This window comes from Phaseolus vulgaris, chromosome 7, assembly GCF_051622355.1.
Source record: "Phaseolus vulgaris cultivar YP4 chromosome 7, ASM5162235v1, whole genome shotgun sequence".
NCBI classification, from domain to species: domain Eukaryota; kingdom Viridiplantae; phylum Streptophyta; class Magnoliopsida; order Fabales; family Fabaceae; genus Phaseolus; species Phaseolus vulgaris.
In genome coordinates, this window is record NC_143504.1 from 47,184,684 (window position 1) to 47,245,631 (window position 60,948).

General features: G+C 29.0%; 4 protein-coding genes across 8 annotated transcripts; 3 read left to right on the forward strand and 1 right to left on the reverse strand.

Annotated features, from left to right (window-relative positions):
- Positions 1-22,893: 22,893 nt before the first annotated feature.
- Positions 22,894-29,389, forward strand: LOC137829580 (protein REVEILLE 8). 5 transcript variants are annotated; one of them, XM_068636410.1, is made up of 9 exons: positions 22,894-23,313; positions 24,166-24,223; positions 24,320-24,443; positions 24,533-24,691; positions 24,799-24,924; positions 25,016-25,125; positions 26,574-26,633; positions 28,769-28,895; positions 28,977-29,389. In XM_068636410.1, the coding sequence occupies exons 1-8, from the start codon at positions 23,165-23,167 to the stop codon at positions 28,871-28,873; spliced, it is 891 nt and encodes a 296-aa protein (XP_068492511.1). In that variant the 5' UTR covers positions 22,894-23,164; the 3' UTR covers positions 28,874-28,895; positions 28,977-29,389. The 5 variants fall into 5 exon arrangements, with proteins under 5 accessions (XP_068492511.1, XP_068492512.1, XP_090161356.1 ...); XM_068636411.1 differs by having other exon boundaries at positions 28,981-29,389; XM_090305230.1 differs by having other exon boundaries at positions 28,772-28,895.
- A 2,326-nt stretch (positions 29,390-31,715) lies between these two features.
- LOC137829579 (large ribosomal subunit protein uL4) lies at positions 31,716-33,984 on the reverse strand. Its single transcript, XM_068636408.2, has 2 exons — positions 32,863-33,984; positions 31,716-31,966 (listed from the first exon to the last, which is right to left on the reverse strand). Exons 1-2 carry the CDS (start codon positions 33,964-33,966, stop codon positions 31,853-31,855), a joined length of 1,218 nt encoding a protein of 405 aa, XP_068492509.1. The 5' UTR covers positions 33,967-33,984; the 3' UTR covers positions 31,716-31,852.
- Positions 33,985-45,241: 11,257 nt separating this feature from the next.
- On the forward strand, positions 45,242-52,089 carry LOC137829581 (putative LRR receptor-like serine/threonine-protein kinase At1g67720). Its single transcript, XM_068636413.1, has 15 exons — positions 45,242-45,643; positions 46,586-47,114; positions 47,546-48,051; positions 48,205-48,337; positions 48,518-48,589; positions 48,673-48,741; positions 48,823-48,894; positions 49,071-49,139; positions 49,824-49,981; positions 50,075-50,313; positions 50,545-50,671; positions 50,744-50,812; positions 50,951-51,137; positions 51,235-51,370; positions 51,569-52,089. The coding sequence occupies exons 1-15, from the start codon at positions 45,553-45,555 to the stop codon at positions 51,884-51,886; spliced, it is 2,775 nt and encodes a 924-aa protein (XP_068492514.1). The 5' UTR covers positions 45,242-45,552; the 3' UTR covers positions 51,887-52,089.
- Positions 52,090-53,546: 1,457 nt separating this feature from the next.
- Positions 53,547-56,479, forward strand: LOC137829582 (nuclear transcription factor Y subunit B-1). The gene is made up of 7 exons (XM_090304523.1): positions 53,547-53,621; positions 53,760-53,990; positions 54,073-54,202; positions 54,356-54,361; positions 54,472-54,555; positions 54,661-54,711; positions 56,133-56,479. Exons 2-7 carry the CDS (start codon positions 53,773-53,775, stop codon positions 56,175-56,177), a joined length of 534 nt encoding a protein of 177 aa, XP_090160649.1. The 5' UTR covers positions 53,547-53,621; positions 53,760-53,772; the 3' UTR covers positions 56,178-56,479.
- Positions 56,480-60,948: the final 4,469 nt, after the last annotated feature.

Genomic DNA, 60,948 nt, shown 5'->3' on the forward strand with positions numbered 1-60,948 from the left:
AACAAATTAGTACAAAAATGACAACATTGTAACAATCTCAAAAGTTGAAAATCATTAGGATTTTATATATTCAAAAAATTTAAGTTAGTAAATCTTGATTCATTTCATAGAATTGGAGGGTACAACAGCTTTTTTCTCCACACTCTCAAACTTCCAGTTAACTAATCTCAATGTGGTACGAACAATATGTGCTGAAAAATTGGCAGAACAAGACAGACACCAGAAACAATATGAAACAGGAAAATGATACAATCCTCGTAGCACTAGGGAGTTGTAACATAATTATATAAAAAATTTGGATTGTGAATATATCATTATCGTATGAAATTTTGGAGCTGTCGGATAACACACTGAAGACCAAGTCAAGCCCTTTTACTTTAACGACCAGACAGGATTGAATAAAATAACTCTTAGCCAATGTATTCATTTGGACCATTTTTTAGTGTCTACCATGATAGGGACCCAATCATGTGACCTTATTCTGAATAGGAGACAAAAATGTGGAACATTGATGATAAATAAAGCCATTGAACATCTGGGTTCACAGGTTTGAGCATGAAACACAATGAACACAAGCATCCGTTTGAACTTAAAACTCTGCTAAGTCAGAATTTCACTATAGTTTGTATCCATTAAGTTCTCGTACTTGCAAGAATCTTTGCTAGAAAAAAAAGGTTCAATTTGTTATCAAAATTCATTGTAGACTAACAAAATGCACAAGGCAATGTCTAGTTGGAGACACTGTTCATTCATGCTATGCCTTTCACCAAATAGGTTATAATCTCAAGTATGAGTTTGAATTTGAAGATGTGTAGAAATAAGTAACTTGAGTTTCAAATTCATGTCATGGCTTTCTCCTCTTAGCTTCCAAATCCCAGGGCTAGATTCCACTATGAAACAAATTATAGACTTAAGATGAGTTTTAAGTTTTCAATATCACTTATTTTTCTTTTCAACATTTAACAATTTTTTCCTATGTGTATCTTAAGTTATCTAGTGTATTATGCATCATTTCAATATCATCTGTGATGCAAAATCTTATAATTGGTGATAATAAAAAAGTATTGACAAACTAAAAGGAAAATTTAAAAATAGTTCATGAATTTAAAACAAAATAAAAACGGATAAATATTTTATTTAGAACTAAAAATAATTGATTTATAATATTTTAAAAAATTATTGAGTGCTTAAAACAATAACTATTCATATATTAAGGATATAAAAAAAATTGAGCTTAAATTATATGTTGAATTATTAATTATGTCTTAACTCAAATGATATATCAAAACAATAAGTTATTAAAAAAATGTTAATAACTAAGTTATATTTTTAGTTAAGTTATAGTTTAAAGTTTTTTATTTAATTATTTAATATACATTCTCCGTTAAAGTTGAGAAATATTTAGGTTGCGTGGAAGGTTAAAATTATCTGTGCAACATACTATTAAAAAATAAATTATCTAAATTACGAATTTAACTATTTAATTCTTTATACCTGATTTTAATCCTTAAATTTTACAGTTTTCAAAATTTTGATGTGATAATTGGTAATTTTTTATTTATTTTTAGATTATACAATTCAAAAAAAAAATTTCTAAAAAATAAATTAAATACTATAATTTTAAAGTTATTTATTTTATAATCTGAAACATAATTTAAAATATATATATATATATATATATTTAACTTATAGATTATACTATCTTTCTATAAACAAGATAGTAAAGGAATAATGACAGTTAAAGGGCAGTTTAGTCTTTTTCAACAACTTTATGGTGGTACACATGAAAACTGTGAGAATACAAAATAAAATAAGCGTGAAAAAGTAGAGAAAGGAATTAGAAAAAGAGTGATTCTTCCGGGACTATATCAATTCAAATTTTTACTTATGTTGATATGAAATGTTTTTTATCCTTAATGAATTAAAAGTTTGCTTTCGATATTTATATTCGTAACTCAAATTATAAAGTTTTGGATATACAAGTCTATGACTACTATGTTACTTTTGGATTTCGTCATTTGAAAACTTATTTGGACAGTATAAATAACCTTTTGAATGTCAAGATTCGTAAACAAACATAAATGAGTTTCGAATCTCAATCCTCAACACCAGTACCATTTATAGCATACACCATTACAAATAAAGAAATCCATAACTCATAACTCACTTCAGGATATGGTCATTCAGAAATTTAAATAAAGTACAAAAATAACTTTCAGATATCAAAATTCAAAGTATATAACAATCAATTCCAAATTTCTGCATCCATAAACAAAAATGAAGCCAAAAACAATGTTGAGTTTTAAATTCTTAGATGCATATCTTAAATGATACTGGCAGTGAGAAATTGCCTTAGAAAAAAATGGTTGGCAATTGCTTCATGCACCATATCACTGCACCCAATCACAGGGGAAAACCCGAACATACCCTTAAAAAATGGGGTACATATAAAATTACATTCCAGACCCCTTTTTCGAAATACAATAATCTTTTATGGATAATTTTTTACGGAATGTATTATTTTCAATTCTAGATTTTTTTTTATCCGAAATGGAATTTTGTTTTTTTTTTCGTATTTTTATATCCGAAACACAAAATTCTCTTCTGGATTTATTTTTTCGGAATGCATTATTTTCACTTTCAGATTTTTATTTCCGAAATAAAAGATATTTTTGGAATTTTAAAAATTATAAAAAGTGTTGGTGCAGGGAGCATTTGCCAAAATGGTTTTGGGCTTTGTGAAGGTAGAACCTCATTATCCACTTCAAAAACCTAATAAAGATTTTTCAGTTTACTTTTCAATAAAACTTTAATGTATAATTTCGATTATATGTATTTATAATAAAATATAATATGATTTTCTCAATTTGTTTAGATACTTTATATTCTTATTTTATTCTTAATTATATTTTAAAATGGAAGATGATCTTATTTATACAACGTGATTATTAAAAATTAAAATAAAAAAAGTAATGAATATATACTATTCATCCACCAAAATTAACTATATATATATTTCAACTACTCCAAGATACAGTTATGCTTTTTTTTACTCTTCCACATAAATTACACGCATCAAATTAAAAAATAACACAAATATTATATTTAAATAAATTTATTAAGTTTACAAGTTAATATAAATATTAAATTTAATTCGTCAAAATAAGATACATAATAAGAAAAAAAAATCACGCAGTAAGTGAACCTGTGTTCAACTCTCGTGTAACAAAAACAATAATCTTAACTTTAATAATAATAAATAAATAGATAAAAATTAAATACATAAAAGCGATAATCGATGTGTTTGATTTATACTCATCTATAAATATAACAAATAGAAGGCACTTCCGGGGTAAGTTTTCAAAAAAATTCAAAAAAAAAAAATTCAAATTTTAACTAAAAACAGTTTCTCTCTCCTATTATTCAACTTCCCCGATCTCTCTTATCTGGTTCCCTGCACCGTTCTTCTCTTTGTTTCCTTCTCTTTCTCCCCTGTTTCTCTTCTCTGGCTGTTCTTCTCTACTTTTCCTGCGCGGTTCTCTCCTATTTCTCCAAGTTATTATTTATTCTTTTTGGGTTTTTCTTATCAAAGTTTAGTTCTTTCCATGTTTCTGATGATTTTTTTCTTCTTTGGGTTTCCTGCACGGTTCTTCTCTGGGTTTCTGCGGTTCTCTCCTATTTATCCAAGTTATTATTTCTTCCTTTTGGGTTTTTCTTATCAAAGTTTCGTTCTTTTCATGTTTCTGATGATTTTGTTCTTCTCTGGTTTTCCTGCGCTGTTCTTCTCTGGTTTTCCTGCGCTGTTCTCTCCTATTTCTCCAGGTTATTATTTTTTCTTTTTGGGTTTTTCTTATCAAAGTTTAGTTCTTTTCATGTTTCTGATTATTTTTTTCTTCTCTAGGGTTCCTGCACGATTCTTCTATGGGTTTCCTGCAGTTCTCTCCTTTCTCCATGTTATTATTTCTTCTTTTTGGGTTTTTCTTATCAAAGTTTAGTTCTTTTCATGTTTCTGATGATTTTTTTCTTGGTTTCCTGCACGGTTCTTCTCTGGGTCTTCTCTAGGTTTCCTGCGGTTCTCTCCTATTTCTCTAGGTTATTATTTCTTTGGGTTTTTCTTATCAAAGTTTCGTTCTTTTCATGTTTCTGATGATTTTTTTTCTTCTCTGGGTTTCCTGCACGGTTTTTCTCTGGGTTTCCTTCTCTCCTATTTCTCCATGTTATTAGTTCTTCTTTTTGGGTTTTTCTTATCAAAGTTTCGTTCTTTTCATGTTTCTGATGATTTTTTTCTTCCCTGGGTTTCTTGCACGCTGGGTTCCCTGCGGTTCTCTCCTATTTCTCCAAGTTATTATTTATTCTTTTTGGGTTTTTCTTATCAAAGTTTTGTTCTTTTCATGTTTCTGTTGTTTTTTTCATCTACATTTCATTTCAGTTTCTTCCGCAACCCGTAGTGGAAGTTGAATGGATTTCAGTTTCAAGCACCAAGGTGAAATCTTTTCCAGGTTAAGTTTGTCTGTCCTCATGGTTTGGACTTCCACTCAAAGACATATTTTGTTGGGTTTTGCTTATCAAAGTTTCGTTTTTTTCATGTCTCCGTTGATTCTTTTACCGTTTCTTTGCTTCGTTCTTGACATTGTTTTGTTCTTGACATTGTTGATTCTGTTTTTTTTTACGTCTCATAGCATAAAAATTATATTTTTTTTTGTTTTTCTTATCAAAGTTTCATTCTTTTCATGTTTTGATTCTATTCATCTCTTTTACCGCCGCTTCTTTGTTTCTTTGCTGATAAAATCGTTAATGGAGTTTTTTTTACTTAAGATTTGGACTTCCACTCAAAGAGATCTCCTTTTTTACACCTTTTTTCATCTATATTTCAGTTTGTGTAGCAACCTGTAGTGGATGTGGAAGGGATTTTCGTTCATATCAATAGTACATTCAAGCATCAAGGTGAAATTTTTTCCTTCCTCTTTTCTCAGAGTTGTTTTCATTGTTCATTTTTTTGCTAATAAAATCATTAATGAAGTTATTTTTGGGCTACTTAGGATTTGGGCTTCCTCTCAAAGATGTGCAGCAAAATTTTGTTGGGATGGAGGAAATTTTGTCAGATCCATGCACTTTGTGAAGACCACAAATTGATCTTTGACAGTGGAATAACCTCAATTCATATGATGGTGTTGTTAGTGCTATGAAAATTCAATATTGTATTCTTCTAAATTTAATTTTCCAAGGACAATGTTCTGATTATTCAAAATATTAATAAATAATAATTCTAACTTATTTAATGCCTACTTAAATGAAAATTTTAAAATCAGAAATTATTTTATTTCCCACTTAAATAAAAATACAAAATAAATAAAATTTTAAAGTTTTAAAAAATCCTAAATAAATAAAAATCCAAAAAATTGCAAAGTCATTCTTAGATAAAAATAAAAAATGAATAAAATTTCTAAATTAATAAAAATTCTAAATAAAACTACATCCTACATTATTCAAAATATTAATAAATAATAATTATAATTTTTTTAATGCCCTACTTAAATAAAAATTTGAATTAAATAAAATTTCTAAAATATCCAAAATCCTAAATAAATATAAATCATAAGTTATTTTATCTCATACATAAATACAAATCTATATATTATATAATTATGAATTATATAAATTGACAAAATGTGATTTCATAATTTAAAATGATTTTCGCCTACAATATTTTTCTAGAAGAAACACACATTTTTTATTACTTTTACTATAACTGTACTTGGTATAATATAATGAATTAATTTTTTAATTAGAATGATTATTTTGAGAGATTTTTGCATATTAACGTAACATAAAATTGATGAATAGTACTTCATTTTCTTCGTAAATATCTTATGGGAACATAATATTAGATAATTATTTATATAATGTAAATTTGTTCAACTTATTTTTTTCTATTGTAATGTATATGTTATAGCAAAACTTTATTCATTCATTTTTATTTATAATTAATTTGTGGACTACTAATCTATGTAGCATAGGCACGAACACGGGAACACGAGGACACGGGACATGAGGACACAGGTACACGAGGACACGGATCTATATATTATATAATTATGAATTATATAAATTAACAATAAAGATTTATGTGCACAAATATTAATTTATATCACAAAATGTGACTACATAATTTAATATGATTTTCGCCTACAATATGTTTCTGGAAAAAATACACATTTTTATTACTTTTACTATAACTGTACTTGCTATAATATAATGAATTAATTTTTTAATTGCAATAATTATTTTGAGAGATTTTTGCATACTAATTTAACATGGAGTCGGTGAAACGTACTTTATTTTTTTCGTAAATATCTTAGGGGAACATAATATTAGATAATTATTTATATGATGTAAATTTGTTCAATTTTTTTTTATTGTAATGTATTTGTTATGACAAAAATTTATTCATTTCTTTTTATTTATAATTAATTTGTGGACTACTAATCTATGTAGCATAGACACGAACACAGGGATACGGGGACACACGGACACGGATCTATATATTATATAATTATGAATTATATAAATTGACAATAAAAATTTATGTGCACAAGTATTAATTTATATGACAAAATGTGACTTCATAATTTAATATGATTTTCGCCTACAATATGTTTTTCTAAGAAACACACATTTTTTATTACTTTTACTATAACTATACTTGGTATAATATAATGAATTAATTTTTTTAATTGCAATAATTATTCTAAGAGATATTTGCATATTAACTTAGCATGTAGTTGGTGAACAATACTTCATTTTCTTCGTAAATATCTTATGAGAACATAATATTAGATAATTATTTATATAAATTAAATTTGTTCAAATTATTTTTTTCTATTGTAATGAATTTTTTTCATGAAAAGTTTTCTATTGTAATGTATTTGTTATGGCAAAAATTTATTCATTCATTTTTATTTATAATTAATTTATGGACTACTAATCTATGTAGCATAAACACTGACATGGGGACACGGGACACAGATCTATATAGCATATAATTATGAATCATATAAATTGACAATAAAGATTTATTTTCACAAATATTAATTTATATGACAAAACATGACTTCATAATTTAATATGATTTTCGCCTACAATATGTTTCTGGAAGACATACACATTTTTTTTATATTACTTTTACTATAACTCTACTTGGTATAATTTAATGAATTAATTTTTAAATTGCAATAATTATTCTGGGAGATTTTTCCATATTAACTTAGCATGAAGTTGGTGAACAGTACTTCATTTTATTCGTAAATATCTAATGGGAACATAATATTAGATAATAATTTATATATTGTAAATTTGTTCAAATTATTTTTTTTCTATTGTAATGTATTTGTTATGACAAAAATTTATTCATTCCTTTTTTATTTATAACTAATTTGTGAACTACTAATCTATGTAACATACACACTGACACGGGGACACGAGGACACGGGAAATAGGGACACGGGGACACGGAGAAACAGGGACACGGGGACACAGGGACAGAAATCTATATATTATATAATTATGAATTATATAAATTGACAATAAAGATTTATTTGCACAAGTATTAATTTATATGACAAAATGTAACATCATCATTTAATATGATTTTTGCCTACAATATGTTTCTGAAAGAAATACAATTTTTTTTATTACTTTTACTATAATTGTACTTGGTATAATATAATGAATTAATTTTTAAATTGCAATAATTATCCTGAGAGATTTTTGCATATTAACTTAGCATGAAGTTGGTGAACAATACTTCATTTTCTTCGTAACATGTCTTATGGGAACATAATATTAGATAATTATTTATATATTGTAAATTTGTTCAAATTATTTTTTTCTATTGTAATGTATTTGTTATTAGAAAAATTTATTCATTCCTTTTTATTTATAACTAATTTGTGAACTACTAATCTATGTAGCATAGACACTAACACGGGGACACGGGACAGGGGGAAACAGGAACACGGGGACACAGGGATACAAATCTATATATTATATAATTATGAATTATATAAATTGACAATAAAAATTTATGTGCACAAGTATTAATTTAATGACAAAATGTGACTTCATAATTTAATATGATTTTCGCCTACAATATGTTTTTGTAAGAAACACACATTTTTTATTACTTTTACTATAACTATACTTGGTATAATATAATGAATTAATTTTTTCATTGCAATAATTATTCTGAGAGATATTTGCATATTAACTTAGCATGTAGTTGGTGAACAATATTTCATTTTATTCGTAAATATCTTATGGGGAAATAATATTAGATAATAATTTATATATTGTAAATTTGTTCAAATTATTTTTTTTCTATTGTAATGTATTTGTTATGACAAAAATTTATTCATTCATTTTTATTTATAACTAATTTGTGGACTACTAATCTATGTAGCATACACACTGACACAGGGTCACGGGAAATAGGAACACGGGGACACGGAGAAACAGGGACACGGGGACACAGGGACACGGATCTATATATTATATAATCATGAATTATATAAATTGACAATAAAGATTTATGTGCACAAGTATTAATTTATATGACTAAATGTGACTTCATGATTTAATATCATTTTCACCTACAATATGTTTCTGGAAGAAACACACATTTTTTATTACTTTTACTATAACTGTATTTGGTATAATATAATGAATTAACTTTTTAATTACAATAATTATTCTGAGAGATTGTTGCATATTAACGTAGCATGAAGTTGGTGAACAATACTTCATTTTCTTTCTAAATATCTTATGTGAACATAATATTAGATAATTATGTATATAACGTAAATTTGTTCAAATTATTTTTTTCTATTGTAATGTATTTGTTATAACAAAAATTTATTCATCTTTTTATTTATAATTAATTTGTGTACTACTAATTTTTGTAGCATAGACACTGACACGGGGACACAGGGACACAAATCTATATATTATATAATTATGAATTATATAAATTGACAATAAAGATTTATGTACACAAGTGTTAATTTATATGACAAAATGCGACTTCATATTTTAATATGATTTTCGCCTACAATATGTTTCTGGAAGAAACACACATTTTTTTATTACTTTAACTATAACTGTAATTGGAATAATATAATGAATTAATTTTTTAATTGCAATAATTATTCTGAGAGATTTTTCCATATTAACATAGCATGAATTTGGTGAACAGTACTTCATATTCTTCGTAAATATCTTATGTGAACATAATATTAGATAATTATTTATGTAATGTAAATTTGTTCAAATTATTTTTTTCTATTGTAATGTATTTGTTATGACAAAAATTTATTCATTCCTTTTTATTTATAATTAATTTGTGGACTACTAATCTTTGTAGCATAGACACTGACACAAGGACACGGGACATGGGGACACGGGGACACAGATCTATATATTATTTAATTATGAATTATATAAATTGTCAATAAAGATTTATGTGCACAAGTATTAATTTATATGACAAAATGTGAATTCATAATTTAATATGATTTTCGCTAACAATATGTTTCTGGAAGAAACACACATTTTTTTATTACTTTTAATATAACTGTACTTGGTATAATAGAATAAACTAATTTTTTAATTGCAATAATTATTCTGAGAGATTTTTTTGCATGTTAATTTAGCATGATGTTGGTAAACAATACTTCATTTTCTTCGTAAATATCTTACGGGAACATAATATTAGACAATTATTTATATAATGTAAATTTGTTCAATTTTTTTTTATTATAATGTATTTGTTATGACAAAAACTTATTCATTCCTTTTTATTTATAATTAATTTGTAGACTACTAATCTATGTAACATAGACACTGACATGGGGAAACGGGGACACAGGGATACAAATCTATATATTATATAATTATGAATTATATAAATTGACAATAAAAATTTATGTGCACAAGTATTAATTTATATGACAAAATGTGACTTCATAATTTAATATGATTTTCACCTACAATATGTTTCTGGAAGAAGCACACATTTTTTATTACTTTTACTATAACTGTATTTGGTATAATATAATGAATTTTTTTTTAATTACAATAATTATTCTGAGAGATTCTTGCATATTAACGTAGCATGAAGTTGGTGAACAGTACTTCAATTTCTTCGTAAATATCTTATGGGAACATAATATTAGATAATTATTTATATAATGTAAATTTGTTCAAATTATTTTTTTCTATTGTAATGTATTCTTTATTGCAAAAGTTTATTCATTCCTTTTTATTTATAATTAAACTGTGGACTACTAATCTATGTAACATAGACACTGACACGGGGACACGGGACACGGGGACACAAATCTATATATTATATAATTATGAATTATATAAATTGATAATAAAGATTTATGTGCACAAGTATTAATTTATATGACAAAATGTGACTTCATAATTTAATATGATTTTCGCCTACAATATGTTTCTGGAAGAAACACACATTTTTTTATTACTTTTACTATAACTGTACTTGATATAATATAATGAATTAATTTTTTGATTGCAATAATTATTCTAAGAGATTTTTGCATATTAACTTAGCATGAAGTTGGTGAAAAGTACTTCATTTTCTTCGTAAATATTTTATGGGAACATAATATTAGATAATTATTTATATAATGTAAATTTGTTCAAAATATTTTTTTCTATTTTAATGTATTTGTTATGACAAAAATTTATTCATTATTTTTTATTTATAATTAATTTGTGGACTACTAATCTATGTAGCATAGACACTGACATAGGGACACTGTAACACAGGGGGACACAGATCTATATGTTATATAATTATGAATTATATAAATTGACAATAAAGATTTATGTGCACAAATATTAATTTATATGACAAAATGTGAATTCATAATTTAATATGATTTTCGCCAACAATATGTTTTTGGAAGAAATATACATTTTTTATTACTTTTACTATAACTGTACATGATATAATATAATGAATTAATTTTTTTAATTGCAATAATTATTCTGAGATATTTTTGCATATTAACTTAGCATGAAGATGGTGAAAAGTACTTCATTTTCTTCGTAAATATCTTATAGGAACATAATATTAGATAATTATTTATATAATGTAAATTTGTTCAAATTATTTTTTTCTATTGTAATGTATTTGTTATGACAAAAATTTATTCATTCCTTTTTATTTATAATTAATTTGTGGAATACTAATCTATGTAGCATAGACACTAACACAGGGACACAAGGACACGGGAACACGGGACACGGGGACAGGGGACATAGAGACACAGGGACACAGATCTATATATTATATAATTATGAATTATATAAATTGACAATAAAGATTTATGTGCATAAGTATTAATTTATATGACAAAATGTGACTTAATATGATTTTGCCTACAATCTTTTTCTGGAAGAAACACACATTTACTGATAGTTTTTTGTAATATTTGTATTTGGTATAATCTACTGAATTCTATTTTTTAATTGCAATAATTTTTTAGAAAGTTTTTTTTTGCATATTAAATTAGAGCATGAAGATAACATGAGATTGGTGAAGAGAACTTTATTTTCACCATAAATACGTAATAGATACATAATATTAGATAATTGTTTATATAATAATGTATTTGTTCAAATTATTGTATTGTTATTGTATTGTAATGCATTTTTTATGACAAAAATATATTCATGAATTTTTAATTATTTATGTTATGTTATATTAAATTTATTAATATATTAAAAATATGTAAACTTATACTATTACAATATATTTAATTTTATTTCATAAACTTAATAATTTATATATATATATATATATTTAAATAAAATTATTATTTTTAATATTAATATTTAAATATAAATATTAAAAAAATCCCGATGCGTTGCACGGGTCAACCGGCTTGTATATAGTAAAAGAAGAATATGTTTATTACAAAGATAATTTTAATAATTATACTGATATAAAATAAAAGACTTTATTGAGAAGATGTTTATTACAATATAGTTTTAAGAATTATAATTTTTGAGAATAATAATTTTATGATTAAAATGTATTTAATTTGTCATAAATATTTTTAGAGATTATAAACGAAAATGTAATATTTTTATAAAAAAATTATTATTTATCATGCTATATTATCTTATAAGGATAATATAGTATTTTTAATCACAATAAGTTTTTTTTTAATTTAGAAAATTTATATTTGTACTCCCCCTACGAATAATTTCACGGGAAGCTGATTTTTTTAAACTAAATCAAACATGAGAAATTAAGTTTATTTTTTTGTTAAACTAAAATTTCTTAGTATCAAAATAAAACTCTAAGATGGAAGAATAATACCGATAACACAGCATCTAAGTTGAATCTTTTATTTATTTATTTTATTTTAACACACATTTTCTAGTTTCATTGATGTATCCACAAGAAGAAATTATTATATGATGTGCGAGCATTATAAAAAATGAAAACTAAACTATGTTTTGGACCAAAATGAAGAGTTTAAATAGATTTTGAATCTTGTAATTAATTGTACCAATTTTATTTTTTTTCTGCATGCAATTTTTGGTCTTTTGTAATTTTACTGTTTTGCTTTTAGTTTTCCTAATTATTAACAAAAAACGATGATAAAGAACAAAAACAAACACTTACAAATGACATATAGAGAAAAACCATGTTTTAGGCAGAAACTATAAAATAAAATAAAATATAATAAAACTTTACAGTACATAAAATACATTCATAAAAATGATATAATTTAGAAAAGATACAAAAAGAGGAGGTTCTTTTATTAAATGAGAAATTGGAAATAAAGAAAATAAAAAGATAAATCAAATTACTGTGAAAAGAATAAATATTATTTTATAAATTTTATACAAAATAATAAAATATAATAGCTTGAGTTAAAGAATAACTTCCCAATATAAAAGTTAAAACGAATATTTAACATAAAATTACATAAACGTTAAATAGATTACCGTTAATCAACTCTATTAGCCTACATATCTTAAAATATCCCAATATAAAAGACTAAAACGAATATTTAACCTAAAATTAATTAAAAACTATAAGAACATAAATAAATTTTCTTAAATAAGATTTAAGAATAACAAACTGTGTAATTTTCAATAAATTTTGAGACTAATAAATTTTCTTTCACGATCAGATTTTGTATGTAGACGGTAATATGTTAAGGAACACATTCATCTGATTAATTTTTAAAATAGATTTTTTTTTAATTCTCTTAATCTCTTAATTTTAGTAGTTGAAAGTTTTGATTCTCTCAATCAACTTTTAGAATTTCTTTTTAGTTGTATTTTGAAGTTAGATGTTTATAAGTTTTTTTATTATTGGAGTTCTAAACTGTTTAGATTTTCTAGATTTCAAGTAAATTCAAGGTGAGATAAGTGGATAAATTTGAGTTATTTTGAATAGTAGTTGAATTTTAGAGTCAAATAAAAAAGTTATTATAAAAACACATATAATTAGTGTGGACTAAAAAAAATGACGTAAAAGTAAAAAGTCTATAAGAGAAATATCGTCAATTTTAGATCTAACATGTTAAAAGCATCAATTGACACAAAGTTAACAATAATTGAATATTAATTTAAGTAAACAACAAAGTCATTAATATATAAAAATGATTATTTATTAAAATGTATCTAATGGCCAATACGAAGCAAACAACTTAAAAAAATTATAATATATATAAACAGTTTTAGGATTGAAAAGAAGGATCACCCGGACTAAGACATTCATTTGAAAGATATCAACTCAAGTAGAAGCTAGGAAAGAAATGCAACCATAAAAAAATATGTATAATATATATAAACAAAAATGAAATTAAGCATAGTACACTGATATTTTTAAAATTCTTTTAAAATTTATAAATATGTATTTGGTGGCTACGTCTCCTATTGTTAATAAAGTTACTAAGCTTTGGTGTTTGTCGATTCTTAATCTATTTCGAAATTTTTTGGTAAATGAACAATTTATTTTTGTAACTTGTCATTTGCATGATAAACGTTTTAGTTTTGCAGGTGTTTATGGTGCTAACATATACGGGGCTAGACGATTTTTGGGGAGAGATCTTAGTTCATTCATAGGGCCTTGGTGTATTTTGGGAGATTTTAATGTTGTGCTCTCGGCAGATGACTGTAAAGGGGATGACTCCTAATCAGGTTTCTTGTAATGAATTCCTTGATTGGATTAATATTAATGATCTTTCTTATATGTTTTTTACTGGATCTTGTTATACTTGGTGTAATGGAGGGAGAGGGTTGCATAGAATTCATAAAAGAATGGACATGGATTTATGTAACGGAGTGTGTCTGGATGAATGAGATTCATGTACTTATCAAGTTCTTGTTAAAAATTGTTCTAATCATTCTCCTATTCTTGCTAGTAATTCTTTGAGGAAGGTTAGCAACTTTTCTATGTGGATTTAGGATACTTCATGTCTGAAGCTTATTCATGACTCTTGGGCTAATAAGGTTGTTGGTGGTCCTATGTTTATTTTGCAACATAAGTTAAAAATGTTGAAAATTGAGCTCAGATACTGGAATAAAAATTCTTTTGGTAATGTTCACAATATAGTTCTTCTTAAACAGGGTCTCCTCCTTGGTATTCAACAAAACTTAGAGACTGTTAGTATGTCTGATATTGATGGGCTTATCTGTCAAGAAAAGATTGCTAAAGAAGAGTTTGATCATGCTCTTCACTGTCAATATTTGTTTTGGAAAGAAAGGGCTAAGATGCTTTGGTTTAAAGATGTGAATAGAAATACTGTTTTTTTCCATGTTCTGGTCAAAATGAGAAATAATTCTAGTGGGATTCATCGTCTACGGAATGATAATGCGGTTATTGAGGATTCTAAACTCATCGAGGAACATATTTTGGACTTTTATAAAACTCTTTATGTTGAGTTTATTTCTCGTGTGCAGGATATAGGAAATATAAAAGATTTTATTGGTACTTATATTCATGAGATGGTTTCCTCTTAGGAGAATATAATGTTGATTAAATGTCCTGATTTTTTGGAAATTAAGAATGTTGTTTTTAAACTTAATGGTAATAGTGTTCCTGGTCCTAATGGTTTTGGTGGTGTTTTCTATCACTCTTGTTGGGAAATTATTGGGACAAATGTTTGCAATGTTGTCCAACAGTTTTTTAAACAAAATTGGATTTTTCCTAGAATGAACAGTAATGTGGTATCTCTTATTCCTAAGATTCAGGATGTTGAATCCATTAAAGATTACATACCAATTGTTGTTGCTAATTTTAAATTTAAGATTATTTTCAAGATTCTGGCAGATCGACTTGCTCTTGTGGCTGCTAGAATAATTTCTCCTAATCAGTATGGGTTTGTGCAGGGCAGACATATTCAAGATTATATTGGTATTGCTTCTGAAGTTATTAACATGTTTTCTAAAAAGGTTCGGGGAGGTAATATGGCTTACAAAGTTGATATTCATAAAGTCTTTGACGCTCTGAGTTGAAAGTTTTTACTATTAGTTTTGTCACGCTTTGGTTTTCACCCCTCGTTTGTCTATTAGACTAGTACTATTATTCGTTCATCTATGCTTTCAATCAGAATAAATGGGAATTTGTGGGATTTTTTTCCTTGTAGTAGAGGTGTCAGATAAGGTGATCTTTTGTCTCCTCTACTTTCCTCTCTTGTAGAGGAAGTTCTTAGTAGAGGTCTCTCTAAGCTTGTGAATGATAAGAATATTCTACATATGGCTAGCCCGTCAAGTTTTCTCACTCCCTCTTATATTCTATATGCGGATGACATTTTTTTTCTGTAGGGTGGATAATAAGTCTCTTGAGAATTTGAGTATTTATCTTAAAACATATAGTGATTTTTCGGGTCAATATGTTAATAATTCTAAGATTAGTTTTTTTCACCATGGATAATTCTGCAAGATTTGTCACCAAAATTAATTGTATTCTTCCTTGTAGTCATGGTTGTTTGCCTTTCACTTATTTAGGAGTGCCTATCTTTGTTGGTGCTTTAAAGGGTCAGTTTCTTCAACCTTTGGCTGATAAAGTCAAACTAAAGCTAGCCTCTTGGAAAGGTAAATCTCTTAGCATGATGGGTTGGATTCAATTAGTTAATATGGTGATTACGGAACTTCAAGCTTATAGTTTTAATTTATATAAATGGTTTATTTCTCTTCTTAAGAAAGTTGAGCAGTGGTGTAGAAATTTTATTTGGACTGGAGATATTCTGAAAAAAGGCATAGTTATTGTTAATTGGGCTACGCTTTGTTCTCCTTTGGAGAATGGGAGGTTTGAAGATTATTAACCTTCACCGTGAAAATAATGCTTATCTTCTTAAGCTTGCTTGGAACTTTGCTTATAGCAATAGGTCTTGGTCTTTGCTCTTGAATCAAAATACGAGCTTAGAATGGTTTATAGATCTTCATCTTTTTGGCCTGGAATTAAGCAGTTATATTCTACTATACTTGATTATACTTCTTGGATTGTTGGTACAAGTTCTTTTATTAATTTCTGGAATGATAAATGGTGTTATACTACTTCTTTAGCACATATTGCAGAGATATTTAATGGTTCTAGCATTCTGGACACAGTTTCTCAGTTTTTGGCAGGTTGTGATTGGAATATTTCATTGTCTTTACAGCAGATGCCTCATCTTTTTAGTCATATCAGGGTTAAGGAGGAACATGATATTCCTAATTAGATTCTAAGATGAGTCTGGTCGTTTCACTGTTAAATCAGCTAGGACTTTTTTCTTGGAACCAAGAGCTTCCTGTGGTTGGGGTAAATTAATTTGGTGTTCATTTATTCCGCCTTCCAAATCTCTTGTACTTTGAAAAAAATTTCATGGACGGCTTCCTACAGATCAGTATATTTAGAATAAAGGTTTGCATATTTGTTCTATGTGTACGCTTTGGGAAAAGCACGAGGAATCTATTCTACATTTATTTTTTGAATGCTCTAATGCTTTGGGTATTTGGAGTTGGGTTTGGAAGATTTTTCCTACTTCTCATTTCTCTAATAAGGATGATATTCTTTCTTTTATTAAGAATGATGGTAGTCCTTTGGTTAAATTGATTAAGCTTGTTGTGATAACTTTTTCTATTTAGATGATTTGTTGTATGAGGAATTTTGCTCGTTTTCATGAGGTTTCTCGGACTATTTCGGTTATTAAAGATTTAACTTGTCAAGTGGGTCATGTTGAACCAAGTGTGTTCAAGCTTTGAAGAATCCAAACCCTTTGAAGGATGATGAAAGGCTGGTTGTGCTTGTTGTTGTTGAGCTGTCTTTTAGATAGGATCTCGGGTAGATTTTATGTATAATCCACTCTTGATTGAATCCAAAGCATAAGCACTCTCAATCCTTTTAAAAGAAAAGTGTTTTTCAAACTAAGTGAAAAACAACCTGTTGTTTTGTCGAAACAACCGATTGTTTTATACTTAGGTGTTTTTAGAAAGGTTGAAAACTGTTTTTATGGTTGACTTGCTGTCAAAACCAAAACAACCGATTGAACCGTGGAAACAACCGATTGTTTATTTTGGTACCATAACAGAAAATTGTTTTGTGCTTTGACTGAGCATTAAATGATTTTCTAACTATTTACGCTACAGTTTTTAATGCTTTGACCAATCTTTAAATGCAATTAATAGTTTGTTGAGATTATGCAACAAACAACTTTGTTTTAAAAGATAGAAAAATATATTTGAGTTTTTCACTGATTTTGCTTAAGAGAAAAAGTTGAGAATTGCTTAGAGATTGAGATTGATCAAAGAGTGTGAGATAGGATTTTCTGCTTGTATTGATTTCAGATTTGTTCTGTAACAAGTGTAATCCTTTGTACTTTGAAAGAAACTTTCTGTGTGTTGCTGAGAAGTGTTGTGTATTCTTGAGGGGATCAAGATCAACATTCTTAGTGTTGTTGTGCTAACCAAGGGAAGTGTGTGTCTTGAGGGGATCAATGTCACTTCTTTGGTTGTGTTCTAAGTGATCTAGGGTTGATTACTTAGTGGATTTCCCCAGTGGTTTCTAGGAAGACTAGATGTAGATCTGGGTTTAGAGTGAACCAGTATAAATCTTTGTGTGCATTTTCTCTATCCCTTAACTTTTTAAATTTAGTTTTTATATTTGTAAATTGGTATAAACAACTGATTGTTTCTGCGAAACAACCGATTATTTTTCTAGTGTTGTTCTTTTTGCTTTGTGTTTTGACAAACTGATTTCTTAATCAAGATATTCTCAAAGCAATTTCATTCTAAGCTTAAAAGTTTTCGAAAATCCGCTTTAAACCATTCACCCCCCTCTAGTTTAAAGCCATACATTCTAACAGGTAACTGGTCTAAAGCTTCTACGAAAAATGATATGTTGGATTTCAACGTGATCAAGTTTTTTGGTATTAATACTCATATTGGTAAAGTTCTTCGTCCTCTTCATGTGAGATGGGAGTTTCCTTCACCAGGCTGGGTTAAAATTAACATTGATGGAGCTGTTAGGAGATATCCTAGTCTTGCTACTTGTGGAGGTATTTTTTGTGGGAGTATGGGAGAATTTATTGGAGCTTTCTCTACGTTCCTTGAAGTTCAGGCTGCTCTGGTTACTGAGTTTTATGGGGTTATACTTGCTATGGAAGAAGCTCAAAAGATGGGGCTTACTAATGCCTGGTTGGAATGTGATTCTGCTTTGGTTTGTGTTGTATTTACTGCTAGGACAAATGTTTCTTGGATGTTTTGGAATCAATGGAATATTTGTCTTAATTACTGTGGGAAAATCAGGTTTAGGGTTACTCATATTTTTCGTTAAGGGGATGTGTGTATTGATAAGTTGGCTAATTTATGATTTATTCATAGAGAATCATTTCATTGGTATAATAGGCTTGCATCTAGTCTGTTCTTAGAATTCTTTATGAATAAGTATAGTTTACCTATGTATCGTTTTGTTAACATATGAGTTTTGGTTTAATCCCTCCATATTTTTTTATTTTCTTTATTTTAATAATATTTTTTCATGTGATGGCAGATGATTGTTGTTACTTAAGGTGTGAGGTTAGTTGAGATGTCAAGTTGCATAGTGATGCCTAACATAAAAGCATTTTTATAAAAAAATTAAGAACATTTATTAAATAAAAATCAAAGCATGCAAGGCAACAATGACATTATTGCAACCATTTTTTTGCATTCGTTGAATAATTGTATAGTGATGATAATAATCTTGTGTCCTACAACAAGTGTTACATAACATCATTGAAGATTTTTGACATAAAGAAAGTGGAGAAACAAGTAACACAGATGGAAACGAATTTGATTTTCAAAAAACTTGAAACTCTCGATGTGCTTAAAAAATTAGGAGCTACCGAGAGGATTGTTGAGGACTTTACACTAATACGAAATAGAGTTTTACTAAAACATGTAAAATGTTTTATTTGTACTAGTGTGAACAAATAATTAAACAAAGACCATGAAATGTTTTGCATCTTGAGATGTAAATTCATATAATCAAGTTCGAACCCCTGTTATTAAGGAGATGGATAGACAAATTTAGAAAAAAATGATAATTATCAAGAACAAACAGTGTAAATTTGAAGCTCATGTTGTATCATCTCATCATCACTAGATATCATCTTAACGGAGTTGAAGCAAATCAAATTGAATTTAGGTAAAACTATAATAGGATGATAAAACTTATGGGGGACACGTGAAATGCTAGCACCAAAGTTTGTAGAAGCATTTACTCTAGAGAATGTTCAAGAGAAAACAATATAAAATCCACACAATCTCGTGTAGATTGTGCTTTTTGTAGCCATACTAATGTTATGGGAAAATTTAATTCTAATTCTAGGTTACACAATAGAATGGTCGAGATTATAATATATGAACCTTTAAAGCCCTTTAAGTGTGTACGAATAATATGGATTCAATGTTAAGACGGTTGAGATGAGGTGCCTTAAGCCAAGAAAATGGAAGAAGTTGGAAGGGCAACAAAAACTATTATTGTTGTTGAAATTAAGGCTTCATCTATTGCTAAGAGAACTTCAAGATTTGTTCCACCATAACCGAGGAAGCCACCTTTTCTCTTGAATATCACTTTCCCTTGACTTTAAGGCTCAAATACATGAGATGTCAAATTGATGAAACAAAATTTCCTATACTAACTATTTTGAAGAACTGAGGAAGCAATAAATGAAGTTCCACACAAAAAAACAAGTCTTTAACATATGCTTTAAATAGAATTGAAATCACAAACAAAAAGTAGCACTACGATGAGGATCTAAGGAAACGGATTCCAAATAATGGGATATAACATCATTTGACGATAAGAAGCTTAATCAAGGTAGAATTTGTGAACATTCTTATTTGATGTAACTAGGTCAACAACAACAAACAATTATCCAACTATATATTTGTCTAGTTAGTATCTGGTGAAGTTTTATTTAGCTTGGTGTTCCAACATCATGGCTAACTAATCGTGCATCAACTTTATTTTCTCCAATAGTGCATACATTTGATTCAAGTAAGTATGATGTTGTTACATTATGTCTTTCGGTGGTTGTATTAACCCTTTTAGTTGTTTCTTTGACAAAATCTTTTAGTCTCAACCAATTGTTATTGCGTTTATCAGTAGTATGACTTAATGTTAACAGTTGTGTAAACAATGACAAATCTATTGACGTTTGATCTGAATTGTTAATAAAAAAATCTTTTACAACTTAATAAATATCAAAATTAGTAATGATGTTAAAGAAATGAAAGTGTTGGAAAACTCTTCACCTAAATGTACATGAACAATCATAAGGTAACATTGAATTTTTATCAAAACCAAATAATTGATGAGTTGATTTATAACCAATAACACAATACCTATATTTTTGTTTTCAATTTTATCAAGTTTTCTTTCATATATCTTTAATTTTCATAAAAATGAAATTTCAATTACTTTTAGTAAATATTTAAATCTATTTACATTTAAATATTTCATCATGAAATCTTATTTTATAAATTTCTTAAATAATTTTTTTCAAATATTATTAGTTAAGTTTATTATTTTATAAACTTCTTCTATAATTTGTGCTCAGATATTAAATGTTCACCATCAAATATTATTTTCAACTATTTATTTATTATAAATAATTTTTTTAAATATTTTAATTTTTAAATAGTAAATAGTTATAATTGTAATATATTTAAATATTTTTAAATAGTACATTTCTAATTAACACTAAATTTATAATTATACTCAATTAAAAAATTAATGATAATTCAATTATAAAATTTAAATAAATTAATTATATATTCACCTTAATTATTGTTAATTTTTTACTCTATAATTTATTTTAACAAAATTTATTTTGTTTCTTAAAAAAATTCAAAATAACGGTTCAGAATTTGATTTCAAATACCGAAGGTTGGCAGCTTTTCCGGTGCAATATATAAACAATTATTTCATAGTAAAAAATTTGATTTAACACAAAAGTATAAAAGCTTAATTTTTAAATTTTTAACAAAATAATTTTTCTTATAATTTTAGTATTTTAGAAAATATAAATAAACTTTCTAATAACTAAATAAAATTAAATCAAAATTTATTATATAAATATTTTAACAAAATTCATTTTATATTTGTTAAAAATTCAAAATACCATGCTGATATTCAGATACTAGTAAACTGATTACTAACAGAATTTTCTGTAAATTTTGCAAACATAAAAAGTTATAGTTTTTAATCAACAACAAAATTACAAAACCTTAATTTACAATTTTTTTAATCTTTTTAAATATAAATAAATTTACTAATGCTTAAAATAATTTCAATTTTTTTTTTTGGAATTATGTTTTGTTTCAAAAAGATGTCAGACCAAAAATTAATTTCCAAAAAAGAAAAATAAATTGTAGTTGGCTTGAATTAAATTGTAGACAGGCTAAACAGGATAACTAACGCGAATGTAACTTTTTATCAAATTAATTATTTTGTTAATATGCTTTTTTTTTCTTTTACGCTATTAAATTTTTTTTAATCCGTGAGTCAAACTTTAGATTTTTTTTACTTGCACTAAAGAAATTATTATAATGTAAATTTTGTTTTTTATTTAATCCAAATTCTATATCTTCAGTTATTACTTATTTATAATAAAGAAAGTATTAAAACAAAATCATTATTAATATTTTTTCTGTTGCCATAATAAATAAATTTATAACATTAATTATATTATAATAATATAACATTTTGTGATGAATCAACATAAAATAATTTACATTCAAAATTCGTTTTTTACTTAAAAACTCACTCATTCAAATATTTTTTCAATAAATATTTAAAAAGTCTAAGATTTAGACTAGTCATCAAAATCAATTTTAAATAATATATATATATATATTTAATCTTGAATTAATTTATAGATTATTCCAAATTTGTTATAGTACCAAACAAATTGAGTTGAAAAAATGTAATAAGAATTGTGGTACAGCAGACAGTCGGCAGCATACCCAAAAAGGCAGTGGATAGGATGGTTCCACGTGTCGCGACACAGTTGGAGACAAAAAGGTTGCGTAGTTGATGGGTAACAAATAAAACGAGAAGTGTTTGGGTTGTGAAAGAAGGACCACCACAAATAAAAATAAATAAAAATGTCAAATTATTTGGAGCCGCAAGATCCTTGTGGGCCCACTCTGCGACTCCCACCATTTTCCACGCTCCCACTCTCCTTCACCAAACTACTACTACGAACTCCATCCGATGGGTCCCACAATCATATTTTTTCACTCCATAATACAATTTTATTATTAGATTGTGAAAAAACACTGCACATTAAGTAGTAGTTTTAGTTCAATGAAATTGAGAAAATTAAGAATAATAAATAACATTGTGATTTAAAAGTGAAAGAAAATGAGAAAGATGAAGGTATTGTGTCCCGATGGGACCGGACAAGGGACGATGAAATGAGTTTAGTGGAAGTTGTGTTGTGTTGGGACAATTGGTGGCTCTCAAATTCTGCACCGCACATAGATACCCACCCTGCCTTCTCTCTCTCTTTCTATCTCTATCTCTTGCTTTCTATCTCCAAGCACTTGGCTGTAGAGACTGAGTCTATGTTATTTGTGGCGGACCATGAACTCCAACACTTCCATTTCTCAGTCATTGACGGCGGCGGCCAGTGATGCGTCGGGGAAGAAGGTCAGAAAGCCTTACACCATAACCAAGTCAAGGGAGAGTTGGACTGAGGAAGAGCACGACAAATTTCTCGAAGCTCTTCAACTGTGAGTCCATTACCTTCTTCCCCTCATAACTTCACTTCCTCTTTTATTCCTTTCATTCAATATCACTGCGTTTGAGGTTGCTATCGTTAATTGAGTTCTTTATTTATTTATTTGAATTTTCCACATTTCCATAGCATTAGGCTAGAGTTCCTAATTAGTTTTGGTCTCTGCTAAAACCCATTTGATGCTGCATGAGTCCTGAAGTGGACTATTCCAACAGAATTCCTGTGATCTGCAAGGACTCTAACGCTCACATTTGGTTATCTTTGTGTTTCTGACGTGAGGTCGCTTGGGAAATGCCTCTGTAGACAAATCTTAATAGAATTGCTACTTCTAACAAATTCTTGGCCATGATTCCGTGCTTTTCATCAGTTTGGAGGTTCTTCTAGCGCTACAAGGTTATATATATATGTGTGCCCTTCTGTGACCTAGTTATTGGATGTTGGTTATTGAGCCTGTGCATTGGATGAATTTGCTAGACTGAATCTATATTCTTCAAAGAGTGATCCAGAACAAATGTTAAGACCTGTAGGTTGAATAAAACCTATAAGAGAAAGGAATGAATGGATAGAGGATGGGGAGACAGAAAAACTGCACAGTTAAGAGTAGTAGATGGGAAGTTTCAAAGTTGGAAACTTGAAGATTAATTTGATGCTTCGATTGTATGGTATAGAAGAATTAGGAGAGGGTAGAAATAAAATGTACTCATCTTCTTCAGTGTAAGCTGTAATTTTGGCTGAAACTGCATTCAGTGTGTTTCTGCTCTATTTCCAATCTTCTCAACTTTACAATTACTTTAAAACAAGTGAAGTGCTCTGCAATCCAGCCATTGATTTGTTGTGGATTATTCAGATTTGACAGGGATTGGAAAAAAATTGAAGATTTTGTAGGTTCAAAAACAGTTATTCAGGTTTGAAGACTGTTTTTCAGCTCTATGTTCATATTTTCTTTTTCATGTCTATATTCTACTGGGCATTATTTGTGACTAACTCATGAATTTTGTTAGATTCGAAGCCATGCTCAGAAATACTTCTTGAAAGTTCAAAAGAATGGGACTGTGGCACACGTGCCTCCTCCCCGTCCTAAGCGCAAAGCTGCTCATCCTTACCCACAAAAAGCATCAAAAAATGGTTTGCTTCCATTTGAGAGTGATATTCTCTGCTCCTAAAGGCACAACATTTAATGCATCCTCCTGACATGCTACTTTCCGGTTTTCTAGTTTTGGTGCCATTGCCAGCTTCCATTGGTTATGCTTCTTCAACAAATATGCTTGCACACGGGTTTGCCGCATGGGATGAAACCTCCTTGCTGATGAATATAGGAGCTAGTAAATCCTTGACCTGTCAGGATGAACCCAACAATCTTTGTGGAAATGAAGGCATGCATATTTCTTTGTTGTTGTTTGTTTGAAGTCGATAGTGTATGTTTGTTATATTAATTGGAACTGTCCATCACTTATTATGTTATATGACGTTACTGATTCAGCTGATATTGGATCAAAGGGGACAACACAGATTACCAACAGCACTCTTAGTGGTGTTAGAAATTCTACTAGATCGCTACCGACTTCTGAGATACCAAAGCAAGGGAAACAAGCTCCAGTTCTTCATGGTAATTTTCTGATATACTGATTTTTTTTGCATTCATTTTCAGACTGAATTTAGTAACGGTTGATCATTTCACATTTGACCATATTTCTCAGGTTTGCCAGATTTTGCTGAAGTTTACAGTTTCATTGGAAGTGTATTTGATCCAGATACAAATGACCATATCCAAAGGCTGAAGGAAATGGATCCTATAAATTTTGAAACTGTAAGTTGAATACTTTATTGGAACTTTATCATCGTTTAATTAGATTATATGATACCCCTCCCCTGCGATAGAATTAATTGCAGTGGTGAAACTTTTCTGTAGAATCAGATAGATATCGATTCACTTAAAAAACAATTTGGCATTATGAAAGACCAAATAACTTACAGGATGCATGATAAACATTTGTTCACCCTCCCTAAGCAGAATTAGGAAATTTGATTAGGCCATTTGAGGTTATATATTTACCATGTGAGCATAAAATGATATAGCCTTTCTGTTTGACTGTACTACTGGAAGTGTCCTGATCCTACTGGCTCAGAATAAAGTCACTAAATCATATTTTTCAAGGGAAGAAGGAATTCTATGATAACATTTTTTACTGATTGAGTGTGTCAAAACATGATTTGAAAGGAAAAAAGACATGATCATATCAAAGTGGACAGAATTGAAATCAACTAAATCATTTTAAATGTCCTCTATTTTGCATCTGTTCATATGAGTTTAGCAGACTAAGAACTTTGTTGCTGGAATTTGTCAGTCTTGAATGTACTCTTGACATTCTGAGACATGTTGAAATTTTCCTTTAAGTTGAAACTTACTATTCATATGCCTTCACCTATTAGCATTGAGGGTGGGTTGGCTTGTGCTTTGGGGAAAAAACCTAAGGATAATGGCCTATGTTTAGGGGCATATTTTTCTTTATATAATTTGGCTAATTGATGCTTGGACAAGAACATCCCTCCAATGTTAGGTTCCAAACCTCCTACAAAGCAATCCAGTAATACTTCTTGAGTAATTCCTTGCACACGATTAGCAAGTGCTGTAAATTGCACATAATAATCTTGAGCAGAGCTAATTTGAGTGAGTAAGTTTTGTTGGAATCCCAAATCATCGACTAGAGATAAGTATATTTCACAGTATATAAGAGGGTGCAAATCTATCTTATTAGCTTATCTTATTAGCTGATTTTGTAAGATTAAATTAGACTTAAAGTCCACTTTTTTACTCGGCTGGAAAGCTCTGTGAAAATTTGATAAAGACTTGACTTTTGTGTTTAAAACTGGAAAAACTGTTTGACCAAATTGACATTTAACGAATTTTTTAATTTGCTACCAACATAATAATCATCATAACATGCAAGCAAGATATTTTTTATATATATTTCATCACTTCTAATAATGCATGGAATGGTATGTCTTTATGAATGAAAATATGAGATACTTATTTCAAGGTCAAAAGGCTAATGAATTTACCTCTCCCAAACATTCTTCCAAGTTCCACTTCTGTCTGCATAAATTCATGAACTCGAATTCCCTCATCTCATCTCTTTTCTGCATGCACCAGAAAAGCATAACTGACCTCCCCCAGCCCAGAAAAAAAGACTCTTTCAAACTTTTATTTTTAAGTTATTGGTTACTGACTTCCGTATATTTGCTGTTCTTTTGCAGGTTTTATTGTTAATGAGAAACCTCACTGTCAACTTGTCTAGCCCTGACTTTGAACCCATCGTAAGTTTCGAATCGATATCAATCCAAAGATGACTACATAGTTTTTCCACATAAGTGCAAAATAAAGTTAATATGTTTTAATATGTAAATGAGTTAATATGTTACTATGGTTCAATGAAGGTAAAATGCCAAATCCAAAGATAATACTTTGACTTTTTATATGTAGGTGCACGTCTCCTTGATGTTTTATCTGTGTGAGAAAATTAAACAAGAGCATGTTAATCCTGCTAGGAGTATAAATGTATAATTAAAACCATTTGTATTTTAACTTAATAGCTTAATCATTTAGGATTCTTGGTTTCTGACATGAAATCTAGAGTTCAATCCTTGTCTTCCCCATTCTTCCGATACAATAGTTCCATTTCACAGAAGGTGGCATTCTTCAAGCTTTAAGCCGAAAATTGAGAGAGGCCATGTTAGAAATATAATATAAAACCATTCAAGTGTCTTTTCCTAATCTTGTTGATGACAAAACCATGCATCTGGGGGTGTCTTAGATATATAATATAAAACCATTCATGTATCTTCACCTAACCAATTGTTGGTTCATGAGAAATCCTTGTTTATGCTTTTGAATTTGAACCTTAATTTTTCTGGATTGTCACATTTTTTGTCATTATTACTACAAAATTGAGTTGCTTATTAGGAGATAGGCCAAAACAGGGAGAAATTCAAAGAGTAGCTTATTCTCACTTTTTCCTTTTCTTTTTGACTAAAAGTGATAGAAAGGGGAAGCACCCCAATATTACTGGGCAAGGCACCAATGGCATGCTGGCCTACCCAGAGGATTACTGCACAGACATAAACGGCAAATAATTTTATCTGTCACAACACAACTACTCAACTAGCCCTTAAATGCAAGGGAATCTTGGAGGCCTCAACATCTTCTCACTTTCTCATTACATGTAATAGGATTTCCATGTTATAGATATAGGCTCTTGTATTAATTTATGATTATCCCCTAATTACTTGAAAAATTAAAGTAGTTTTTAGATTAATAAGTTTGTGTAAATTTTATAGGTGTTTAGTCTGCTAAAACTATGCCAACAAAATCAGGTTTTTATAAAAAAAAAGTACAAACAAACTAAAAGTAATACTCAAATCCTCTCTCTATAAAAATTAGAGTAATATCTTGTGTGTGAGTGTCTTTATTATTTTTTTTAAAAATTGAAAATATCTATCATGTGCATTACATAGACTAAAATATGTGTTTAATAAAATTAATATTTTTAATTATAAATATTTTTATTTGAATATCTTGACTTTCGTACTCAATACTAGTTTTAAGATCTGTACCTAATCCCATATTAGCCCCTTCCACGGGGGTCTAAATACCTTTCTTCATCAAAAGACAAAAAGATGAAGATAATATGAAAATATTTCTTTTTAAAACAAAATTTGCACATGTGGGAAGTGATTGCTCCATGTCAACATAACCAGGGGTGTGGACAAATCTTACATAGCTCAGCACTTGAAGTTTAGGTTTGGCTTATGAGAAAATTGTTCAAGTTTGGTTCATTTATTTGAACGAGTCTTAAAAAAGCTTGAATTTGACTTGTTTAGCTAATTTAAAACTTAATTGTTTTTGTTTTTATGAATATTTTTCTGAAATTACTTTTATTTAATACTAAATGATAATCACATACTGAAATGTGTGCTTAACATGCAGGTACGTGGAATTCAAATATTCTAGATTATTACATTCCCATAAAAGAATTATAACTTTACTGTGAAAGAAAACTTCAAAAACAAAGTTTTAAGTATCTCCATATATAAATTAAAAAACTAGAAAAAAAAAACCTTCATCAATTTAAATAAATGAGTTATTTATGAGTAGCTAATATCGAGCATTATCTTGACCCATTTAAAACTCAATCTCAAATTTATATATTTAATTGAATAAACGAACTTGACCAAACATTTGTTCAGTTGAGCTGGAATTGTTGATGAACAGATCAACTCATTTACATCCCTAATAACAACAACTAAAGAGGTTAAATGAATAATATAACAAGACAACATCAAACTTCACCTCAGTGATGCTTAATCATTGTTACAAGGAATGAACTAGAATGAGAACTTTGTGAGTTTCTGAATATGAAATTTGACTGGTTTTTCATTACCCTTTTGTTCAGAAGAAGGCATTGTCATCAAATGATGTGAATGGAATGGAAGTAGGAGTTGCTGCAGGAATTGATGTGAAGAAGCACACAAATGATCTATCATGTCAAACTGCTTAACCTCTAGCAATTTGTTGATATGGTATATGTCTTTCTTCTTCTCATATTTTCTGAACTTCTCTTTTCCTTTCCATGCATGTTTTTGTTGTAACATGATCTACAGTTAGGTAGGTCAAATTTGGATGGAAGACAGAAGTTTTGGTCGGCCAGAAGTAGGGCATGGGAATATCTTGCACTCGCTACAAAGCCTGTAAATGTAACCATAGTCCTTTGTAACACAGCCAAAAGTAGTACTAGTATGTGTTAGAAAGCTGAGCAGCACAACATATTTTTCTGTGAATTCAAACATCTATAACATTTGTTGTATTGCAGTGGTTTTGTTGCCTTCAAGTAGAGAATTAGGTTTATAAGATATTCTTACTGATACAAATGTGTCAGCAGAAATTAGAAAAAGGGTTACTGTCTAGTATTATTATCAAAGTGGCCTTTCGTTCCAAAAAAATTGTTTGTAAAGTCACACTTTGGCATACTTCATTTTCGTGTTTCAGTCTTTTGCATCCTGCTTTGTTACTTCAATGACTGTCTTCGTTTGATTAGTTTGATATTTTCAATGTAAAGTACGTCTCAATATCTAAAAAATATTATTACTTTGTCAAATCTGCATTTTGTTTCTTTTGAATTAGCAATTTCAATTTAAATGCATGTAATTAATTATATCAAGAAGTTCTTCCAATAGTTTAGCAAATTAAGGATCAAGTAGAAATGACTTAGGTTTAGGTCACAACAGTGTATGTCAAAGAAACTTGTAAACTAACTAAACTAACTTGTAAACTTTTTAATTTAATAACCTTCAAGTTTATAAGTTAGCTTATCAATCACATTCATATTATTACAATGGGCTGGTTGAGTTAAAACTTGAATGCCTTTCTTCTCACCCTGCTTTACTAAGTTCACCCCAACCTTTAAATATTTTTTAAACAATACACCTTCCAATATATATATTCATTGGTGAATGAAAGTATTCTTTGATAGATTATAATTTCAAAACATACAAGTTGAACCTTATCAACATATCTATGTTGTGTTGCTCCATTTCTTCAACATAAGCCATCCACAACAGTTGTTCTTCACTCTCCACTTGACTTTCTACAAAATTTGTCACTCCTTGGGTGGATTCCCACTAAATATGCCCAAGCTAATGGCACACATAACATTTCTCCGTTACTTTGTCAAAGCTTTGTTTGTTTTTTCGATGACATCTACCTCCAAAACTCCTATTTCCTTTTCCTTATCAAACATATTGGTTTCCATGAGTCACCTTCAGAGCATGTTCTTAATGGACAATGTTACTTGAGTTGTCCATGCACAGGCAGACTGCTTTACAGCTCGTCAATTGACAACAACATATTCATATCTTTAGATTCTTCAATTGAACTCGTCAATTAAAATTTGGTATGATTAAAATCTCTCAAATTTTCACCATTTGTTTTCATCTTGTGGTTGACGACAAGAACACAAGCAATTTATTCGTTCACATATAATTCTCCTTGATGTAAGCAATTTCATACTCCTTTCTCATATAATACTCCTTGATGTGAGCATTCTACTCGTGTTGTTCTCTAATATTTCTGCTTTATAAAGTCTCAAATATTCTTTGACGTGTCTTTGTTAATGATCGTCTCCAAAATAGAATTACGTAACTCTCCTTCGTTAAAAAACACCAATGTTGTTAAAATCACTAAGAAGGCTTCTCTGCGTCATGAATATAGAAGGAATTTAAGGTCATATACCAATTAGATTACACAAACAATACAATAACTGCACATATGTCGTAAATTATTACATTATATACGTGTAATCAACAATTTAGTAATACTGGTTAGAAAATTGTCGCCATCAACTAGATTTTTCAATTCATCGATGCATTGTTCTATCATTGTTCCTAGACTTCTTTACACAGATTAATTACGATGCGTCTTTTGTCTTTGTTCATAAATCCAAGATCTACTTGATTTCACGTGCTTTTAGGCTATGATTTGTTTTTCTTCTCCCTGAGAAAATTTAGCTAAATGCAAAATGGGAAAATCCATATGAAAGCATGTTCTTTAACACGAAATACAAGATTGATAAATCAAAAATCATCCAAATTTGATATTAAGGTAGGTTCTTAAACTAGAATAAAAGATCAATAAATGCCCTAAATCGTAAGGGGAAGCCAAAATAGTAATAAGAACTATCAAAATGATGTACTTTAAGCCATGCTCGGCTTTTGTGATATACCAAATAAACCTCAGAAAATGCTTACTTGTGCTTTGATTAGGTTTAGATATGTACAATATAAATGACAAGAAAAAAATTTCAAACACAACAGACAGCATTTAAAGATAAATGCAAAATATTGATCAATTATATAGGAAAGGGCAGGCTCTAGTGAAATTGGTGAACATAACCAAAACATGCATAACCAACCACAAGCTGTCGAAAAGAGAAAACAAAGGTGAAAATATGGCATTCAATACTTTTGGAGCACTGCACTTTAATGATCTCTGAAAATAGATGATAAGAAAATCAACGCATCGGCATCGTCCCTTTCAGGGCCAAGAAGAAAGCAATTAAGGGGATGTGAACTAGCAAAAGGTTATAAAATTAATCAAAAGGTTAAAAAATATTAATTAAAATTCGTCCATCATGTCATGAGATGAAGTTGTATTAGGTGAACTGGCATCCCTCTATATGAACATCACCGGTAAAGTAGTGACGACTTTAATTCACGTCAAACAATAAATTTTATCAACCGTCTTTCCCATGAAACACAACATATAACCAAATTAAGAAAGACATACACAGATTAGTAGAAAAACAGAATATAATCGGCGATTGTAAATAAAAGACAACCAGAATGTGCACTAAAATCCAACAATCAAAATTTCGATCTTGTCTTCATAATTATGATAACCTTAACCCGCAAAACAAAAAAAAAACAAAGATATTTAGTTCGAATAAGCATACAAAACAAAAATCTAATGCCAAAATATAAGTTTACTGTGAAACACCCAACCACTTAGAAAAGTTATCGAATTCTGTATAATCAGAATCTGAGACCATGGTGTGATACCATGCCTTTCCTGCAGCTCTAATTGTAGAAGCCTCCTCCTGAAAAGAAGAACGTAACGTCAACTTCCAACAGGGATCAAAATATGAACAATAATAGAAAAGCTAGTCAAATATAGCAGAGAGAATTTGAAATAGGGATCAAAATATACGCTAGTGACACATACCAGAGTAAAATTGAAACAGGGTTCATAATGTAGAAATACAAAGAACATGGATCCAAGAACGGTATAACAATAACATATATTTCATGAAAAAACAATTGAAAATGAAATACAGAAAAAAGTTCTCTGAATCAAGTGCAGTATGATCTTCTAGGATAAGTACTTAATTAAGCTGTTCAAAAGAAATGGACCATTGAATATAATATATCAAAGTAGACCAAGACACCAACAAATTATCCTAAAGCACACGCAAAATGCGGATGGCAATAAGCATACAAATACTTTCTAGTACAACACCGAATAATGCTAATTTAAAAAACTCTAAAGCTTATACACAGGTAACTTCAAGAAATCCTTGGTCAGTAGTAACTAAGGCTTAGTAATTATAAAGAGAGATCATAGCATAATATCGTAGCAGCTCATTACTAACTAAAAATTATTCAAAAAAACACGACCACATTGGTATATTATTACAAAACGCATAACCCAAATAATCAACTTATATTAACAAATCAAACTGGTTCCAATAACATATAATATGCAACTAACATTGAGGAAAGCCAAATAGGAACAAAGTGCACACAGCATACACAATCGAATTCCATAAAAGATCAATAGTAAGAATTAGCATTTAAACAAACAACTTGCCACTAAAAAATTATTCAAATTAACCAATTAAACCTCAAATCATCAATCTTATTGAAAAATAAAAATCAGCAAACAACAACATAAATCGCAAGATATCACATGTAATAAAAATATATAATTGCGTACCTTAGATACAGTCTTCCTCTTCTTGTCGAGCTTCTCCTTCTTGGCCTTAACACGCTGGGCCTCGGCAAGCAAAGCCATCCTCTTAGCAGTCTTGGCATAGGGATTGAGCTTGAGCATGACATTGAGATTCTTAAGAGGGTTCTTCTTGAGAGTAGCCCGAGTCACGTCCTTCTTGGTGGGTCTTACGACGGACTGAACCTCATCAGAATTAATAATTCTGGAGATGTCTGAGTTGACCATCTTGGACCTGGGAAGCACGTAACCCTTCTTCTTCTCACTGGGCTTATCAAACGAGCCATAAATGGAGTCCAATTTCTCAAAAGCAGACTTAGTCCAAATCACAAACCGCCCAAGGTGACCACCGGGAGCGAGCTTAAGAAGGTTGAGTCTCTCAACATTGGCGACCTCAACACCAGGGACGTTACGGAAAGCTTTAACAGCTTTAGCTCCTTCTGTTCCGTACACGATGAGTGGACCCCTTCGAGAGATGTAGCGGCGGTTGCGCATTTTTCCCTTACCAGGGCGAATGCCGCGGCTGTCTTTTGCTTTCTCAGCGTCAGCGAAAGCACCGATCTGTTTCAGGACTTTGATTGCTTCCTTAGTTTTCTCGACGCCTTCAGCAGAGTCACTGACGACGAGGGGGAGTTCGGGGACGGTCTCGATGCGGTGGCCACGAGCAAGGACGAGGGATGGGACAGCGGAGGCGGCGATGGCAGAGACGACAGCGTATCGCTTCTGGTTGACGTTGATCTTGCGGTGCCAGCGGCGCCAGATCTTGGTCGGGGCAAACATGCGTCCACCACGGCACATGTTGCCGAAGGCTCCCTGTCCGGCGCGGTGAGTTCCTCCACCGGGCACACGAGGGATACGGGAGACGGCGCGACCTGTTCCCCAGGACTCGGCGGATGTCTGGTGTCCGGCGCGGCGGCTGACGGCGTAGGGCTGACGGCTGTTCTTGGAAATGTTGGAGTGGACGAAGTTGACGATGTCGGGGCGGATGGAAGTCTTCATGACATCGGGAATGGGGACGGTGGCGGCGGCGTCGGTTGCCATGTCACCCTCGAGGGACTGGACGGTGACGAGGGGGCGGGCAGCTGCGGCCATTGCGAAATGAGGGAGGGAGAGCTACCTAGGGTTTTTGGATTCGAGTGAGTGACGGATTTTATTTATGAGATCAATATATAGTGCCCTTAGAATTCTTAGGGTTTCCCATGGTTCGGGCCTAATATGTTTGGGCTTTAGTTTCTAAAGTCGTACCTCATCAAAATGAGTGTTTCTTCCTGCACCTCCATATTTTTTTGTCATCCCATATTAAATGTGAAAATATTTTTTATCCATATATAATTTAGAATATATTTTTGAATTTGAAAATGTTCTCCATATTTATGAAATATGGAAACAATTTAAAAAAATTTATTCCAAATTATATAATCCAAAATTTTAATCTTAAATCTGAAAATAACTTTCGGATTATGTAATTCAAAATATATTTAAAAAAATGATATTGTAGAATGCATAATTCGGACGTCTTTTCTGAATTTTAAAGGAACTTATTTTGGATTACATAATTTAGAAATTAATCTCATATCAAAAACGGTTTTTCAGATTATGTAATTCGAAAACTAATCACAAATCTAAAAAAGAATTTCAAATTACATAATTTAGAAGTTAATTATGAGTGTGAAAAAAGTTTTCTTAATTATATATCCGAAATATAAAATAAAATTTTATCTTTTTTATATAAAGACCTTTTTGAAATATAAAATTTATGAGAATGGCACAATAATATATGGTCTCCTTTCCCTTTTATTTCTCTTCACACATCCCATCTTTCTTTTTTAAAAATCCTACTATACCCTCTTTATTTTGTTTGGAAATCAAGAAGACGACAACAAGCCATATAACAAGGAACAACAATTGTATTCGATCTTACTTTGGGCCTGTAAGAACATGTTGTAAGTAATATAACTGAAATTAACAAATAAAATTATAATAACATTAGTTCAAAACACTTTCTCCAAATTCACTACCCAAAATAAAACATACATTGCAAGTCTTTATAAATAGATATTAATTTGTCACTTATTATAGTTCACAATTAAAATTAATTTAAGATTTATAATTTTAAAAATACTTTTTCTATGTTATTCATCCCAGTGATAAATTCCACGGTCCACTATAATTTGAAAAATAAAACTGAGTAACGAGTATACTTAGAGACAATTTTTCTATTTTATTAATTTCAATGACTATTTTGATAAATAATTAAATGGGTTCTACTCCAACTAAAGTGATCCGCCTTAAAATAAACATACATCGTAATAAGCTGAATTATATTTAAATATAACTAATTATAAAGAATTAATTATATTTAATTACTGGGCAACATAAACGTGAAATCTTTTAAAATTATATATTATGATTCTATTAACTTTTTTTAATACAATTTCAATAATTAAATTAATTGATAGTTTATAATTTGAAAGATATTTAGTCATGTTATTTACCTTTGTTTTTGAGAATTTTAATATACTTAAATCTTAAGATACCCTTGTTTTAGAAACAACTCTTGCATAAAAGCATTTCCCTATGTTTCTAATTCCATGAGAAGTTCTAAAGCCAAAGTGAAAAAGGGAAGGGCAATAGAAAAACCACCATGATTCTGTGATCTTTTCGAAAGTTAAAGGGCATGTTCATGCTCTCATCAATTTTTTTATTTTGATTTTAAAATTTATGTTGTGAATGAAAGAAAAAGGTGTGTTGGTGGTGCTTTTGAAAAAGGTGTTCCATTCACAATAGCAAAGTGAGTAAAGATGAGAGAAAGAGAAGTGGTATTCAAATTTTTGTTTCATCCTTCATACCAATCTTCTTCTACCAACCATATCCATCTACGTTTGCTATTCATTTTTTCCAATTATTATTTTTTAAATTACCATTGTTCCCAATCTTCTTAAATTTGCTAATATTCTCTTGTTCCCTAAATGGATTAAGTAAAGAGAATGCATTTAAATTATAATTCATTTTTTACGTCTATGCAACATGGTGCTTTTACTTTTATCTTAATTTTTATAGAGTGATTTGTTTTTATAAAAAAATTAAATGTCTTATAATGATTTGGATACAAAAGTTTAAAATAAATCTTTTTTTTAAGAACTAATTTTATCATTTCAAATTAAAAAAAAATAAAATTTTATCTAAAAAGTTAAAAATTCTATTTTTTTTTCTCTTACACTCACGTGTTCTCTCTTTATTTCCTATTTTTTTACTCATTCAGCATCCAATTCCAAATACACTCATAGGGTTTTTCATTTCAAAGTTCAAATTTCCTTCCTAAAATAAGTGTAACAATTTACATGAAACCAAACCCTACACTTATGCTTTCTTTTGATTAAGGTGATGATTTGAAAGTGTAGATTTTAGAGGAAACTGGGAAAATATAGAGTTGTTTAAATTAAGGTTAATAGAATGAAAAATAAAAAATAAAAATTTATGAAAGTTGGTGAACAATGTGCTAGAAAAATATTTTTTTTTTTTATTTATAATTATTTTAATTATCTTATTATTATTATTTTATAAATTTATCATTAATATTCTTATTTTATTTTATATATTATTATTATTTTATTTTAATAATAATAATTATTTATATTATATAATTAACTATTTTTATTTTATTATGATATAAATATAAATATTAATGAAATAATAATATAACATATAATATATATTTAATATAATAAGTATAAACATATATATAATAAAACATATAATATATTTTAAAAAAACATAAATATAAATTAAAGTTAAAATAAATTTTAAATTAAAACAAAAACTATTATAAAACCTTAATAAATAAATAAATTTTAAAATAAAATTATATTATAATAAATCATTAAAATTTAATTAGTTTATTTAATTTATTAATTTAATATTTTTATTTTATTTATTTAACATAAAACATATATTAACGAAATATTAAATTTATTTTATTTTAATAATTATTTTAATATTTTTATTTTATTATAAATTTAATTATTATATATTTTAAAATAAAATATAATATTTGTTACATTTTATTTAATAATAATAAAGTAATGTCTAACTTGAATGTGATTCTGTCTTGATTTTTGGTACGTTTACTTGCTATGATTAATGTTTCGTTGATGTTTTGTAATCAATTGAATACTTTTCTTAATTATTGTTGGAAAATCATATTTTTCGTGAAGGGGATGGGTGTACTGATAAGTTGGCTAATTTATGATTTGTTCATAGAGAATCATTCACTACAAGAAAATCATGGAATAGAAACTAATTTTATAAACAAAAAATAATTAGTTGATATAGTGACTAAATTATACACCATTTTATAAACTAACAAAAAAAATAGTTTATATTATTGTTAAATAGTTTATAAATTAGTATCTAATTAACTACCAAGATTTTAACTATCAATTATTTAAATTTTAAATTTGGTAGCAAAAACTTTGGTTTCTAATTAGATACCATTTTAGAAACCATTTAACAATAATATAAACTAATTTAAAAACTAAATTTTTTTTTAGTCTCTAAAATAGTATTTAATTTAGTCACTATAGCAATTAATTATTTTTTGTCTTTAAAATTGGTTTTTATTTCTTGATTTTCTTGTAGATATTTCATTGGTATAATAGACTTCCATTCTAGTATGTTCTTAAAATTCTTTATGAATATGTATAGTTTACTTTTGTATCGTTTTTATTAACACATGAGTTTTGCTCTAGTTCCCATATTTTTGTATTTTTATTTTTTTTAATAATAATATATTTTTTTTCATGTGATGACAGATGATTGTTTTTACTTGAGGTGTCAGCGTAGATGAGATGTTAAGTTGAATAGTGATGCCTAACATGAAAACTTTTATAAATTTTGTTTTTGAAAATAAACTTTCCTCAAATTGAGAAGGGAAAATTTGAGAATAAATTCTTTATTGTTTTGTGCAATTTTTCATTAGTTTTTCTAACTTTCAGCCATTTCATTGCTTTATATGTTTTCAGGACATTAATATCATTCATTGTCTATTTAAATAAAAGTCTCTATAGATGATATAAAACTAAAATAAAAATAAGTTTAAACTCAATAAAAAAAAAGTATGTAAACAACTTGTACAAATATTTCATCTACTATCAATAAAACACTTTTGAACAATCTTGAAAATATCAAATCGTAATTAATATATCAAGATTATCACACTTTTACATCTCCAAAACACCAAAGTACAATACATATCAAAATGTTATCTCTATATAAAATTTAAGATTGTGATAAAGTCACATTAAAAAAATGAAATATTTTAACTTAATATACTATAAAGGTTTAACTAATTTTCCTTATCTGACCATTTCAACTAGTCAGACCAAAATCCAACAAGTTATATTATTAAAAAAAAACTCAAATCTAGAGATTTATTTATCCAACAAATTTCATATACAAACACTTACTCATAGGTATACGATTATACAATAATTCCAAAAAAATTGACAAAGAGTAACTAGCTCAATAAAAATATGTATTTTAAATGAGTTTACCCAAACCCATTTTAATTTGTTATACTTTTTCTCATCTTAAACTTAACTTATTTTACTAGTTTTTTTGTTGATCCGTCGACCTCTTGTGATATACTTATATCCAAACAACTAATTAATTTTGAAATTAATAAACAGTAGTAAACAATTTTTTAAGTAGAAGAAAAATAACTTTAGTTAATTACTGTGAGTTTTTATAACAATAAACGTTGTCAAAATTGAATAAGATGAAAAAAATAATTATAAATATGTTTTTTATACATATAATTTTTTATTTTAGTCTTTATAAATACATTACTTCTTTTATTTAGTTTTTAATAATATTGTACGTTGACATGACAATTTTTATGACATTATTATTAAGTTGACGGTTTTGTTAATATATTATATAATGATATTATCAGTCTCATCATTATTTTATTAGTTTTCACATCATGTCTTAGAATGGAAACTTTTTTGACTAAGTTGACAATTATTTTAACATATTATGTGGTGATATTATCCTTATCATCATTATTTTATTAGTTTTCACGTCATGCCTTAGAATGATACCTATTTTTATGATGAAAACAAAGTTGAGTTGATAATTTTGTTAATGTATCATGTAATGATTAAGATTAAAAAATTAAGATGGACACAAATTAAATTAAAAATAATTAAAATATCTCATTTATAGGATAGAAATTTTATTAGGATTGTTTATCTTAATTTTTATATTGATGTGAAATAAATAAAATAAAATTATATGTTTTTTCTGGAATAATTATCAATATCCAACACATTTTGAAGTAAAGTTAGGAGATTGAAAGAAAGAAAATAGAAAAAGTGATATTTTCTCTTTTAATCAATTATCGTAATTAGTATATATATTGTAAAAAAATATGGACGAAGCTCCCAACCCATAACCTAAATCCAACCATGTATGTGAAGATACATTGGTATATAATAAATAAGAATAGAAAAGGTTTATATAATAAAGTATATAAATAGCCACGGTAAAAGATTAATGCTGATTAAATATAAATATGCGAGGTTATTTAAGCTTTTAGACATACAAATTGTTTAAATTATTAAAAGTAAATATAAGTCATAATGGTGGGATCCATTTTAAAATCCAAGAGTATTTTAAAAACACAAGTTAAGGAGACGTGGAAGTAATCTATATTTTTATTATACCATCATACACGTGAAGAATATTAATGAACTTTATCAGAAAAGTTAACTACTACTTTTAATGATTTTTTATTTATAATATTTGAATTTGAAACATTTATATTTCAGTTTTATTATATACACAAATTTCAAAAAAGAAATTGACTTATAATTAACAAAAAAAAAAAAAATATATATATATATATATATATGACAAAGTAACTTTAGATTATATATACAATCTTGTAGAATCCCAAATGTGAGTGTGATACATTAATTAAATGTTTTTCTCTTTGTAATATGCAGGTGCTAAAGATAGATTAGAGAGGATTTTTTTCGCTATATGTAATATTTCTTTGTATAACTTGTATCTAGAAGGAGAATATATAAAGTGAAAAAAGTACATAAAGATTAGACAATTATGATGCTAATTATATGTTAATAATTATATGATCATATAAAAAGTCAGGTATTTATGAGATTGATTTTAATATTCTATTTTTCTTTGAAATAATGATAACCTTTCATGATTTTTTTTTATAAATAATATCAATATTTGTTTTTCACTCTTTTGATGAAATTTCTCTCACTTTATACATCTCATGTTTGAACAGAAATTATGATATGATTGAAACCAAGACATTGTCATGATTTTGATTAATTTTTGTTTGTATTCATATGGTAACATGACTTAGATTGTGATGGCGTACCAACATAATAACTTAATGTAATTAGAATGTAATATTTTAAGGGTTAAATATGTATTTTTATTATATTATAATTTTTTTTTTAATTTATAATTTAGAGAATTTTGTACGTAGCAACCTGAATTGTATTATAACATTTAAGTTAACGAGTAACCATGAAATATTTTAACATTTTAAATTACATTAAAAATTTGTTTGTTATATATAAAAAAAAAAAAAATTGACCATGACTCATTCTAACAATTTTCTTATTACAAGAATATAAGAGGTCTAAAGTTCTAAAATTTAAACTTAAAACAAACAAGTTTAAGAGTATAAAAATAAAAAATATATTTAACTTTTTTTTTAAACCACAATCATCTTTTCTCGATGATAACTCTCAAGGTCTATTTATTTGACATAATTATAAACTTAAGATCATTCATATTTAAGATTATTGGTTAATCTGAAATAGATTTCTCTTGATGCTGATCATTTTGTAATCTGGTTTTTTGAAAGCTAAGCCAATAAAAAAAATGAAGGAAAGTTGGATACACATGCATGCATGCATGTTCTTTACCTTCTGAAGATGCAGTGATTATTGAAAATGAAGCAATGTTGCACAAAGACAGTACCTGCAATTGCCAACCTGGGAGTTTGAAGTTCAATTCTGGAACTTTATGAATTCACCTTTAGCATCTCTTTACAATTCAACCATATCATTTTTTAACAACACCAGATATGTGAACTCAGAAAAGCTGCATGATTCAGAAATTTCACAACCAGTTGAAATAAAATACACATAATAAAGTATAAATAAAGTTAATTAATAAAAGCTGTTTCTTTATAATTTTTAATTAAAACCAACGGTTGTGTATGTGAGGTTTGAGATTTATATGATATTTCAAAAAAATGTTTTTAAAAAGTTTGACATTACATCTTTTATTTTTGATAAAATGTATACTAATTGTATGAAATGATTTTTAACTGTAGTTGAGTCTTGTTTTATGAGAATTATGTAAAATTTATCTGTTGATGAATATTAAAAGTGTACACTACTGTTTTGTCTTTACCTTAAATTTCATATTGGAGGATGGTGATCAATCATTGAAAAGTTTTTTGGACTATCTCATATTCCATTTTGTTAGACATTTTATTTCCCTTCTTCAAAACTCTGATTATTATTTAGTGAGTAACTCTCAGTTTTTTTTGGAAGTATTCGGAAAAGGAAAAAACCTTATATTTCATATGAAATTTATGAGATCTTGAAGCTTAAATTTTTTTATGAGATGCGTATGCACAACACTGCCAATAGTAGGACAAGAGAGAAAAAACAAAGAGCATAACAAATACAATCATCTCTTGTTAATAGGCGTGGGAAATAGACAAATAGAAAAATAAAAGAAGAAAGAAAAGAAGTGAGAAATTTTGTAAGAAGGGGAGAAGACAAGCAAAACAAAATCTCTTGTAAAACATATAAAAGAAAAAAAAGGAATAAAGCTAAAGAGTTAGCTTATTTTAGGAAAAGAAAACAAAAAAGTCAGAAATGTAAGGTTTTAGTTAAATATGTGTAAGTGTAAAAGTGAATTAAAGGATATGAGGTTTTGGTATTTTATTAGTTAAGTTATAAAATTTATAAATAAAAAGTTTAAGGTTTAATTTAGTTTGAAGTCCCTTATAAATTTAAATATTTTTAATTAAATCTTTATTGAGTGCTTTTTTATTTATTTATAAATTATATATTTTTTAATCAAATTTTGATTACGTGACGTGATTATTATCTTGTTTCGTCTTTATTTGTCTCCACTTGTTAAGAAACGTAAAGTTTTGTGTTAATATAAAATGATATTGTGATTAATGTAAGATGACTGGTGACTTTTATTCTTTTCAATTTTGTTAAAGTTGCTCGTAAATCTAATATCATTTTCTCTCATTTAATTTATTTGTTTTGTTTTGTTTTGGTGGTTTATGTTAAAGGATGTTGGGAGATATTTTGAATAAAATGTAACCATCTCATTTCACACTCCCTTACCTTTCTATCTTCCTTTTTTTTTTCTTTCTCCAACTTCTTTATAAGTTTTATTTTTCATATCCCATCTCTTTCAAAAATTGACCGCATCTTACAATTGTTGAGGAACCATGAAACATCTCTGTTATATTATATGTTCAAACAGAATTCCTAGAATTTGACTAGTTTTATTATTTGGATATGAAAATTGGCTTTGAAGATAGATATTACAGGTAAGAGAAGTTGTTTATATTTTTTTTATAGAACCTTAGGATGGATTTTGATGTGAAGGTGACTTCGTCATTAGATTTTGGTTTTTATGTCGGGATTGTAGTTGGTTGAAAATTGTTTAAATATTTTGAACTTGAATATTGTTGAGTTTGAAATAATAAATGATTGCTTTAAAATGTTTGGAATTGGATATTCTTATTGAGAAGTTGATCTAATGATTAAATTAGACATGTTAAGGTATACAATTTTCTATATGATTTAGATAAGTAAAGTTAATTTATACAACTTTCCTTATGTTATTTTACAAGTTTGATGTGAATATATATACATATACATACTTTAAGTTTGAAGGACAAAGGTTGAATTGGAATGACTGAATGATGATGTTTGAACAAATCATGGTTTGGATTGATATTTTGAATTGCTTAGAAATTGTATTGAGAAAGATATTTGAAAATTGGTTTGATTTTGCTGTTGAGATTGATTTTTCTTATATTTTTTTTTGAAGCGAATGTTGGAGTGTTGGAGATCCCACATCGACTAGAGATTAGAGCCTTTCATTGTATATAAGTGGGTGCAAACCTCAATCCTACGAGTCGGTTTTATGGGGTTGAGTTAGGCTTAAAGTCCACTTCGTAATAGCGAAAAAATTTCACTTAAGTGAAAATATAACAAAAATTCAAGCCTAGCTCTCAGGTTATATTTTTGCTAAAGCAAAGAAAATTTCGCTTAAGCAACACAACCCAATTTTTGCTCAAACAAAGAATATGAGTGTTTTGATAAATGAAAAATGAATATAAGTTTTTATATTTGATTGGTTTGTCGTCTTGTTTAAATGAATTATATATTGTATGACGATGTTTACTGAGATTGATAGAATTTGTGAAGGTACATTTGGAATGATGTGTGAATCATTATTTGTTTTGTGTATTAAGTATTAACACATGTATTGTAACATATATCTCATTGTTTTAATGATGGTCTAAGTAACATAGATTGAGATATCAGGTGGTGAGAAGTTAATGGGAAGTTCTTATACATCGTGGTATGGGTAGATGTGTAAACTTAAATTGTAATGAGCTTACATTGATCCATTATTCTTAGGTTCACTTGTAAATTTAAGTTTTGGTTTAGATAAGATGTTAGTATCTGATAAAACATACTTAATATTAATATAAAAGACTTTTATCGATATTTTATTTGTTAAATATTATTTTATATATAGATCCTTGTGTGTTCTTTATGGTTATTGTGTGTTTATGTTGGATTGTTAATAACTTTTTTTTTAATATACATTATCTTATATTAAAAATTTATTCTCATAACTTATACTTTTTATTTGTTGTTTGTGTAGTGACCTACATGAACAATACATGAACAAATAGAGAGACATGTGTAAAAACAACATCTACGAATAATAAAAACTTTATTTTTAACTTTCTTTATATATATAAATTGTTTTCTTAAATTGTATTCTAAAATAACTTTATGTTTTTGAATACCCCGTCTCTTAAATTTACACTACAATGAATTTTTGTTTGGTAATATATAAAAAAAACTTAGACAACGTTATTTTAATCCTTTTAAAACTAAATTTTAACATAATCTCAATTATAAATATACCACAACTATCTTGAAATCACTAAAATGTAATAAACACAATTAATGAACATTTTACTTTAATAATTTGATATTAACTTTATTTTAATAACTGAATAATGATTACCTTGGATGACAAAATTTTAATGTTAGGTCCGAGATTAATCTCTCTTATTTTCTATAATTAAGAAACCAATTTGATCACCTTTTATAAATAGAGTTGCATGGATTGGTAGATTTAACTTGATTGTTCATCATGCAACTTGATTTATTGTCATTAATCACTAACCAGGGCAAACGAAAATAAAGAGCAACAATGATGCAAAATACTATCAGAACTAACCCATCATATTCAGTAACATACAATTATGCATCATAGACCATATATATTAATTAAATTAATGTTGCAAAGTGTTATGTAACATCACGAAATATTATGTAAAATGATTTAAAGATAAGGCCAATTAAATCAATGTTGTAAAGTTCAAGCCGAACTTATGGTATAATTACTTTTTATACACTTTCTTTCTCTTAAGAATTTTTTTTTTCTTTAACAACATAATAATTCTTAATAACCAAACATCCGTTTTGTGAACAAAATAATTATATAAGATCTTCCACGTTTTTATTATATCAAAATTAATTATTTAAAATAAAAAATGTAATTAACAATAGGAATACCACAAAACCTATTTAATATTTTTTTAGAATTGCACTATTAAAGAATAAAATGACTTAAATTTTAGAGAAAAAAATAATAATATATCTTTGTAAAACTCATAAAAAGTATTTTTTAACAATTGCAGTAAGTATAATGAATACGGGTAAATTTCTTAGAACATATTTCTATAAACTTTGACTGTTAAATGGATAAAAATTAAACCATGTTATGTTATGTATTTTCAGGATATTGTATAATTGTCAAATATATATTTTTTCTGAATGATATTATTTTTTAATTTTGTTCCACCAAATGTATGTTTGGTTACTAAAAATTATAACGTTGTTAAAGAAAAATGGTTATAGTGGTAACTTTATGTGGGCCCTCACAAGACCCTCTGTCGTCTAGTCATAGGTCACAGGTCACAGGTCCCACTTTCCGTAGGTTCTGAAACTTCTATCTCCTCGCACATGCAGAATCTGAACTTCTCACTTTACTGCTCCAATATTTTTATTTATTCATTATTCCTGTTATTCCCACTTGAATTTAATGTTAACAGAGTTTTATCTGATCTTGGTTTCATATTTTGTATACTCTTTAAAAGAATAGCAAAATATGGTGGCAGGTATATATTTGTTGTTTCAGCATCTGGCTTGGTTTATTTTTCAGTGAGGCAAACAAACTCAAGCTTCTATTTTGGTATCCTTTGAGGTCGCTTTCTCAGTTGAATTTGCTTCATCCATTTATTGTTTATGGTGTTGTACTCTCTTTAGAAACCTTCTTGGAGAAGAAATGGAGAATAGGGTACCCTTCTTCATCTTCCTGTCCTCTTTCTCACTCACGCTGCTACTTCTCTTGCAACTTTCTTCTGCTCAGATGCCAGGTACCCTCTTCTCTGCTTTTGCTTATTTCAGACTTCCTTCTCTACCCTTCCATTCGTTTCCACAAAGATAAAGTCTTTTTCTGCTCTAGCACCGGTTTCTGCAATAAAATGAAAAGAGTGTCCTTGGTTCTTTTGACACTTTTTTTCCCTGTTTTTTCTCTTAATGTTTACTTCTTGTGCCCTTTAGTCCTTTGCTGCTCTTTGCTTTGGATGGCGACCTCAAATTTGAGAACTGTTTTGGCAGTTCACCTGCCTTTCAGTTCTAAAACTAAATCTTTTTTAGTGCAACGATTTCGCATGGATATAATGTTGCATAATCAAATACATAAACTGAGTAATGGGAGGAAGTGATCTACTTCTAACGGTTTTGAGTAATGTGTTTTATAGTTTTACTTGGATGGCTCTTGCTGCCACTAATTATGGGTCATATATGGCCCTTCCTTACAATTTTCAATATTCGAGTGTGTTTTTCCTTAATCCTTTGTTTTTGGTGCAATGGTGCATGTTGAGTTCCGTAAATCTTGTTTCTAGCGGTGTTACAATAGTAGCTGACAAGATGTGCGTAGTTTAATTAACAGTGATTAAATGGACACTGTGTTGTCAATCAGTGATTAATCATCAGTTAACATAAGCAATTCTTCGAGATTGAAGATTGTTTGGTTCTTGGAACCTGTTGTGGTTGTGCAGATCATAGGATTGTTATTATCTATTTTTATGAGATGGATCTTTATATAATTGCTATCATTATTTTGCAAACTTCTCTTCAACTTTCACTGTGTGATTAGATTTTTCATTTATCTCAATTCTTAATTGACTATTGTCTGATATTAACTTGATTTGATTTCCTGAGTAAAATTTGGATACTAGATCTAAAATTGACCGTGCACCTAATTCAATTCACCTATGCTGTTATTTGGTGACAAAATATATCATGTTTTGCAGGTTTTGTAAGTTTGGACTGTGGTGGTAAAGAAAATTTCACTGACAAAATTGGTCTTACATGGACCCCTGATGAACTTAGGTACGGAGAAATAAGCATTATATCAGTTGCAAATGAGACACGGAAGCAATACACAACACTACGGCATTTCCCTGCTGATTCTAGAAAATACTGCTACTCACTTGATGTTGTCAGTAGGACAAGGTACTTACTGAGGGCGTCGTTCTTGTATGGGAACTTTGATGCAAACAATGTTTATCCAAAATTTGACATTTTTATTGGTGCTACTCATTGGTCGACTATAGTTATATCTGATGCCAACACTATAGAAATGAGAGAGCTCATATTTCTGGCTTTAAGTCCTACAGTTAGTGTATGTTTATCAAATGCAACAACTGGAAAGCCATTCATATCAACGCTTGAACTCCGGCAATTCAATGGTTCAGTTTATTATACATACACTGAGGAACACTTTTACCTCAGTGTCTCCGCAAGGATAAATTTTGGCGCAGATAGTGATGCCCCAATCAGGTATTAGGTCAACTCTGTCTGTTGCATAGGTTGCTCTAATTAATCTTCTAAAGACTCATTTTCTTAAGTATATCAAAACATGTACGTAGTATTTTGAAGTCAGTCATTTGAAATCAGATAATGTTTCCAAGAACTCCTGAATCTGCAAGGAAACCTTTTCATTTGGCAAACTATGATACTTTAGGGCGTGTGCATGTGTTAGTATACACAGACAAACACATGCATTCGGACATCTTTTGCATATATTTTACTGTTGTTTTCACTAGATAAATCACAAATATTAGAATTTTGTAACTGCCTTTGTAGGAAACAGCTACTTCACACATAGATTATATCTCTAATGGTATTATGTTTACTGGATGGTTAGTGTTGGCTCTTGTGGTTTTGAAGAAGTCTCTTTTCATTCATTGTGTGTATTTCTGCCATATCAGGTATCCTGATGACCCATTTGATAGAATTTGGGAGTCAGATTCTATCAAGAAAGCAAACTATCTTGTTGATGTTGCTGCCGGAACTAGGAAAATTTCTACCAACAAATCAATTGAAGTTAGCACTGATGAAATGCCACCAATGAAAGTAATGCAGACTGCTGTAGTGGGCACAAACGGATCTCTAACTTACAGGTTGAACTTGGATGGTTTTCCTGGTTTTGCATGGGCAGTCACCTATTTCGCTGAGATTGAAGACTTGGCTGAAAATGAATCCAGGAAATTCAGGCTAGTACTTCCTGGTAATGCGGAAATTAGTAAGCCTGTGGTAAATATTGAAGAAAATGCTCCAGGAAAATATCGCCTTTATGAACCAGGATATACGAATTTATCCTTACCCTTTGTTTTGTCCTTTAAATTTGCCAAAACATCTGATTCTGCCAGGGGCCCTCTTCTAAATGCCATGGAGATTAATGAGTATTTAGAGAAAAATGACGGCTCTCCTGATGGTAAGTCCGTACTACATGATATGTTGTTTGTTTAACTTGAGACCGTCGTGTAAGTGTGTATATTGCAATGCTAAATGTTATGTAAGTTAAAACCTCTTTGAAAAGCATCCTAATATATTTTCTGTGCTTGATTTGATGGTTTGCTCTTTGCAGGAGAAGTTATATCTGGTGTACTTTCACACTACTCCTCAGAAGAATGGGCACAAGAAGGTGGTGACCCATGTCTACCTGTACCATGGTCATGGGTCCGCTGTAGCTCAGATCAACAGCCAAAAGTAGTTTCAATGTAATAGTCTATATGTTTCAAGGTTTATATAGAAAAAGAAAAAGAACAGAAAAAGAGAAGGAAAGAAAAACCAGCTAGCTTTTGCTAATGAGTGCTTAAAAACTGTAACTAGAGAAAAACCAGCTAGCTTTTTCTAATGAGTGCTTAATAACAGTTGCTTTCTATTGGTGGTGATGGCAGTTTGTTGTCCAGTAAAAACTTGACGGGCAATATTCCTCTGGACATAACCAAACTGACTGGTCTGGTTGAACTGTAAGTTCTGTATTGTTTTCTTATTTTGCTTCAAATCTTTCAAACTTGTGGCTGGTGGCACAGTGATTTGATTCATGGTGCAGATGGCTTGATGGTAATATGTTGACTGGCCCAATACCAGATTTCACAGGATGCATGGACTTAAAGATCATGTAATGGCCGATAAGTTCTTCCTATATTAATTATTTTTCTTTGTAGTTTTTTAACTAAACCAGAACCTCTTCCTCTTGCAGTCATCTTGAGAACAATCAGTTGACAGGTGCGCTCCCAACCTCTTTGGTGAACCTTCCAAACTTGAGGGAATTGTAAGCAATCTTGAACTTAGTATCAGTTATTCGATCAAATTGGAAACTAGATATACTTTTGGTAAATCCAAATATCACTTACGAGCTTAGCAACAGTCACTGCAATAATACTATGCAGCACTTATAATACTCGGTTTATTTTGACACAATTTTTGTGACACTTGTAATTGTTGTAGGTATGTCCAAAATAATATGTTATTCGGAACTGTACCATCGGATCTTCTGAAGAAAGTTTCTTTTTTAAAGTGAGTACCTTGCTTATTTGAACTTAAATATTATGGCAGCATTACACTTGCAGAAGTGGAGGAAATTATTGGCATGTTGCATCTAGGAGAACTAGTGAAATATATACTCAAGATTTGGTGAATGCCTTTGCTCTGTTCAATTCAATTATTTTTTTCTGGATTTTAATCTTTGGAAATGGCTTGTCTATTATGCTAGTGTCTGTTACACCGAAATAAAATGTTTACTTTATAGCAAGAGGAACCAACATTTTTGGTGTTATCATTTAAAGTAGAAAGCTAATTTTGTAGAAAAGTAAGATATTTAACTTTTTTTTTTGTTTGGATTTTGTCTATAGTAATTGTATCTTCTACAACAATGTTGCAGTGCTCCCCTTTCCCAGATTCCTTTTGTTCTTTCTTTACATGCTTATCCTCCCCTCTCTTTTAGATGTTTTTGCTTAATCTTTCGGTTTCTGAATTCTGATCATGTAGCTTTGATTGATTAAATAAATGTAGTATGTGTCGGCTAATATGACAGTCCTTCAGTATATCTTAAATTCTGGAATTTTTCCTTGAAATGCTAATACTTCCAAGTGATCAGTATATTTGTTCTAGGTTCCTTCTTATCCCTTTTGTCCAGATTTTCTAATGCACTCATTACCATTTTCACATTATGACCACTACTTTTACTTTGCTCCTCAACAGCTACTCTGGAAACACTAATCTTCGGAAAGATAGCAGAAAAAAGACCCCCTTGTATGTGATTATTGGTTCAACAGTTGGGGCTGCTGTTCTGCTTTTGGCCACTATTATATCATGCTTGTTTAAGCATAATAAAGGAAAAGGCAGATATTTCGAACAAAGTAGGACTCTGAATCAAAATTATATACCATTTACCATTTATTTCTGAGATTTTTCAGATGGCAGAATGTGATATTTGTTTACACTGTTTATAGAGAGCCTTGTTTCCCACCCTTCTCAAAGTATGGATTCAACTAAAAGCATTGGTCCTGCAGAAGCTGCACACTGCTACAGCTTATCTGAAATTGAAAAATCTACAAATAATTTTGCCAAAAAAATTGGTTCTGGTGGTTTTGGAGTTGTTTACTATGGAAAACTGAATGATGGAAAAGAGATAGCAGTTAAAGTTCTAAACAGTAATTCCTACCAGGGCAAGCGAGAGTTCTCCAATGAGGTAACCTGCACTTCATAAACCACTTCGATAATCAAACATTGCAGACATCTCAGCTTAATTGACTTAGTTAAATTTTCATATCTTGATCTATAGTATATTTCTTTGTTCATCTTGTTTGCTTTTGTCTCCCTCCTGATTTGGTTTCGAAGAAATACAATTTCAACATTCTTACTAAACTCTGTTGGCATTGAATAGATATTCATATCCTAGTTATGTTTTTGTTTGATCCAGGTGACTCTTCTCTCAAGAATACATCATAGAAACTTGGTACAGCTTCTTGGCTATTGTCGAGAAGAAGGAAATAGCATGCTTATTTATGAGTTCATGCATAATGGAACTCTCAAGGAACATCTGTACGGTATGTAAGCCTACATGATTTGAATGAAGAAATCTGAAATCCATATACTCAACCATTCCTAATTTCCTGTAGCCCCATTAACACACGGACGGAGTATCGATTGGAAGAAGCGCCTAGAGATTGCAGAAGACGCTGCAAAAGGTTTATAGTACATCACTTATGTATATGGTTTAAGATGAATGCACTAGTACTTTTTTCCTCCAATTTTCTGATGGAATGGCCCTTCCCCCTGACTATAGATCACATTGTTATTAATTGTGTTATCTCATGCTTGTTCAGGGATTGAGTATCTTCACACAGGCTGTGTTCCTGCAGTCATCCACAGAGACTTAAAAAGCAGCAACATTCTTCTTGACCGACACATGAAAGCCAAGGTTTCAGATTTTGGTCTTTCAAAACTTGCTGTGGATGGGGCCTCCCATGTTTCTAGCATAGTTCGAGGGACAGTAGGATATTTGGATCCTGAGTAAGGCCTTCACTATTTTCCATGAATTTGGTGTCTATTCTTTGTTGGGTGCCTACCTCTGATTAACCACAAAGTTTATCATTGTAACCTTCTACAGGTACTATATTTCTCAGCAGCTTACGGACAAGAGTGATATTTATAGTTTTGGAGTAATTCTTCTTGAACTCATATCCGGTCAAGAAGCAATATCTAATGACAGCTTTGGTGCTAATTGCCGAAACATAGTCCAGTGGGTGAGTTTTAATTTCCCAGCAAAACATAGAATTTTGAAGCATAAATATAGCATGAGTTGATTTATATACAATATAAAAGAGTAGAATTTGACTGTTTTACTACATTATGTTCATCAATCAATACTTTCATGTGAAATAGATTTGAAGAACTTGTATGTAGTATTGAGTTACATTTATCTAAAGTATATTGTTTAACAGGCAAAATTACACATTGAGAGTGGAGACATACAAGGTATTATTGATCCTGTGCTACAGAAGAAGTATGACCTGCAATCAATGTGGAAAATAGCAGAGAAAGCATTGATGTGTGTTCAGCCACATGGACACATGAGGCCATCAATTTCAGAAGTTGTGAAGGAGATACAAGATGCAATTGCCATTGAGAGAGGAGCCGAAGGAAATTCAGATGAGCCAAGAAACTCGGTTCATTCTTCAGTCAACATGGATATGGCTGCTCCTGAGAGCTTCCTTTCAGTTGATGATTCCATTGCCCAACAACAACCTACTGCACGATAGAGTAAACATAAATATACACATGCACCATTTTTTTCTATTTTTTAAATTTTGGCATAGCCATCAAGATTGAATTTCTCCTAGATCTAGGTTTGAAAAATTGTATGGCAAATCTACAGTGTGCTTCGACCTGCACATTAGTGATTGTGTGGGGAATATTGATTTTTTTACGATGAAGTTTAAACGTTAGCCACTATTTAGAAAAATCCAAATTTCATATCGATTAAAAATAAATTACAAATATATAGAAATATTTTCAAGTTACCACATTATCAATGATATTAAATGATTACAAGTCAGTAGTTGAAAATAGGCAAATATCAATGTTATTTGGTATATATATTTAAGTGATTCAAAGTAAATAATTAAAATATTGGATGAATGTTATAAATAACTAAAATATTGGATCAAAGTTATTAGAAATTAAATTATCATATCAAATTTAATTTATGTATATAATTAATTCATTCAAAGTAAATGAATAAAACATATTTGGTACATTCAACTAAGTAGTTCAAAGTATACAACTAAGCATCATATCAGAGACGGTTAAATTATTAGATCAATGTTATTCAATGTATATAACTAAGTTGTTCAAAGTAAACAACTAAAAGATTGCATAAAAGTTATTAGTTGGGAAAAGTTACTAAATCATGATATCAAAATTATTGTGCGTAGAGAGTTAGTATACAATTAAGCATCATATCAAAGGTACTTATGTACAACTAAAATCGTTTAAAGTAAATGATTAAACATCGAATTAAAGATATTAGATATATTCAACTAAAGTTCAGTGAAAATAAACTACTAAACTTCAAATCAGAGATATTTGTTTAGACTAATGACTGAAAAAAAGTAAATTGATCAAAAGTAATAAGATACAACAAAAATGTTAGACCAAAAGAATCCATTCAACATAAAAAAAATTAACTAGATAAGATTGATCTATAATTTATTAATATAATAAAATTCATTCATCATCAATTCAGTTACGTAATCACATTTATAGATTTTAAGTTTGGTGGACTTATATACCCATCTTACCTAAGATATTCAGAAATATAATCATAATTAAATTGCAAAATATTTAACTATATTTAAATAACTCAATTATATCCAAATAACTCAAATAAAAATTGATAATTATCTATGATTAATATTCATAACTAGCAACTAAACGAATACTAAACTATTGTTTAAGTAGTTATAGAAAATAATTATATTTCTAGGGATTCGAAAACTTATAAATAGCTAATAATATCATAGGTGAGTGTCCCCACTCAATATTTTGAATCAATATCCATATAGTTAAAAATGTAGTTTAAAAAATGTCTTTATCTTGGTGATGAGCTTGGTTGGTGTGCATATCCGATAATATCATACTCAATTTTGAAGATATTATATTCTTCTTACTTTAAAAGAGAAACACTTCCTTCCCATTAATATACTTTAACCATATTTCTCAGTGAATAATATACTTTATACATAATATTGAGTGACACAAAAATAAAAATAAAAAATATATTAAAGAGAAGGAGATGATAATGTAATAATATTACAAGAATTATTTTAGTGATTTATTGGGAAGTATAAAAGGAGTGGGAGAAGCGGAAGGAAGGAGAAAGAAAAACGAACGGTGGCGATAGAAAGGCAGAGTCTGATCTCCATCGTCTCCTGACTCCTCTCTTTTCCAGCGTCCATTTCCCGCGCCAATAACAAATCACATCACATCACTCAGGTACCAACACCTCACCACCACTTCTCCTTCTTTTCTTTTCCTTTACTTTTTTTTATTTTCTTCTCTCTCTCCTATTATCCCTCTCTAGGGTTTTCCCTTCCTCCAATTTCACCATGTTTTTCCACCGCCTCCGGTTAGGGTTCCGCCGACCATGGCCGATGCTCCCGCGAGTCCAGGCGGCGGAGGTAGCCACGAGAGCGGCGAGCACAGTCCCCGCTCCAATTTCCGCGAGCAGGACCGCTTCCTCCCCATCGCCAACATCAGCCGCATCATGAAGAAAGCGCTTCCCGCCAACGGCAAAATCGCCAAGGACGCCAAGGAAACCGTGCAAGAATGTGTATCCGAGTTCATCAGCTTCATCACCAGCGAGTACGCTGCTTCTAAATATCTCACTCGCGCTTTCTTTTTTGTTATTTCAATTGAATGACTGAATCGAGCTAATGTTTCTCAGAGCTAGCGATAAGTGCCAGAGAGAGAAGAGAAAGACCATTAACGGCGACGATTTACTTTGGGCTATGGCCACTTTAGGTTTCGAGGAGTATGTTGATCCGCTTAAGATTTACCTCGCCTCTTACAGAGAGGTAATTTTAGTTTGCATTTATTTACTTGTGTTTACTTTTTTGTTTTCAATTAGTCTCCGCCGACAAGCCTGTAATATGTAAACACTGCTTTTCACTGATTTTTTTTATTTTTATTTTTTGTGGTTTCGCGTGGGCGGATTCTGAATGCTGCAGATTGAGGTAATTTTAATCTTTGATAAATAGTTATTACGCTGTGTCATTTTCTTTTCCATTTTGTGTGTTTGTACACATTATGTTTTTTTTATTTATAAGGTTTTTTTTTGAGCCAGGGTGATTCAAAGGGTTCGGCCAAGGGTGGAGAGACATCTTCTAAGAGAGATGTTTATCCCAATCCTAATGTCCAGGTGGAGAATGTAAATACATGCGCTCCTACTACTCGTTGTGTTGCTGGAAATATTCTTTGAATACTTAATGACATTGGCATCTAATGTTGCATTGTTTTGTTGTGGAATTGACAGCTTGCCCATCAAGGTTCTTTCTCACAAGGTGTTAACTACACGAATTCTCAGGTAATTGATTACTCTCTCTGATTCAATGTATGCTGTTTTTCCTGAGCTTGAGGCGTAGCATTGATAAATGAGGATGCTGATATTTCTGTTTAATCTGATATGAGTGGAATGTTAGTATGAGATGTTGATGCTTCATTCACAAGAAATACTATTTCTATTCTGTTTTCCTCCTGAAAGCTTTGTTACTTGGAGCTCAATTTATTAAGTTTCTCGTTATGTTGGCTCTAGTACCATTTTTTATATGTTATTTGGAAATTTGAAGACTTGTAGCTAAAGAGGGATCCCTCTTAATGGTTGATAACTTGATTATGAATTTGTTACATTTGGTCGTTAGGAAATATACACGCGCTCATCGAAGTCTCTGATGAAATATTTCATGACTGACCAGTTGGTGTTCTGTTCAATTATCTATCTCTCCTTTTTTGACTCTTTGAGCCTTTTGATTTATGGGTTGTTCAATTCAATATGTGGCCTATCTTAGAATGTTCTTTTTTTGCTAAAAACATGACAATGTAAACTTTTGGACGTTGGAAACTACTAAACAAGTCTTGTTAGAATTTTCCCATCTTTAAGAAATTGTACACCTGCTAATTATTGAATACATTAAAGCTGCTAGGGCCCCTGTAGTATTTGAATTTTTGTTTGCAATTTTTGCATTGGGGTTGAATTAGGTCTTTTGGGGTCTTGTATTGTTGATAGGGTGGTCGTTTCTTTAGTGATTTCCGATCCCAAGTGTGATCAATTTCCGACCCGAAGGTTTGTGGGGTGGTAGTTTCACTTGGCTTTCTTTAATAAATCACGTACATCTTTTCCAAGGTAGTGCTGAAACATTGTGCAGTTTACCTTGGTTATTCCTTAATAAATGTAGTGCATGGCAAAATTATGCCCTAATTTTAAAAAATTCTGGGGGTGAATGATGGGTATAGATGAAATATCTTTAACTAAGTTACAAGGTTACCTTTTCTCCCTAGAAGTGAGATATATGAGAATGGCTACCTTGTAGCAACGATTTAAACTGAATTTTGAAACTATATTTGGATTTCTAAGTTAAATGATCCTTCCTTGTCTTCAGAGAATCATGGGAAATCATTTTGTATCTGTTGGAAATTACAAATTACACTGGTCTTTTTCCCTTTTATCATTGTGTTCGACACCATTTTTTCCTTAAGTACTCTAGCCTCTAGGACCATTTTATCATTACTCTTTGCATGAATTTTATTAACTAATATTTAAGGTCAAAGCAGGAATGTCCAGTTCTTGAAATAAAAAAACTGAAGGCAAGTTTTGTGCAATTAATAAAGCGTTAATCGGGACATTATATGGATGATTTTTCTCTGGTTTATAAGTTATATATTAGTTTGTGGAATGTTAGCTCAAGCAACATGTTTATGGTATTGAATTCTCTCTCTTGTAATTTTCAGCCCCAGGGTCCACATATGATAGTTCCGATGCAAGGCCAAGAGTAGACCTTGATCCTCCTCAAACATGTGCGATCTGAATGTCGGTGAAGCTTTATATGTACCCCTTGGCATATTGAATGCATTGTCTTATCTCGATAATGACATAAGGGGATGTTGGTTCTTGAGACCAGATAATATTTATTAAGGCTTGCATTTATCTTTGGAAAAGAATCATTATTCATAAGTTCTATTGTAAATTATGGATCAGTCCTTGTTTTATTCCATCAACAAGCGCCCTCGCAAAAACTGAAGATTTTATGTAACTGATTGGAAGCATAAATTGGTACATTCTTTCCCTTTTTCTTTTATCCATCCGATGAAGATGCTTAAAACCCTTAGTAGTAGATTTAATCGGATCATGATTTAGCTGAGCTTTAGTTTCTCCTATCAATTTACCTGAAACGTATATTTTCACTGACCAAGGAGTTCTGTGAGTTGGACAAAAAATGATTGTGTTAAATCCAAGTTCGAATAATTCTTGAACTGTCCGAGTTTTGATGTTTGGTGGAATTAGTTTTCAGATTTTATTAATCTTTTCGACGGACTACTGTAATTTTTCTCCTGCTTTTAGCAAGTAAATCAAATTAAGTCATTATGCAATGTAGAATACTCAAGGTTTTTTTTTTTAAAAAAAACCATTTTGATAGGTTGCATATAAAATTAGGAAGAATATGGACAAAAACAAGAAATTACATTAAAATGTAAGGTGGGATTATTGTGAAATTGACAGAGAGAAAAAAGCGGTCGAGATGTTTTTGATAATAAATAAACATGTTCCGTAGTTTCTTAGTGGATTTTAAGAGAGTAATTTACTTTTTAGAAAAATTATAATGTTTTATAGTAAAATATGATATTTTGTTAAGAAATTTTGGAAGAGATTCAAATTCTGAAATTTTAATAGAATAATTGGATTATTTAAAATTAACTAATTTTAACTTCACCTAAAAACATTACGAATTTAAAATTTTGCATTCTCGAATTTATATTTTAGTTTTTTATCATTAGATTATCCTAGGTCTATGTTCATTTGGTTAGATTGTTTGAGTTTGGGTGAACTTGACTTTATTTGAAATCGATTCAATTTAGTTTGACACGAATGTTTTGATATAAAAGGTTTATTTCGAGTTAGTTAAATTTAACTCAATTTGTTTTGGTCTTACTTGGGTCTAATTTGATTTGGATCTGACTCTAATTGAATTTGATTAAACTTGACTTAACATAAGTTGAAAGTGATTCAATCTTGACTTGATTTGATTTGGATCTAATTGATTTGACTCGCCTTATCCAACTTGGTTTGACTTGGGTTTAGATAGACTCGACTCAATCAGGTATGAACCAACTTGTCTCGACCTGGACTCAACTTGACTTAGTCTTGATCAAGTTATGTCGATTTAATCTTGATAGGATTTGGACTCACTTGAGTTTAGCCCAACTCAACTGAATGTGAGTTAATTCTGACTTTGATGAATAAAAACTTGTCTTGATTTTGCTTGACTTGACTCGGCTTGACTTAGGTCTAGGGGTATTTAACTTGATTTAGATCGAACCTACTCAGCTTAACCTGAGTTTAGAGTGATTCAAATAAACTTGATTTGACTCTAACCCTACTAACTCGACTTGATCTTGCATAAGTGTAATTTGGTGTTATCTTACTTAGATATGATAAATCTAATATTTAGATATGATGAGTTAATAATATATATTTGATTAACCTATATGGAACAAGTTTTACAAATAATATTTTTTTTTGAATAATTTTGAAAAAAAATAACATTAATCAAGATTTAACACAGAAGATTTAGTATTGATATTTTAAATTTTTAACAGTTATTTAATATTTAAATAGTTTTTAAATTTGAAATAATTGAAATAGTTTATCAATATTCTTTTTACTATATTTGAATTACGTTATTGAAACAAAATAATTTAAAATAAAATTCATTCAAATTTAATATATCTGAATATCTTATAAACTACGAAATTTCTTACCAAACACGAAATTAAGGTTACTAAATCGAATTATCTTTCAACACTAGCTCAGGCTCCTAGCTCGTGCCCCACCAGCTCGCAAGGTCGCCACCACCATTTATATGACCAAAGAAATAATTTTCCATCCGAAAAGGTACCATATTTATTAATTATTATTTTAATATTTATCTTATTCTATAGAAATTATAGGTTATATTAACGATGATAAATTTTATTACTTAGTAGTTGGAGTTAGGTTATTAGTCTAAGTTTATTCACAGGTTAAATTTGATTAAATTTAGTTTTATTTAAGTTTAGTTTAGTTTTAGATTTTTTTTATTAAATTTAGAGATTAAATTCGGATAGATTTAATTATAGGTTAATTATTTTTAGTTTAACCAATAGTATATTCAGTTAAGTTTTATTACTTAGAATGACAACTTGGTTATGTTATTTTGTCCAATCTTTAATTATTATTTTTAATTAGAATAACAGTCTAGGATGTTATTTAGTTGTGTATATATGTTAGAAATTATAGGTTAAAAATTTGTATATGCATTTTTTAAAATTTTTTTGGATCTGTTTGTGATATGTTGAATGTATTAATATTGAATTCAAGAAGAGAGATTAATAACAATAATTATATTTAATGTTGAATTATTCGGTTTGATAATTTGAAAAAATAAAATATTTTCTATATTTTATTAGTACATATATTTATTTTAATTAAATTGTATATATTTCATGAAATTTTGGTTAATTACATGTTATTCTTTTTGTTGCATATTTGACTGGTTTTATGTTATTACTTTCATTTCATATTTCGTGTTACTTAAATATTAATATGAAATGCTGTTTCGTTATGAATGTATACAATATTTTAGATAATAAATTCACTTTGTCATCACATAGTGTGTGTTGGATTTCACTACAATTATTGTAGTGATGTTTATGTTTATAAACATAAAGATACTTAGTTAAAATTGATATATTAGTGCAATAATCAACAAATTAACTTTGAGTATAACAACAATATTATGCACTGGATGTAGATAATAGCTTGTGTGAGTATTCAAAATTATTAACAAACTTCAATTTTTTATCTAATAACCCATTTTGGTTTTAATATTTATTATAATAGAAAAATAATATCAATTGTGTATGTTGCAACCTTTTTTCAATGTGGAATCATTTAGACACATCAATAGAAAAAAATCTTCATGAGCGAGAAAATAATTTTTACACATTAGAAATTAGTAGTAGTTTAGATATCTTTTAAGGTTTTTAGTTAATTTTAGATGAATATACATTTTGTTATGTGATGTAGTATGAGGCTTTTCACTTTCACACAAAAAATATCTATTTATTATGACAAACCAATGTGAAAAATATCTATTTATTATAGTCATGCAAAGACATATAACATCAATTATATGAACATCAATTATATGAAGACTTGATGTTATATGAGATCTTCCACATCAATTAACACTTAATGTAGAAATTTCTTCACTTTTCACATGGATATGATCTAATCCAGTTACAACCGATGAACAATACTCAAAATAATTGATAAAAAGTCTATTTTCTACTAGTGAAAGTTGAATCTTCATGAAATACATTCATAATTAACTTTGACTCAAGATTCAATTCACAACAATTAAAAGAAGAATAATAACAACACGAGAACATATAAACTTGAATAAGAACAAGAATTAAACTAGTTATGGATGAATGAATTAAAAAATAAAAAACAATGAGAAGACTTAATAATGGATGAAGAATGGTGCACCAATTCAAGTGTTAAATCCCCACTTAACTCTGAAGAATCAATATAAAATTCTAAGAATAGTTTTTGATACATACAATCTGCATAAAATGCTCAATTTCAATAAATTAAGAAATTAATAAACTATTTTTGTGAGCAAGAACATTTTCTTTTATTATACTTGGTATTTTTATTATGATTATGTGTTTATAATTTTTTATTTTATTTTTATTCACTACAAAAAATAGTTATTTAGAGTCGGTTAAAAGCTCATATTAATAAGTAAAAGTCGATGTTGATAAGTAAAGGTCGATGTTGATTAATCAACAACGTTAAACATGTGTGTGATTCTAAAATTGTTTATGTTAATTCATTAGCAGTTGACTATTGAAGACTAACTTAAGTGACGTTGGCTTAATCGACGCTAATTTATCACTAATTTTTAAATTAAATTTTTAATTAAAGTAATTTATCATTGACATTGTTGACACTAATGTATTTTATTTAATTTAGCATTGGCTTAACAAACACTAATTTTTTTTATTTTAAAAATTCTTTAATTTAATGTCCAGTTGACCACATTAATGTTTTTATTTTAAATTTATTTAATTTAATGTCTATGGACCCATGTTAATAATTTTATTTTAAAATTTATTTAATTTAGCATCTATTCATTAATGTTTTTTATTTTAAAATTTATTTAATTTAATGTTCAGTTAGTCCACACTAATATTTTTTTTTAATTTTAAAATTTAGTGTTAGTCAACTTTTTGACTTAAAAAAAAACTTGTGTCGTGGTTTTTTGACCAGTTGTCTTTTTTTTTTTACCAAAATGGGACTGCTTTAAAAAAATTTACAAATTTAGGGTAAGTCGTGCCAATTTGGCACGACTTCATATGAAGAAGTCGTGCTAAGTTGACATGACTTCAGCCACGCCAACCTAAAGTCATGCCAACTCGATACGACTTTTGCGACATTATATTTTTTTTTTATAAATTTTCTTGTTTATATATTGAGTAGTAAGTAATATAATGTTTAAAA

Coding starts and splice junctions, on each gene's coding strand:
- LOC137829582 (XM_090304523.1), top strand. CDS start 53,773: ATGGCCGATGCTCCCGCGAGTCCAGGCGGCGGAGGTAGCCACGAGAGC. Junction 53,991..54,072: donor ATCAGCTTCATCACCAGCGA/GTACGCTGCTTC, acceptor AATGTTTCTCAG/AGCTAGCGATAAGTGCCAGA. Junction 54,712..56,132: donor TTAACTACACGAATTCTCAG/GTAATTGATTAC, acceptor TGTAATTTTCAG/CCCCAGGGTCCACATATGAT.
- LOC137829579 (XM_068636408.2), bottom strand. CDS start 33,966: ATGGCCGCAGCTGCCCGCCCCCTCGTCACCGTCCAGTCCCTCGAGGGT. Junction 31,967..32,862: donor AGAGGAAGACTGTATCTAAG/GTACGCAATTAT, acceptor TCTTCTTTTCAG/GAGGAGGCTTCTACAATTAG.
- LOC137829581 (XM_068636413.1), top strand. CDS start 45,553: ATGGAGAATAGGGTACCCTTCTTCATCTTCCTGTCCTCTTTCTCACTC. Junction 45,644..46,585: donor TTCTTCTGCTCAGATGCCAG/GTACCCTCTTCT, acceptor CATGTTTTGCAG/GTTTTGTAAGTTTGGACTGT. Junction 48,338..48,517: donor CAGCCAAAAGTAGTTTCAAT/GTAATAGTCTAT, acceptor TGGTGATGGCAG/TTTGTTGTCCAGTAAAAACT.
- LOC137829580 (XM_068636410.1), top strand. CDS start 23,165: ATGAACTCCAACACTTCCATTTCTCAGTCATTGACGGCGGCGGCCAGT. Junction 23,314..24,165: donor TTTCTCGAAGCTCTTCAACT/GTGAGTCCATTA, acceptor TGGATTATTCAG/ATTTGACAGGGATTGGAAAA. Junction 26,634..28,768: donor GCCCTGACTTTGAACCCATC/GTAAGTTTCGAA, acceptor CCTTTTGTTCAG/AAGAAGGCATTGTCATCAAA.